Consider the following 51,000-nt stretch of genomic DNA (forward strand, 5'->3'; position numbering starts at 1 on the left):
GACATATTGGGTAGTATTAACTCCAATATAGATGGCCTTTTTACTATTGATGACATAAAGGTATTCATGTTATTGTTTGCAGACGATGCTGTGCTATTTGCACATACACCTACAGCTCTTCAGTCAATGCTGAATGACCTAAAGATTTATTGCGAAACTTGGGGCCTAAAAGTAAACACAAATAAAACGAAAGTCATGATATTCGAGCTAGGACGACATACTCAATACAACTTTACATACGGTGATACTATCCTAGAAAACGTGACATCTTTTAAATACCTCGGAATAAACTTATTCAAAAATGGACACTGGCATCGTACACAAAAGAAATTAGCCCAGCATTCATTATTTGCATTACATAATCTATTTATAGTATTTAATCAACTAGAAGTATCTATAACTGATAAATGTAAACTTTTTGATAGCCTAGTCGGATCTATCTTGAATTATGGTGCAGAAGTTTTTGGTTATAATGAAGGGAAAAATATAGAACTCATTCATTGCAAGTTTCTGCGAAAAATTTTGTGCGTTAAAAAATCAACTAATCTAGATGGATTATACGGAGAAACGGGGCGATATCCAATGCGAATTCAACGAAAACTGATTTTAATAAAATATTGGTTAAAATTAATATCACTAGATAATAACTGCTTGTTGAAACGTATGTATAGAACACTAAAAACTGATGCTGATAATGATAACTCTTATAGTGGGAAAAACTGGGCCCATCAAATCAAATCCATTTTAAATGAAATCGGAATGACATACTTATGGATTAACCAAGAAAATATCCAGATCAACTTTCAAGTTATTAAAAACAGAATAATTGATATATATAAACAAGTGTGGTACTCAAACATTAATAATTCTAGCAGACTGGCTTCGTATAGCCTTTACAAACACTCATTTCAACTTGAAGAATACCTTAATCATGTAAATATTAGCAAATATAGAATATCACTGGCAAAATTTAGGCTATCTTCTCATAACCTAGCGGTAGAATCAGGGAGATATGAACAAGTCAGACGGGAAGACAGACTATGTTTAAACTGCAACATGAATGTAGTAGAAAACGAATATCATTTTCTATTAGTCTGTCCAAAATATTATATGTTACGTAAAAAATTTTTGAAACCATATTTTTGCCACTGGCCAACTGTTCATAAGTTTGAAACATTAATGTCTTCAAAAAATTCTGTGACACTTAATAATCTATCCAAGTACCTTTATTTTGCTAATAAGGAACGAAATAATGTGTAATAGATTCTATTTTGTGCTTTACTTTAAATAGTTTGCATTGTTATTGAAATGCTTTTTTATCTACAAGTATTCTTATTATATTTGTCTTACTTAGTAAATATACTTCATGTTAGGACTTTCTCTGAAAATGTCACATGTTCTACTCCATGCATGCATTGAAATAGTTTGGCTATAAATGTAAATGTGTTTAATGCCAAATAAATGATATGTTATGTTATGTTATGTTATTTATGCAAACCAATTTGCTTGAATGATGTAAAAATATTACATACACTTCGCAAACGGACCGTAGACAGAAGCAGGCATCATTTCAACAGTTTGAAATATTTTAACATGACAACAATAAGCATATAAATTAAGGAGATGTCACGGCTGAGATAGTTTAGCATTATTACAATACACAGTCGGTATTGAAGTTGTGTTTCCAATACATGTGCTCATTAGATAAATCCTCAATATCTATGTGAAAATAAGGGATGTGTTTCGTATGATTGCAACACTGTGAATTGCTCTGATTACTGACAAATGACTGAAACAATAGGAATTCGTACGAGAGATGGATAGACAAAACGACAGTGAGGTAACAATATATTCTTTTATTGTTTTAATGTATGAGTTGTAAGCTACAATAAAGAATACCCATTTTATGAAAATCAAACTGGAAGTTAGAAATAACAGAAAAAAATTAATTAGGTCATGAGTCATCATATACCTGTCAAAATTTGTCATTAGTTTTCACGAGCTGTCAAAATTACTTTTATCTCTCTAGTCTGCAAATGCATTGTTTTTGAAAGTATCTTGGACGGATATTGTAGTGTGTAACTTACTTTACATTCCACATTAATATCTGTGCTTGAAATTGCTTTGTTGAGCTCATCGACGTCATATATGAATGTCTATCAGTCTATTGTTTTAGTTTACTGTCTGTTATAAAGGTATCAAATCTCAATATTAAGATATAAGAATTGTTCCTTTCTGGTAGACAATGGAAACTATTTGGTTGAATCATAATATAACAGTTTTTGGAAAGAACTGAATATTCTTTGGTTTTTTGTTATTCACCGGAAATTCAAAAAGTGACATCACCTTAAACTACTTACCAGCTTACACTGTGACGTAAAATAACCAGTAGCCAGTCTGACAGTAAAGCAACCGCATATCCATTGTCAAATATCCGCACCAGTCAAATATACTATCCAAACACACTTATTAGAATACATAGTTGGACAACGCAAGTACAAAGTTCTCTCAACATATAAAGCACCACAGCATAACAAGAATACTAGATAGATGACATTAAACACACATCGCTTATAAGCCAATCACGGATATAATTTAACAACATCCTTCACCATTCCTTCGTAATATCCAAACTAAGTTATACACTTTCAAAATAACACGCAGAAACAGCAATTCCAAACTTGAGTATCAACTGAACATAAACTACAAAAAAACATGTAATTCATGCATCACGCACTACTAACCATAAAAATTTAAATATACACATCATAGCAAGATTTCTTTCACATAAAATTAAAATAGAGTTGCAATTAAATTTTAATCTGCTTTCCAAAGTATTATATAAATTTGAATGAACTACCCAAAGCTACTATTCATGAACAAAAGACAGACGGTCAGTGTTTTTACAAGAGATGTCACTTTTAGGCAGTCTGAAATATATACAATTTCGTGCCAAATACTAGATTCAAACCAATCTGTAATTCGACAAAACAAATATATCTGCTCAAATTAATTATTCAAATAACGTAAATCCGAAAATTTGCATACCGATGATTGCTAAAATAGTAAAAGATAAATTAACTCAGCTACGGACTCGTGCTGGGTGCGGTGTTGGGTTTGAGGTGGTGAATCTTTTCCACATGCGACATACATATACTGTCCTCATAACACAGATTTATGATTAATAATACTGTAAAAAGAATTGTAAACAACAGATGGTTACATTTTACGAAATATATTCTGTTTGTTCTCTGTAAATTAGATTTGCTATGTACCGCTGTTTAAAACGTATTACTATATATATACCTCATGTTTGTATCATGTATGGTGCACTGAGTGAATAAATTTGATTTGATTTGATTTGAAAACACTTCGATTTCTGACTCTCATTGCAAAACGAATGTTTTGAAAAAAAGCAAACTGGCAAATTAACGATTTTTGAGAAGGCTCTTGCAGTAAATTATAACAAAATATTTGTTAGAATCATATTTTTATTAAACATTTATAATCAAAGTACACGACGTCATTATTAGTTCTCAACCTCTGATTCATATGGGGAAGTCGGCAGTTACTTGCGGAAAACAGGTTTGTACTGGTACAGAATCCAGGAATACTGGTTAGGTTAACTGCCCGCCGTTACATGACTGAAATACTGTTGAAAAACGGCGTTAAACCCAAAACAAACAAACAAACAAACACGACGTCATTAGTGTCCAAAGTTTGCAAAGTACATGTATTTTCTAAATATCACACTGTTTCGTTTCTGTGTACGCATCTGTATACAAAAACTACTCGATCATACTTTAAATCACGTGTATTTGCTAAAATATTTAATATAGAAAAAAGTAATACGGCTGCCACAATTTCCTTAAAGATATGAAATATGATAATAACTTTTTCCCCCGTATTTAACAGAACACTACTCACATATTCTTATATTTCGCAGTGGCGGGGATTTCGTGTTTGATATTTTACAACTGGAAGGAATGTCGTTCAAAGAAAAGAGCAGTTTGTAAATAACAAAAATCATATTCTGTATTCTGTAAAGCAAATACTTTAGATGTGTGCGTCAAAATCGCTTACGAAAATAACATTAAATTCGAAAATAAGCAATATGTTGTTTAATTTCCTATTGCTTCCTTTACATTTTCGCCCAAATTAAAGATAATGTTGACACATGTTTATAAATATCCAATGTCACCACAATCGCTTGATTGATTGTTAATTGCAATGCGCACTGCCGATAAATATACACGTGCTGTATATCAACAAACAATTAAGGTGTGATAATCCAATCAAAAAGTGATATGTTGTTTGAAGCAGCAATTAACCCCATAAGAAGTAATTCTTATTCCCGTTAATTGAAATGCGTAACCTGCATATATATCACGTTTTTCTGCTTATGATTTTAAATATCAATATACTACTGTTTGCAGGTCAAATTGCCCTTTCGTCTTTTCTTAAATCGATAAACTTGTACCTTTACAGCGATGCTGGAGCTATTGTTGGATCTCGTCTATACAGGTAACTCCGCCTTTCCGATACGAGTAAAAACAAGTCAAATGGTTTATCGCAGCCAGAAATTTGTACAAACCGGACAGAAGTTGCGAAATTGTCATTTGTGCAGGAAAGAAACGTTTACCATAATGTCCAGTACTGGACATGTATAGTGACCATGCACGGACACAGCCAATTTTCTCAGAGGGGGTCCGATCCCCTGCCCCCCCCCCCCCACCCTGGAAATTTTGAAATTTAGCACTTCATTTTTTGCATTCTGGGGCAGTTTTATGGACTAACCTGTTTAATTTGGGAAAAATGATAAAATCAAGCTTTCTTGAAGGTAAAATTCTTAGTTTCTTTTAGATAAATAATATGAATTATGTCGGGGTCGTATGTAGCAGCAGCCGCATATACTTTACATGGAGTCCTAATGTTGCCTTTTTCGAAAAACATTTTCTTTCCTTCTTTCCTTCTTGTCTTCTTTCCTTTTTTAAAGATTTTCCAGAGGGGGTCCGGTCCCCCCCCCCCCCCCCCCCCGGATCCGCGCATGGTGACATATCACGCTTTCTGTTTATGCAGGTAAACTTGTGTTTGGTTAAATTTCAACAGAGCACAATTGTCTGAACAGTGTACAAACTCATTACTGTTTTTTCAGGCAAGGGTGGAAAAAAGTGGTAGAAAATGAAAGCAGTAACATTTTTATTAAAAAACAAGAAACGCGGCAATGCCACGAAACCAGGTTTTCAACACTTTTCATAAGAATAAAAAAGTATACTGAATCACAGTGCGCCACTTTAAAGCACAATCCTAACCCTAACCCTAACCCTAACCTAACCCTAATCCTAACCCTATTTTTAGTAACAATGACCTTGACCTTGATCCTAGAAACCCCAAAATCAATCCCAAGCTACAATTTTATATAAGTTTTCTATACACCAAGTTTCATCATGATAGCTCGTTCCTAAGTTAAGTTATTGACCGGAAACCCTTTTTCTATTTTAAGTAACAGTGACCTTGACCTTGACCCCAGAAACCCCAAAATCAATCCCAGCCTTTGTCTTGATATAAGCTACATACATACCAAGTTTTATTCAAATATCTTTACTGAAACAAAAGTTATTGACCGGAAACACCAGTTTGACGCCGCCGCCCACCCGCCCAACAACATACCCCAATCTAATAACTCAGGTTTTCGTTGAAAACCTGGTTAAAAATAAACAATGAGACAAACATTTCGAACATCTTTGGACGGTTCAAAAATCCCATGTTTAACATACGATAAAGCCCGAAACGCGTGAAAATGTTCCGAATGTAAATCGGGTGAAGTAAGCGCTCTATGTATGCGTCTAGATTGATTAAACTGGGCGAGTCTACTTACTTATTACTTGAGGATGAAAAAAACGTGTTTTTTTTTAAATGTTGCTCTTAAACAAGGGTGGCGGTTAAACTACTAAAAGTACAACAACAGTTAATTCACAACAAATCGTACGGTATGTTTTATAATCAGTAGAAGCTATTCGTATTTATGCTTATGAGACCTGTTTCACCCACAAGTTAAGAATTCACAGGTCCATCATGAAATATTTTCACGTATATACTTGTCCTCATCGGCCGCGATCAATTACTGAATGAACTTGTTTACATAGGCTGCCTGACCGAGAAGGTGTTTAACTGGATTGTAACAGATGTACTAGAACTAATCATCATTTAACATATAAATGAATCTTGTCACAATGCAAACTACATTTAGGTAGCGTGGATATGAAAAAAAGACACCCTCTTGTACATTACAGGCATTTTTCTGCCTAAGTTTCAGTACCTTTTGCTGCATACTTTTAAATAATGTACCTCGTGTTTAGTTCTTTAACAATAATTATAAAACGTGACTGACTCGAATTGTTGGATTCGCTCATCGTTGAATGAAGGGCATAAATTCGATTCCCGGAACCAAATCAGCAATTTCTTACGGAATATGTGAGTCTTAGTCTAACTAATTTGACACGATCCTAGGAAACAGTTACGAGTAGTTTTCTTTACTCGAAAGAAATTTTCATCGCCAGATTTGGGTTTAAACATTGAAAATTTGTAGTTGAAATATTCAACAGTCTACTTTTAAAACATATCCATTATCACCTTATTGCACTTTACAATGTATGCAAGTATAGAGTCAGAGCGCACGCTTTGTGTGACGTAAAGATAAAGAAAAAAAAATTTAAGACAAGGTGAATGAATAATTTCTTGCGGATGAGGCGGGGTTAACCTGTCAGGATTACTCCAAAAATAGCTTCAGCTTCACAGTTTTTGTGACGTAAATGTACAACTCTATCGATCTGAAAAATGTTGAAGGGGCAATTTGATCTGCAAACAGTAGTAATGAAGATGGTGACATCTTAAACTTCTATGAATTACATTATAATTAGTTATATTTGGCAGAATCCCATCGAAATGAGATGCATATATCTTTCACCATAATAAAATAAAATGAAATAAAATGAAATGAAATGAGGTATTAAAGATGTGGCTTTTTGGCGTTTTTGATGCACTGTGCTTCCGAGAAATATACCCTTATCTTTTATCTTTTATTTAAGTTATTAAAGTCAGCGAAATCGGCACATGATTCAAAAATCTTCATTTTTTTGGAATATAGCCGTGTACTAAAATAGTCTTTAAGATGATTTGAAAAAATAAATAAATACCATGTAAGAAAATATGTTATATGAAGGTTATTTTAAGATTGATAATCAGAACGATTTGTTCATAGATTATTTACGTAATAAACGCAGCTGATACATAAATCCCGTTATTTTCGTTAATAAAAGAATAATTTATAAATGATGATTATTTCATTATTGTGAGATAAAAATCATTCATTTTTCATATCAAGACATGTATACTAATATAGTCTTTAAGAAATAAAAAAAGAATTTTAGAAAATAAAGAAATTTAGACAAATATGGCTCATTTTTGTAAAAAAAATCTTATTTTCGCGAAAATAACCTTGTTTTAACATTTTAATTGGTAATTAAGCGTAATTACATTTTGAAATTGCTCAACTGTCTATAGATTAAAGCTTAATTATAATAATTACGGCATTCTTAGATGTTTTCAGGCATATCACTGAAAGGGGTCGAAATGTCCAAAGATTTAGGGTTGAAATGTCTTGGGGTCGAATTGTCTCTTGTGGTTCTGTATCTGTATCTGTAGGGTATACGACGCAGGACCACTTCTGGTATAAGGCGTCGGGATGAGTGGGGTCGTTCAGTAACAATGTGTGAGAGCTGTTTTGAAGCTCTCTACTGTTTCTGTGCACGCGATATTGTCTTTCAGTTTATTCCAGTCCTGCACTGTCTTAATAAAAAAAGAATGTCTCTATTGATCTGAGTTGGCGTTATTTACTTTGAAGCAGTTTGTGTGGTTAAAGCAGAATTTTTCAACGATGTTTGAGCTGATGCTGTCACTTATAATTTTAGGACGTATACGTCTTTTATTAAGTACTGGTGTTAAATAACTGGTCTTGTTGATTGCCGGCACCATACCCCTGATGATTTTATAGATAAAAATTAGTCTTGCCTGCTGTCTTCTTTCCTGCAAGCTGTCCAGGTTGAGTCTTTGTAACATGTCAGTAACACACCCATCTTCTCTGGAGTGGTAGTCTTTTAAAATGAACCTTGCTGCGTGGCGTTGAATTTTCTCCAGGGAGTTGATATCCTTAACATAGTATGGATCCCAGATAATTGACCCATACTCAAGTGTAGACCGGACAAGTGAAATATATGCAAGTTTCCTACAGTCTTGGGCACAATTCCTAAGGTTCCGTTTTAAAAATCCCAAAGTTGAATTTGCTTTTTTACAAATATTGGTGATATGTGTTTCCCATATAAGATCCTTTGATATAGTTAATCCAAGGTAGGGATTTAAGTCCACTTGTTGTAAGATGGTTTTATCTAGGTCGTAGAAGAAATTTGACTTCTGGCGGACACTTAAAATATAACACTTCTTGGCATTAAATTTCATGCCCCATAAGTTCGCCCATTTTTCTAGTGCGTGTAGATCATTCTGTAGAAGAAGATGGTCATTATGTGAACGGATGGTTCTGTATAATAAACAATCATCAGCAAACAGGTGTACTGTAGATTTAACGGAATCTGGAAGATCGTTTATGTGACATAGAAACATAAGGGGGCCGAGGACTGTACCTTGGGGAACTCCGGATTCAACATCTACACTAACCGAGTGTTCACCTTCTACGACAACGTTCATAACTCTATCTTTCAGAAAGGATTGTAGACAATGTAGTAAATTTCCACGGACACAGTAATTTTCTAGTTTTTGCGATAATTTATCGTGTGGAACAGTATCGAAAGCCTTAGAAAAGTTTAATATTGCTACGTCCACTTGGAATTTTTTATCATAAGATACTAATAAGTCATTCATAGTTACTAATAACCGAGTTTATGTCGGGTATCCTGACCTGAAACCATGTTTTCTATCTGTGAGTATTGAATGGTTTTCAAAGTGCCTTAGTAAGTGACCACATATAATATGTTCTAACGTTTTACACAAAACAGTTGTTAGGCTCACAGGACGGTAATTTTCTGCAAGGTGCCTGTCCCCTTTTTTGAATACTGGACTAATGTTGGCATTTCTCCAGTCTGTCGGTAGTGATCCACTGTCCACAGAAAACTGAAAAATTTTGGTTATTGCAGGTGCAAGTTCTTGAGCACAAGTTTTCAACACAATATTAGTTATTTGGTCTGGTCCCATAGCTTTAGATATTTTCAAGTCTAAAAGTAATTTCAAAACTCCTTTTTCAGTAATTTTCAATTCATGTATGACATCTTTACCATATTTTAGTTTACTTTCATCTGCTGTTCCCGTTATTTTACAGAAAACTGACTGGAACTGTTCCACTAGAATATTTGCTTTGCTTTTAGAGTCAGTAATAAGGTTACCACTATTTTTCAGTGGGGAAACACCAATATTTTCCTGTTTCTTAGATTTGACATATTTCCAGAATGGTTTAGAGTTTTTATTATCAAGGCCCTTTTGGATGGTGTTATTTACGTACTCCCATTCAGCTTTCCTAAATGATTGCTTACATTCTTTTTGAAAGTTCCTATATTTGATCCAATTTCCTGTTTTCTTTGCTTGTTTATAATACCTGGCTTTTTTCCTAATTGACTTTTTTAAATTACGATTCAGCCATGGTAATGTGTGTTTCCTTTTAACAGTTTTAGATGGCACATTTTCCTCTACTGATTCCAAAATATCTTTCTTAAAGCGATCCCAAACAGAGTCAATGTTTACTATGCTGGGTAGTGAAATGATTTTATCACTAATCTGTTTACATGATAGTTTTCAATTGTCCCAGTTTGCCTTGTTGAACATGTAAATTTTACGCGGTTTTACGCGGTTTAGTGTTTGTATACACTGGTTTAATATCTAAATCTGTCACAACAATGTCATGATCTGAAATACCTGGCACGCTAACTGAGCTTTTCACTAAGGATGGAATTGTTACAAATACTAAGTCTAAAATATTTCCTTGACGAGTAGGTTGATCATGAACTTATGTTAAATTATTTTCGACCGAAGTTTCAATAGGCTTCTGCTGTACAGGTCTATCTTGCACAGATGTGTTGTTTGGTACCGATAATATATCCCAGTTTACGTCTGGACAGTTGAAGTCCCAACACAAAATATGGTTTTTCTGTTCAGTTAAATTTAAAGCGCTGTGAAGTTGGTCTAAATCTTCAGTGTTCCTTTTCGCCATATAAAATGATGAAATGTATAAGTCTTTTTTACCTTGGTTGAAATGTCTTGGGGTTGAAATGTCCTGCTAGCGTTCAGAATTGTGGCCTTATCCAGTGGATCTGGGGGTAAGATTCCATTACTTTTCAAAGGAAAACACTCCACCGCTGCCTGACTTCTTATGTTTTATATAAGTCCTAAAACGTTTTTTCCCGAATAATCTTTGTCATTTTCTTGCGGAGTTACTACATATTCCCAATTTTTTATATGAACTGTACGTGCTCACTATAAGTGCTATTATTTACAAGTGCACACTATGTGTATATATACAAGTGTCTGTCAGGTGCAGACTAGTTGAAGAGACAGATATTCAGATAAAAGCGAATCCGGGTACCAGACCCTAGCTCTTTTTGAATAGACCCTTCAAACCTTCAAAGGTTCTTTAACGTGCCCAGTGTATAGCACCGATACACGCAAGGATTGCCTGGGTTTCTAACCAGTACACCTCTATCTGGGTGCGAAATACTGAATAGCATTTCTGAAAATTCCTAAGGCATCTGTCGGGGATCGAATCCCGGACCTCTGGATTGGAAAGCCAGTGTGCTAACCACTTGGCTAATCCGTTCACATTAAAGCTAGCTGGAGTCACAACTGCAATTACCAACGTACGTATAGATAGCAATTTCCAACATAAGTCAAGGTCGCATGACCTCATTTGCATATCATTTCCGGTGGATTCATGAATGAAAATGCCAAAGGTTTATTTGTAAATAATTTTTCTTCCAGTAGGCCGACGAGTGACTTCAGTATCGTGCTATGGCTTCTGGTAAATCATATTTCTTCCTGCTTTATTGGGAAACTGAATATAGAAATGTTAAGGCAACACAGGTGTCAGAAATGAAACTACATTTTACCTGATTTTATCGTGGGAATTTTTTGTGAGTCATATAATTTGTAGATGAATGAATGTTGTTGTCAACAAACATGGTTAGAAATTTTGTGAGATTGACACATGACCACTTAAAATGTTCTTGCCTAGTAAGTTGTCAAATCAGAAACTCTACTTGATATGGATCTTTGCTGCTAGAGCTGACTGCAGAAGGCACCTGTTTGGGGGGCCTCCACGGCAAAATGGTTAAGTTTGCTGACTTCGAATCACTTGCCCCTTACAAATGTGTGTTCGAGCCCCACTCAGGGCATTGAAATTTGAATTCTTCATGCGAGGAAGTCATCCAGTTGACTTATGGAATGAGGGTGGCTGGTCTAGACCCAGACTCTAGAGGTCTGGTAATGAAAATATAAAATTATATTATCTGCTGTATTACAAGAATAGAGTAATTGCTTAATTTTGAAAGTTATGATTAGTTGTCATAAAGTTGCCATTATCATGTTTCTTAAAAAATATTTTATTTACTAATTCTCGCTCGGGTTCGAGGCATATTGAATATGAAATTTTAATAGTGATTTCCGTAGTCACCGTTACTTTTTATTTACTCTAGCAGTAAAACCAATTCAACAGTTCATGAGCACATTCCATGATGTCTTAAACACTAGGTATTATTTTTATTTAATTTATCACTCCTTAGAAAAACAAGAATTTTATAAAAGCTTTTGATTACGGCATAGAAATTGCTATTTATTTATCAAATTTGGAATCGTAGTTTTCTGGAGACTAAAGAATTATAAATACTTAAGTTTCCTGTCACTTACAATGTATTTAAAAGTTTAAATACATTGTAAGTGACAGGAAACTTGAGTATATAAAACAACGAGAAAAATTCAAGGGCAATTTTTGAAATCATCTGTTTTCAAAGATAAAATATAGTCTTCTCTTTGTAAATACCCTTCTCAGTATTCTTATTGACTACCAGACCTCTAGACGCCGGGTCAGGAGGTCAGGTTACCGGACCCCGAGCCACTGCATATGAAATAATGTACATGGGGCTTCCTCCACCATCAGAGCTAGAAAGTGGCCATTTGACCTATGATAATTATTGTGTTGGTGTGATGACCAAAAACAGAAAATGTACCACTTGATTCCACCGCGTCATAGGATTACTATTTTAACTCCTGTTTTCCAAGAACAGTATGTTCCTGGAATGGTATCCCCCTGTACAGACTGGCAACCAAAGTGTTTTAACTTGTTTGGTTGCAAGTGTTTTAACTTGTTTAACTTTAATAGGCTGGGCACATCTCCCAGTCATGCTAATTTAGCTTGTTTGGGCTTTTAAATGCAGACTGAGTTAAAAGGCTAACAAATTTAAACCATAAAATACTCAATTAGTGAGCATATGCATGTAAAAGCAACTTAAAACTATTCTGTTTCTTGATGTTTTCTAATTACTAATTGTTAAAGCAATTTAAGATGAATTCTAACACGATCCGCAGCAGCTGCTATATAAACATATAGCGAATTCGCCTATACATGAATCTACGATAAAATATAGCTCTTCCATTCCGCCCTACGATTGTAACATGACTGTGAGATTCTACTCTGCTTCCATTATATACAGTATAATACCGACTAAATATTCGATTTTTCAGTGCTAGTAGTAATAAAAGTACATCAAATTTTCTGAAACAAACAATTTCTAACTGATGAATTTATTTGTTGATATTTTTACCATAAGAAAATGTTTCAGCCCGGTAAGTTTCAACTTCAACACCAGTGCATCTATGTCTGGTCGTGTGTGTAGTGTACAATTCCTGCGTTGTAGCTAGGCACCACAAATGTCAACTAGATTCTACTTTGACAGTAAATAAATCATAATTCATGTTCCAATCTTCCAGACTCAAGTGTTTACGTGTTTATATGCCGCCGCAATGTCTAGCGTGTATGTTTCAGTGCCATCATGTACGTGACGTGTACTATTTTTAGAAACTGCATATATAAACTCTGCATTAAGTATTTATCTCTGATTTCTATATCCGACCTTAGATGTTATTAAAAATAACATTTTCACGGCAATAACTACTTAATAATTTAATTAAAATTTATTGAATATCGGAAAATTCCGTTTGATGTAACGCTTTCCATTCGTGGGGAGGTTTTTATAATAGCATATGGCCAACCGAATGACATGATATCGCGCTAAAATGTAGTGCTGTAAAATGCGAAGAATTTGCGTGGTTAGAATCGAAATAATAAATATCGTTCGGACGCGAATATTAAATCACTCGTGCTACGCACTCGTGATTTAATTATTACGCATCCAAACTCCTGCCCATATTTTATTAACTGATAAAATATAGGCACATATTTATTATTTCTTAAATAAACAAAGACAATTTTAAGACATACACATAATTTTGGATAGAAAAATTCCAGATTTTAAATGCAGTTAAGAATGATCCCATGCTACTACTTTCACTTAAAGATCAGGAAATATTATTTGTTGGTTCAACCCAGCATCTTGGTCACCACCATCTTGAAGTGAATGGATATTTTCCGCGATGCAAATAGGCCAACATTGTTTTTTTTAAATAATGACTGGTACTCATTATTATTAAAACATTTTTTCATTCACATTTTTGTGTACACTCTGTTTGCTTTAATGTACATAGCAAGTTATTTTTTATAAAGATGAATGTGTAAAACTGTTGATAAGTGACAGGCTTTATAAAGTTAATCTACTGATCCTGCAATATACATATTGTTTTTGTCTATTGAAGTTACATTGTATATTAGCAATAGCAGTTAAAAGAGTGGTTCATATTTTATTTCTGTCTTCACCTTGAAATCATCTTTGAAATGGTCACTTTTATATTTCGTTAAGGATGTAAAAAAATATAAATTAAATTGTATCTTTGATAATCTCGTACTAATACACATGCATCATGGATAAATTTTATTCACTTTGGTGGTGATTGAGATGCTGGATTGAATAGGGAAGATTTTTTTGTTGATTTTAGAGCGCAAGCGATAGCATGGGGTCATTCTTGACTGTATTTTCTGAGTTGGCAATTTTACTACCCAAAATGCAAATTGCATGTGAAAGAAAAATGTGTAATATGTCTTTGTTTATTTTGTCTTGTTTTTCCAATAACAAAACATTGAGACACAAGAGCAGTCACTTTTACATGCATCTGATGGTTATTTGATTGACTATTTTATTATTTCTTCTGTTAGATTTTTACCTAGATTGGGTTAAAATACCCCAAACAAGCAAAGTTAGCCCGATCGGGAGATGTGCCAAGCCTGTTTAACCTAGTGTTTGTAGTTCTGGACCCAGTTGTTCAAAACTTTAACAAGTGATTAAACTAACAGTTGATTAACTTTCAGTTATATTTTGACATTAAAAATCCTTAACATATACATTTCTTTTTCTAAAATTTTTAGAAAAAGAAATGTACATGTTAAGGATTTTTAACACAAAAATGTCTTTACAGTGAAATTAAAACACCATACTAATCTTTCCCAGCAAGTCTAGTATTCTGAGTCAAAATTTAACAGGCGGTTAGTTTAACAGCCTGTTGAAGTTTGAAACAACTGGGCCCTGTTGAACATAATGAGCCCGCTCATTTTTAACAGCCTGCCCCAGATGAGAGCCTTCAAGTCACAGGGCTTTAAAAAGCGGAATTTATAATAAAGTAGAAGGGATGTAAGGGCTCTCCCATTTAGAACTTTATTTGTTACAGGAAAAATAATGAAACCTCATGATTCACAAGGGATAGAGAAAAAAGAAACTCAATACAGAGTGAGGAAAAATATGTAGTAACATAGTACATCACATGTATGATCAAATGATATATTTGGTATAAAATGATGTTATGAAATATTTGATATGCTACAATACCTAACCTTACGACTTCATTTGCAGGAGGGATAGATACTGCCACTACAATGTCAAAGCTGCTCGGAAGCAAGAGAAACAATAAACTTGAGAAGGAAAGACCAAAATTTTTAGCACGCCACAGAATGCACAGGTCCTCTGTGCGACCATTTTTCTGTTGTGGAAGTCAGATCTCCTTGAACAGCATAACTGGTGAGAAAGTGTTTTACTCATTAGTAGTTGTAACCCCCATTCCCACCCTTGCTTCCCCCCTTCCCCCCCCCCCCCCCCCCCCCCTCAAAGTTTTGTTTGGGATTTCACAGAGCCTAACTTGAACTTGGTCAATAATATGCCAACACCAGGTAGCTTGAAATTTTACTAAGACTTGTATTTGTCAATGACCCTTCAATGCCAGGAAGTGGAAATTCACCAGTGTCCACTCCTAGTTTTCATAAATATGCTGTTGCAATGTATTGATGTGTTTTATTTTACTGTAAATTATCAATTCATCTTTATTTATTATACCAGTGTTTTAAATTCCTCTGATCACCCTAGTACTCACTCTATTTTGCTCATATTTGATATTAATGTTTTTAACGAGGTTAATGTAGGGGTATGCAAATAGAATTGGTACATGTATTAATATGCCTAAAAAAGTGTCTCAGTATCTTTTTTCAGTTCTAACAAAATAACATACTACTAAGTTATTATCCTGTGTGTCTATGTGTAAGCTCGGATATATATGATGTTGCAATTTCTCTTTATATTTTTATTATTCAGAAATAAAAGACACGCCTGCAGCCTCCAATGACAAGTCTCTAGACGATGATTATGAGGATTTGACAGATTCGGATGACCTTGTTGAAGACCTAGATGCTGCAGGTGCTGCTGGCGATTCTAACAGTTTGAAATCTGACAAATCATCACACAGGTCATCACGCATTCTAAACAGCAAGAGGAAAAAAGCAACTGCCATGCATGATAAGCCTAGTACTCGTAAAAAATTCTGGTCAGTAAAGTTACGTGGGAAACTTCATGTGGCAAAGCAGTCTCACTGTGTTTCGGAATCTGAATTGAATGTGCCATTAAAAGCCAGTGGAGATTGTGTATGTACATCATACAGACATTCTATTTCGGGAGCAGAAGGTGGTGGTAATTCATTACATAATGATATAGGGCTACCTGTATCAGCTATGGCTCATTTACAGCTGGCTTCCTCAAATACTGAATTAAGAGGGGGATCACAAGGGGATGTTAATGGAAGAGCTAGTCGCCGTATCAACAGAATGAATGCACCTCTGGTTCCATTGATCAATCTTAATGCATTGTATCCTATAAACGACATCGATGAACAATTAATTGCCCAAAGGCGATTTGAAATGGAACATGGAATAGAAGTTAAAGATAATACAGACAATATTTGGGTACATAAATCAGAACAAGATGAGAACGTGAGTGTTGGGAGAGGGCAAGGAGCTGCTGCCCAATACCCTTCATATGGTGCTATGGGACTTTTCTCAGCGGAAGCAGAAACTCTAGTCAACTCCACTTTCCGACCTACCGTAGAGACAAGGAGCCTAACATGCTCTACACTTAGTCTCAATACCAACCCTTGGTTGCCAAACATCCCACGTCCACCAGGTGGCATTCATACTCAAGTGGACTACAAACATCATCTTGTTCCTGACCTTGAAAAGATCATCAATTCAAGCTTCTACTGGGGTGTCATGGATCGCTACCAGGCTGAAAAATTGATCGAAAACAAACCAGAAGGAACATTCCTGTTGCGTGACAGTGCACAAGATGAGTTTTTGTTCTCAGTCAGTTTCCGTAGATATGGTAGATCTCTTCATGCCAGGATTGAGCAGTGGAATCACAAGTTCAGCTTTGACTCTCGTGACCCTGGTGTGTTTGCTGCAGGCTCAGTGTGTGGCTTGATTGAACACTACAAAGATCCAAGCAGTTGCATGTTCTTTGAGCCCATGCTCACTCTCCCTCTGCATCGCAATTTTCCATTCTCTCTTCAACATATTACACGAGCTACTATATGTAGTCGTTTAACATACGATGGTATTAATGAGCTGCCCTTGCCATCAAGCTTAAAGGAGTACCTTCGATTCTACCACTATAAGCAGAAGGTTCGCGTACGCAGATTTGACAATATTTCCTAAAATTGGGTGAGAAACGGCTATGTGCAATCTTCATAAAGATATTGATCATCAGGTTTGAATGTCAATTTCCACTTAGAGAGAGGGAGAAATTCTTGCTCCCTCCACTAGATTGGAAGTTAACAGCTTTATGGCTTTTAGTGTTTGCAAGATAATGCATATTTTTTTCAGTTTTTATTTATGGCGGACACATTTTTCATATTTAAGTAATTTGTTATTTTATTAGTATTGTGACATTAGATAAGTTCAAAAATGAAACACATATTTCTTACCTTAAAATACATTATGTACTTGTATGTTTGTTTACTACAGTCCAATCAAAATATATTGAATTTTGTTATGAAGACATTTTTGACATATCCATACATGTCATATTTCTGAAGGTCCGGTGCAGAACTTGTGGATAAATGGTGCTGTTTTAAAGGGAGAATTGTTTGAAAATAAGGTCAAAGTTAAGACCAGGATCAGCTTTGTTGCTAAAATGATTCAAGTTCTGAATTTATACACAATAAATAAAATTGTTTGATGTAAGGGTTGCCTAAGAACAAAACATTGCTATAGCACTGACTGTCAGTATCTAGCTTGCTTTATTTCAACAGCCTATCAATTTACTAATGAAAGCCACAGTTCCCTTCAGATTAAACAGGCTAGCTTTTTAAGTACTTGGTTAGTTGGTATTAAATATATGTGTTTTTATGCTCAGTTTGTTTTTGTAGAAATGAGATGTAGCACTAAATTTTAAAGATTATGTACATATACAAGTCACCTGAATAGAAGTTAAGCCTGCCTGTTGGTAAGTAAAGTGCAGGTCTACAGATCACGGTTGCGAGTATGATCTGTGGGCTAGGGCAGGTCTACAGATCACGGTTGCGAGAATGAACCGTGGGCTAGGAGCATGTTCTCAATGACAATTTGAAAATAGACATTTTGTCTGAAATAATGTATCCTCAACCTCTGATTCATGTGGAGAAGATGGCAGTTTCTTGAGAGAACAAGTAAGTACTGGGATAGAGTGGAGGAAGACTGGTTAGGTTAACTGCCTGCCATTACCTGAAATACTGTTGAACAATGGTGCTAAACCCAAACTGAAGAAACAAACTGAATAGAATAAATAATTTCATGCAGCTTTAAAATATCTGTTATGACTGACCCATGTATTTAAAGAAGATGTACTTTCTGAAAGTGTTGAAAAGCATTTTATATGTGAAACTCTCTAGTACACAGCTGTAGTTGTCAGCAATATTATGTTATTCAGTGCTTTCATTGAACTGCTTTCAGTATGCAATTGTTTTGTTATTGATATGTTTGTTTTGTTGATTTACACTCTGCATTGTCTGTAGTCAACAATTTAATTGTGTAACACACCATCTAAAGTTTGAAATGTTTGCCTATTCTTACTGAAACCTAGAATGTTCTCCTAAGTAAAGCCTCAGGGTCATCTGGGTTTTCAAAACTGGGTTAATATATCAAATCATAGAAAAAAACCTTGTGAAGAGTCAAAATACCACATCTTTACTTGGTCTATCATAAAACTTTGTCACAGTGTTTGTCTCTGTAAAATCTAGGTAAAGTTTGAAACTGGATTATCTAAGGTAAAAAAAAAACAAGGCCACTTGGTCAGATCATATGAAAACATGTTTATACTCAAGATGCCGTATTTTCAGCATGATCTTTATAAAATTTGATCAGATTTATTTTCTGCCTGCATGGCCAGCTTAGATTATTGTGGTTCTGTGATACAAAAAGAATTGGAACCATTGTCTTACTCTTCTGCATCATCATAAAAGTTAACTAAAAGGGTCTGAACAGTTGGTTTTGCTGTATCTCTGTGATTCCAGCAGTTATAAAAGTTTTGATTCCACAACTCATACTTTATTTCGATGTATATGAGGTGTTGGTCCAACATTTTTTGTCCTGTTTGGTGCCATATAACCTGTACTGGTACGTGTACTGTGTCTGTGTGTTGTAAAACCTACATCAGAAAAAAAATTAGATCATAAAACATGTCACCTTTATATACCCTTTTCTCATTATTCCAGGTCCCATCTGGTATTTCAGCTCTTGTCATTAATAGATTTTAGTTTCAGAAGAGGTTTTGCTCTAATTTGATACTCAAACATTTAAACTTAAAAAAAAATCCACGTAATGAAAAATTCTCACCCCACCAGCTGAAACAGGCAGATGCTTTCTAGTTGAACCGAGTATGCATGTAGTTTGCCATTACATGCATAAAATTTAGAAACAGGAAATAGCTGCAAGTGCATATTTCCCAAGACTCTGATCAATGAGAAGGCTCAGAATTATGAGAAAGATGCATATAACTTACAATTCACACCCTCAGCTGCCTCATATGATAGAAAATTACCTTGCACAATTACCCTTGCCTAGTAAAGTTCACTGCACATGTTAGAACATCGCCTTTGTAAAAAAGGTCCCTTTAACAGATTAGAATATCCCCTTTTTCTGTTTAAAGATCACTTGCATTATAAAAGAATTTACTATGCACACTTGATAGAACACTACCCTCACATTATAAAAGATCACATTCATATGATACAATATTACCTTGTCAGGTCTCAGGTCGCAAACCAACAACCTGTCAAATCATTAAATAAACATGTAAATACCTCTGGGAAAGTGGGCTAGTCAGCATCATTTGCATCTCTGAGAACTAATCATTGAGTATGCAAAATATTTCTGTTTGAATTGAAATTAAACAAGTATTGAAAAATAAGTATTTAATTTTGTTATTTTGAAAGATATATTTCAGGTGAACATGAGTTACTGCTTGTTATAAACATGCACAGAGTTTTTCAGTGCTTTTAATATTTGTTGCTTGTATGTACTTTTATTTTTCATTGTTAACTGCAGTTTTGGTGCTATAGCTTTCAGTGTTAGTGTTTTATATACAAGTTAATATTGCTTTGCTAATTATTACATGTCATTTGCTTTCTTCACTTACAGACACGCACAGAGATTTGCGTAGAATTTATATAATACTAGTATTGACAATAGATGATTCAATTACAAAATACAATTGAAATTCAACTTGTCACATTTCATATTAATTATGAATTTATCCTGCAAATTAATTGAAATATTTGATGAAAAAGTCATTGGCAAGATTTCAGTATGTGTATTTCATGCATTATTTGAATCTTTTTGAATTCACTGTTTTTCTTTCATTGTTTTCATGTTACAAGTTGTATCAAGTAACGTTACATGTGGAGGAAATTTATTCTGTCATTTTCATTAATGTTTTATACACTGTTGAACATTAAAATTTCTTAGTTTAAAGCTCAACTTTACCAAGTATATGGAGAACTATCTACTAGCCCCAGTGTCTGCATCCACAGCTTGAAGTTTTGATGCACTTTCACTTTCTCTCTGGTTATACTTGATTGATATTCTGGATTTGTTTCAACTTAAATCAGTTGTTCCTTGTCATCACCGACATCATATGACACAAAGGCCATAACACTGGCACAGTTATTTCATGAATTATGCTCCTATTTACAATTTCAGATTAAAATTTTGATTGATTTTCACTCTATCTCTGCTATTACTTAAAGGATTTGATTTAAACTAAAGAGTCAACATATATCATCACAGATATCATATGACACAAGGTCCATAACTCTGTCTCAAACATTTTGTGAATTATGCCGCCTTTTTCTTCAAATTTCAGGTTGATATTTTACGCGCTTTCAGTATATCTTAGTTTTACTTGTTATAATTCGGTATTGGCATGTTCACTGTAACCATTTTAATTGAAATAGAATAAAGAAGAGGAAAATTTTACTTACAACCAAAAATTTGTTGTTTGTTATGGTGAAATTTACTGTACCAGTGCTATGGTAGTGCTATAATTGTTAATATTCTTACATTGGAAGTTTGATTTTTAAGAGCCCTGATAAGGAACTCATTTTGGAAAGTGTAACTTCACAAGGGGCATTAGTAAGTATGAGGGTATTATAATTATGTTATTTCAGTATCAGTCATCAAAACAGTTGATCACACTGTCTTGTCTGACATCTCCTGTTTTTGGCTTATGTTAATTATTATGGAACTGGAAGTTGCCATTAGGTGCTTTTTTGTAAGTGTATTTATTTGGAGGGTTGAGCTTCCCTATATATGAGGTTCAGCTTTGTATTTTTAAATGATTGTTACACTGCCTTAATTAGACAAATTTTCATCAATTGTTTAAATGTTTTTAATTTATTTGGTTTATGGTATTAATACATATACACCATTTCAGACATTGTCTGCATGCTTCTTTGTCATTTGTTAAGGACTACCTAACCTTACTACTTTAATTGGCCTAAATTACTCAATCTGGCTCTAAAATAACTGTTTTTGCTGTGTTATATATATATATATTTATTTTTCAGAATCCAAGGAAAGCATTCATGTTATGCTGCATCACTTAAGTAAAGCCTTGCATAAAAAGAAATCTTTATTTGATTTTCATGTTATTCATTTAGGCAGGCAACTTTTGAATATTTCATTTTGATTTTTAGGTCATTTGGAACAAAGGTTTTGTGTGGGCTATTGCAGTTGTTTTTGCCCTTCATTAGCATTAAAATTTTATGTGTTTTTCTCACGAACGAGTTGATTAATTTTCACTAAACTTGACCATATGTATCATTTTATGGATCTCCTTCAAGTTAGTCCAAATGGTTCTGATTGGCCCCATTCAGCTATGTAAAAAAAGAAGAAAGATAATTTCTTATGACCCATCCTTTTATGGATCTGTCTCATGTTTGTTCAGGTTGGTCTGTTTTACCCTATTTGGGGCTGCCAGGGCTAAAATAGAGAAAAAAACCTTGAAACAATTTCTTCTCAAATTTTTCTGTAGCATCCCTGGATACAGTAACTGTTCTTCCAGTTTTATCAAATTGTTCCACTTAACACTTATTAGGGTTGACAATGATAAAAATAGAGAAAACCTTTTTAACAATTTCTCATGGACAACTTTATGTATCTTCGCCAAATTTGGTCTGTACCATCCTTATATATAGACAGACCTCTCTCAAGTTTGTGCAAATAGTTATGCTTGACCCCATTTAGTTAGGTGCTAAAAATAGACAATAACGTTTTACCCTTAGCCTGCTGGTGGCAAGTGATTTTACCTTTGTGACTAGTGCAGACCAAGATCAGCCTGCACATCTGTGCAGGCAGTCTGGCTGATCATGGTCTGCACTGTTTGCCATTCAGTCAGTATCTTTTTGGTAAGCACCCATTATAACAGTTGATGGCACTGTCCAAATTGAAAGATGGACAAGTTCATTATAGACATTTAGCAGGGTAAGGGTTAAAAGTCCAGATTTGTCAAGAGGAAATTGGTTGCAGGAGTATTCCTGTATCTGATAGGTATATGTAATTCTTTAAAATGTTATATATTATCATGTATGGAATTGTTACAACTTTTTTTTCTTCTTTGTTATTTTTATAATTCATTTTTGCCTAAAATATATAAGTGTATTTAGTTATTCATCAAACAGTAGTATGTTTTATAGATGTTGTAGATGGTTATATGTACATCCTGCTAGAGAATGAAGATATCCTCAAAACATTTTGATTTTTTACATGCATGTTAAAAATGCCGACATAATAAATAAGCAGGACTTTAGTTGAATCTTGAGATACATGAACAAAACTATCACAGACTGAAAAAAACCATTGTAATATTTCAGAGCCTTAGTCTAAATTTGACACAAAGGATTTTATAGTAATTCCAGTTTGGCCTGCTTGTTTAATTAATCCATCTGATGGGTCATTCATTTTTAGCTCGATTATTCAAAGAATAGTCTAGCTATTCTACTCACCCTGGCATCGGCGTCGGCGTTGGCGTCACACCTTGGTTAAGTTTTTGCATGCAAGTACATACAGCCATCAATTAAAGGCATATAGCTTTGAAACTTATTTTTTCTTTTTCTAGGTCAATTACCAACCTCTCTGGGTCAAGCCCATAACTCTGACATGTTTTTTTGAGGGAAATTTGCCCCCTTTGGACTTAGAAAAAATTTTGGTTAAAGTTCTACATGCGTTTTCTATCTCCCAAAAATAATGCAGAATTGTTTTGAAAATTCACATGTGTTTCCCGGGTATAAAACAAGTTGATAGCAGCAAGTCCCATAACTCTGACTTTCATTTTGCCGAATTATGCCCCTTTTGGACTTAGAAAATTCTGGTTAAGTTTTGCGTGCAATTACTACAGCTATTCTAAAAGGCATAATAGATTTGAAAATTATTTTTTCTTTTCTAGATCATAACCAACCCACTGGGTCAAGACCCATTATCTGACATGTTTTTTGAGCAAAATTATGCCCCCTTTTAGACTTAGAAAATTTTTTGTTAAAGTTTACATGCAAGTGACCTATCCTAAAACTAATTTTTAGAACTGATTGAAACTTCACTTTTGTCTTCAGGTTATAAAACTAGTTGATAGCAGCAAGTTCCCATAACTCTGACCTTCATTTTGGCCAATTATGCCCCTTTAAGACTTAGAAAATTCGGTTAAAGTTTTGCGTGCAAGTAATACAGCTATTTTCTAAAAGGCATATAGATTTGAAACTTATTTTTTCTTTCTGATCCCAAATTTCAACCCACTGGGTTTAAGTCCCATAAATCTGCCCTGTTTTTGGCAAAATTATGCCCCCATTTAGACTTAGAAAATTTGGTTAAGTTTTACAAGCAAGTTATTATTCCAAAACTAATGCGATATTGATTTGAAACTCACATGTGTCTTCGGGTAATAAAACAGTTGATACAGCAAGTCCCATAACTCTGACCTTTATTTTTGGCCAAATTATTCCCCCTTTTGGACTTGCAAATTCTGGTTAAAGTTTGCGTGCAAGTACATACAGCTATTTCTAAAAGGATAAGATTTTAAAACTTATTTTTTCTTTTTTAGATCAATTACTAACCTCACTTGACCAAGTCCATTACTCTGGCATGTTTTTGGGCAAAATAATCCCGCTTTTGGGCTTTGAAAATTTTGGTTAAAGTTTACATGGGCAAGTTTCTATCTCCAAAAACTACTCCAAAACTAATGCAGATATTGAATTGAAACTTCACATGTGCCTTCAAGGGTTTTAAAAATTTGTTAAAGCAGCAAGTCCCATAATGATATGCCCTTTTGGTCAAGTTATTTCCCTTTTGAACTTAAAACTCTTTTGATATTTAACCTTTTGGTAATATTTCCTGCTTCTGGACAATATTTCGAAATTCGAGCTTGGCTGTTTATGGACAGCTCTTGTTATACAGTTAAAATTCCAGATTTTATTGTAAATATGTGCATATGATTTCTGTGTATATCAGGACTAACAATGTTAGCTATATTGCCATTTTTGTTTGTATGATTTTTTGTTGCGTATTTAGTTTTGCCTTTAAAGACTTCCCTGGATCAAAGGCTTTGTAAGGTGCAATTAATTATAATAATTTATTTCAGTGCCAGTTTTGTTGTTTGTTTAATACAAAAGAGTAAAATACTGTATCATTAATTTTGGTGTGGATACATTGCAGTCCTATTATAGAATGAGAACTTTTGTCTAGTTAGTTCATGTCTATAAAACTCCATACTTGTGTGGCAATTTGACCAAGTCTTGATGTTTTAAAGGGGGGGGGGGGGTTGCACTTAGATTTGTCAACAATAAAAAAAGACTCATAAAGGACAGAAAAAAAGTTGTGTCATATGCATCTCAAGAAGCATTTGAACATGGAATGGCTGTTACTAAATATGTAGGTTGTGCACCTGTGGTTTTGTGTAAGGTTTCATTCAGCAAGACCTGAGTTAGGCCTGTGACCTAGTCAAAAATATGGGTAATAGGCCTGAAAATTATTGTCACATGCATCTAAAAATAGATTTGATAATAGAATCATGATGCCTTATAGTCGTATAAAGTTGTACAACTGTGATTTTGACACAATAAAATTTGGACCAGAGTTACGGTCCTTGACTTAGCCAAAAGTCCCATGTATCTCAAAAAGTATTTGACCTAGAGTCATAGAACATTAAAGGATTGTTAAATATCATGTGAAGTGCTCCAACGTTTGTGTTGCATACATCTTAAAAAATGTTTTACCCAGAATCGTGACACACAACCAGTTTAAATATTTCTAAAATATGTTATAAAAGTAAAGAGGATACAATGCAAAACAAAAAAGTAAAGCATAATGTATGTTTGGTGACATGAGACAAGTAATTGTGCCTATAGTTGTATAGTGTATACATCAGATTGACCTTGTTTTTATGTTATACTTTATACAGTCCAATATTTTGTCACCTTTGATAAAGCTGTTTTCAGCATGTACTCATTGTATTTACACAGTCTGGTCCCAAACACATTTCAACTCCTAGTTGCTTTCTTTTATAACTGATTAAATATAAGCTGTCACATTTCAAGGGCAATTTTCAGTCAGACTTGCACAGATGACACATCAAAGTTAGGTCCCTTGTGTTAGTACAAATTGTCTTATTTCACAATATGACTTTGTAAACAGTGCCAGTGCCATGTTCTTAACCTCTACGGTGCTAAATTCCTTGATCATCTGTCACATAGAAGATGCAGTTCATTTAGCACAGCCACAAAAACTTCAGTAACATAACATCTCGGCGGGGCCTCCGGGCCGATGGATAAGGTCGCTGACTTCAAATCACTTGCCCTTCATCGATGTGGGTTTGAGCTCACTCGGGGCATGAATCTTTTGAGAGGAAGCCATCCAGCGGCTTTTGGAAGGGGTTGGTTCACCCAGGTTCCCGCTCATGAGAAATAATGAGGGTTACCTGGGCTTCCTCCACCATTGAAGCTGGAAAGTCGCCATATGACCTATCATGTGTCGGTGTGACATAAATTCAACAAAAAAAAAAAAAAAAAAAAAAATAAATATGATACATGCATGAGGCACTTACACAGTTGTATATGGGCGAAAGATCCTGAACAATCTTGATGATAGGCAAGATTGCTCGAACAACACCATATAAGTACCTCTTGATCTTGTTCAAGTTTTAGCTCACCTGAGCAATTTGTGATTTTCAATTGATCTTCATGAATTTTGGTCAGAATGATTACCTTGATGAAATCTAGGCCAAGTTCGAAAATGGGTCACCTGGGGTCAAAACTAGGTCAGTAGGTCCAATCAAAGAAAACCTTGTGTTCAAAAGAGGCGTATTTTTCAACTGTCTTTATGAAATTTTGGGCAGAATGATTACCTTGATAAAATCTAGGCCAAGTTTGAAACTGGATCATCTGAGGTCAAAAAACTAGGTCACTAGGTCAAATCAAAGAAAATCCTTGTGTATACGATAGAGGCTAAATATTTAGCTCACCTGAGCACAAAGTGCTCAAAGTGAGCTTTTGTGATCGCTCTGTGTCCGTCGTCTGTCTGTCGTCGTCATCAATTTGACAGTTAACACTCTGAGGTCACAAATTTTGGCTCAAACTTAATGAAAACTTGGTCAGAAGTTACTCCTCAATAAAATCTTGGACGAGTTTTGATATTGGGTCATCTGGGGTCAAAACTAGGTCCCAGGTCAAATCAAAAGGGAAAACTTGTTAACACTCAAAAGGCCACTTTTACCATTATCTTAAAGAAATTGGTCGAATGTAATCCTTTATGATCTTAGGGCGACTTTAAATCTAGGTCAGGTGGGGTCAAAATCTAGGTCAACAGGTCAAATCAAATGTAAAGCTTGATAACACTCTAGACGCCACATTTATGATAACATCTCTATGAAACTTGGTCATAATGTTAATTAGTTCATATTCAAATCTGGGTCATGTGGAGTCAGAAACTAGGTCACCAGGTCAAATCAAAGATAAAGCTTGTTAACACTCTATAAGTCACAATTATGACCGTATCTTCATGAAACTTGGTCAGAATGTGAATCTTGATGATTTTTAGGTCAAGTTCAAATCTAGGTCAATTAGGTTCAAAAACTATGTCACCAGGTCAAATCAAAGGGAAAGCAGTTAAAACTCTATAAGCCACATTATGACTTATCTTAATGAACTTGGTCAGAGTGGGAAAATCCCGGAGACTAAGTCAAACAATTCGGGTCAAAACTGGTCACTCAGCCAACAAACGGAACTGTTTAATGAAGCCAATTTATGACTGTATCTTAATAAACATTGGCCGAATGTTAATCTTGATGAACTTTTGGTAATGAATCTGGGTCGTGTGGGGTCAAAAATAGGTCCAACAGTCAAAATTTAAAAGGAAAAACTAGTAACACTCTAGAGGCCCCAATTTATGACCATATCTTAATGAAACTTGGTCCCAAATTTTATCTTGATGATCTTTAGGTCAACAGGTCAGGTGAGCGATACAGGCCCTTCTGGCCCTCTTGTTCCCAAATTGGGTTTCATGAAATTTGGTCAGAATTTTGCCTTGATGAAATCTAGTCGGTTTAAAATGGGTCATCTGGGTCAAAAACTAGGTCACTAGTCAATCAAAAGAAAAACTTGTGTAAGTGATAGAGGCATATTTTCAATTTATCTTCATGAAATTGGTCAGAATAACGCTTGATGGAATCTAGGTCAAGTTCGAATAAGGCTCCCTCGGGTTCAAAAACTAGGACACTAGGTTTAATCAAAGAAAGATATGAAGGACTTCAATAAGCCCTACGTTTCCCTCCATCCAGAATTTATGTATGTAAATAATCATTTGAAATGTACATATTGGGAAATAAAATATGTTTAAACCAAATCAAAGAAAAACCTTGTGTATGCAATAGAAGCTGTATTTTTCAATTGATCTTCATAAAATTATGTCAGAATGATTGCCTTGATGAAATCTAGGTCGAATTTGAATGATCATCTAGGTCAAAAATTTGGTTACTTTGTCAAATCAAAGGAAAACCCTTGTGATGCATGAGCCGATTTTCCAATTGTCTTTGGAAAATGGACAGAAAGATTGCCTTTTAAAGTTAATCGAGTTTGAATATGGGGCATCAGGGCAAAAACTAGGTTTTTTTTTTCTCAAAAAAAAATGTGTAGCGATAGAGATTGTATTTTTCATTGATCTTCAAAATTTGGGCAGAATGATTGCCCTTTATAAAATCTAAGTCGAGTTTTAATATGGGTCATATTGGGGGCAAAAACGGGACAGGGCAAATTAAGAAATACTTGTTTTAATAAGAGAACCAATTTTTGGGCCAAACTTAATGAAAATTGGCCAGAATTTTGTTTCCATGAAATCACTAAGTCAAAAATGTTACACTGTAATGGTGTTTTCTCAGGCGAGCGCTTGGGGCCTCTTCGCCCTCTTGTTTTTGATTTGTACAGAATTTTTAGGAGAAAACCTCTGTAGACTGTTGTTTTTGGGTCGACCTTTTTGTCATAGGGTAGGAGCGGGCTTTAACTTGGGGGGGGGGGGGGGGGGGGCAAGAGAAACCCCCGGGGCATCATGACAAAGCCTGTCCCGGGGGAAAAATGGGCCTAGGCCCCCTCAAGCCTCGGTTTTAGAATCACGAGTTTCTGCAGCTTGTAATTAAAGGAAAAAAATGTATTGTTTTATAAGTGTGCCCCTTTTTTTTAATTTCTGTTAAGCCCTGGGGCAAAAAAATAGCGCTTTTTGTCTAAATTTTTTAAAATGTTGTGGGAAGTACATTTTTTCCCCGAATGGACAATGAAAAAACGTAAATAATAAAGTTTTTCAACGTAAAAGGGTTTAAAAGCGACTCGTTTTTTTCAGACCTAAAAACCCGGAACGTATGAGCGCCAATATTATATTCTTTTTTTAAAGAACAAACAATCCTCGGGTGTTGGTTTTCAATCACTCTTAGGAAAGAGAGAAGTCGTCTGAATGAAAGGAAAGGCCAAATAAATAAAATCAGGGTTTAAAACAAATTTAAAAGATACAAATAAATGTTTTAATAGACTGCAATTAATCTCTTTTTCCAAAAAATTGGAGGGCCCAAAAATATTGCCCCCCCCCCATCCATCCAGCTTTTGGGGGGGGGGGGGGTTGGCCCCCCTCCCCCCCCCCCCCCCCCCCCCCCCTTACGCCTTTTTCGTAAATTTTGTTTTAACCACAAACAAATTTAAAATTTTTTTGGGAAAAAAGTTTAAAAAACACGGCCGCCCCCCAAACCCCCCCAACCCCCCCCCCCCTACACCCAAATTTTCAAAATATTATGACCTACATGTTTAAAAATGAAAAAAGTTAAAAAAAAGAACTCCCGGGGCCCAAGACAAAAATAAAAATCTTCCTTTCAGGGGGGCAAAAATACCGGAATACCCATTTTTTTTATCATTCAAAACAATGAAAAATGAAAAATCGAAAAGGGTAATTTCACTACCTCTAAAGCGGCCAAACGTCATGATAACGCTGTCTCCTACGAAGAAATAAATAGGCCTACTTGTGTGATATGTCGTATATTTAAAAAAATGATCAAGGTCTTCGAGTGATTTATCATCTTATTTACCACGGTTCATAATTCAGGTGTGTAGGAATTGAAAAACGAGGGAGTAATTAAGAAACACTGGCTGTATACATTGACCCGATTTAAACTCAGTCCCAAAATGTCCATGTTTTATTGAAAAAGTTTAACTCACCAGTACGTTTTGAGAAGTTTATAGAGATGACAGCAGACTATGACGGTAGCGGACATTAAAAGTGAATAGTGGATATTTTCCGGAACTTGCTTTTATTCTAACATGTAAAATGGATATTTCACGGAAGTGTTTGATTTTAATGAGTTATGTTTTGCCTTACTTCTTAAAATGTAAAATGTTCACCCCTTCAAAGCTGGTAAGTCATTTTTGTGCTAGATATATGGTGGGATCCTAATGTACTAGTGATTTGATGCGCTAACAGTCTACGACCTCGCACACAACAAACTTAGTTGCCATTGATCAAGTAATTCATGGCTGTAACTTAGTAGTATCTGTCCTACATCTCGTGAATGTCACACCCGGGCATTCGATTCGTGCATTTATTGCACACGAGGGGCCGCAATGGGGTTTGTTTTCACACATTAAACATGCATTCGAAGGAAACGATATATTTAAACCTTTGTGACAAATGATATGTTTGGCCTGTTTCAACAACTCCACTTTTCCATCCTCAAGTTTAGTAATATGTTATCCGCAGAGCACGTTCAGCCAGAAAGTTGCCTCAAATAGGAAAGAATAATTTTAACGTCAGAGGTTATTATTAAGGTCACGGAGTTTGATTGGCCAGCTTGTAATGACAACAGCTTTCGAGGTCAGTTGCTCAGTCAAGTGTGACTTACCGAATCTAAGTGTTCCAGAACAAACAACAATACGATACGATACGATACGATGCGAGGCGATGCGATACGATGCGATACGATACGATACAATACAATACATTTATTGCATAAAACATACAAAATGTTTAGAGCAAAAGACATAAGCACAGACATGGATTTGCAGAAGAGCAAAATATTATGAATGCCATCAAAATGTTAATTGTTCGGAGTTTTAAACAAGTTTTTAACAATATTTTCAGATTTGGCTGACATTACATTTGTGAATTTTTGAATAACTGGCCATGTAAGATAGTAACGCTTCTCAAATCAGAATACTTTCCACATATCAATAGAAAGTGATATTCATTTTCTATCATGTTCATATTGCAGTTAATACATATGCGATCTTTTCTCGGTAAATTAAGGTAGATCTATCTTCCCGTTTCCACAGCTAAGTCATGTGACGAGGTTCTAAACTTTGTATACGCTATTCTAAATTTATTTTCCTTAATAAAATCAAGATATTTTTCATATTCGAACGAGTGCTTAAATACAGAGTAAGTATCTAGGCGTCTTGAGTTTTAAATAGATGAGTACCACCCTTGGAAGTATATATCTAAAATTCTCTGCTTATCTCATTATAGCTTATTAGGATGTTGAATCGATTAGTCCATAAATAAGACAAGCCGCATTCTTCAAGGATAAGTTTTATAAGATTTTATTGAAATATTGCCCGTTGTCTACGTCAGTTTTAAGCATGTTTTATCACTAGCAACTTTCTGTGTATTTTCATCGGTATTCTATTAATTAAGTTCACCATAGGCAGCATCTAAATTAGTAGACCTTTTAACGACCGAACTTCGTGTGTATAGCTTCAACATCCGGTCCTTGACGATAGCCCCATACTTCGCCCCGTAATTTAATGTTGGGGGGAAACCAGAGTCAAATAATTTTACTTTTTGAGAAATAGGTAACTCGAGTTGATAATGCACTGTAAACAGATTGTGCAACGAAAAGGAGGCCTGTTGCGCTGTTCACTTTTGTGTACGATACCAACTACCTTTTTGAATAGGTGAACACCAAGGTATTTAAAGGAGTGAGTTGGGCTTTACGGCGAACCGATACAAAATGGGCATATATCGCCGACGGTATTAGACCATTTTGTGTCGGTTCGCCGTAAAGCCCAACTCACTCCTTTAAATATCTTGGTGTTCACCTAAAGGAATCTACAATGTCAATTCTAGTATAGTATGAATAGAAATCGTAATCCCAATGTATTACAATATAGTAAAATGCTCCGAATTGGTTGTTCACCGCAACAGATATGTTTAATTACACCAAAACACGGTTCTATTATATATCATTTCTTAAGTAAATATAAACACAATTTTATGTCTAATTATTAGACGCTAACAAATATGCAGATCATTGTAAAAATATCACAATTTCGAAAAAATCCAACTACACGTTTTCAGTTTTACATCTTGATTTAACTGAGAGAAATAAAAAGATTCCCCTTACATTTCATTTTTTTTTTTTTTTTTGTTTTTGTTTTTGTTTTTTTGTTTTTTTTACTTTACAGTTTTCAGGAATCTAGTGTAAAAGTAACAAGTGATACGTGCATATGTGCATATTATTATGGTCATCTTATTGACTAATTCTTGTTCAGCACAACTCTTTCAAATGGTACAAAAATGATACAAAAAATCATGAGGTCACCGGGCACTGAAATTATCGGTTACCTTTAACCAGTCTTAAACGACTTGCTGAATGTTCCTTCTTTATGTGGCGGGTAAACAGTGTTAAAAATAGATCTTTATTGATCACCCCCCGCGCACTGCCAGTCGATAAATTTACTGTAACTTAATAGTATTGTACAATTTATTTGTCAAAACTTGTCCCCGGCTTTCATTATATTCTGTTCACGCCTAAATAAAATTAGCATGAAAAGCCAGAAATATGTTTTGACAGGTCAATTAAATAGTACAATATTTGATCGAACATAGGCATTGTATTATTTTTAAGTCATATGATTTAAATGACGTAGGCTTACACATGTTTGTCCTCTAAATGAACTTTTAGAAATATTTTTATATAGAGAAAGGGATATTTCTTTAAGCAATATCTTGTGTTTGAACATTTAAAACAAGGGAAAGGTAATATCTTTAATTGTCTGAAAATACGTATTTTTTGTTTATGAAGATTTTTCGAAATTAAAGTCATTTGAAATATTATACCGGATTATTTTGGTAATATATGTTATGCGTTCACCGCAGAGTAGGTTTAAGATTTGACTTTTACTGCAAACTCGTGTGGTTTGCACCTAACTGGCTTTCTCAGCTAAGGTTAGTTGATACTACATTTGAACGTAAATAAAGAAAAACAATTATGGTATTACCTATTCTTCTTAAACATGTATTGTGAATCAATCTAACTATTACTGTTGAACAATACTCGTATGATAGATTGTTGACGACAGTGTGTTAAAAATTAGATGCTGAAATAGGCCGTTTTGTGCTCGTGTTAGTATAGGTGTTAAAATAAGAGCAATTTGACTTTTTTTGATATAACGTATGGAGAATTTAAAATGCAGATGTCTTTCTATGAGAATACAACATGCAAACGTAAAACAAATGTAAGTAAAACAGTCCATTTACAATATTCATTCCACATTGTACCGTATTAATCATTGTTATGTATCTAAATTTGTATTTTTCATTTTCTAATCTGCTGTGTTATAGGTTGGGACCATGAGTTCTGTACACAAAAACAACGCCAGTCGGATACAATTTGGTGCGAACTTGGAGAAACAAGCTGTTTATCACATTCAGTTCCTCAAGAAAGTGGAAGATGCCGGATATCTTAAAGAAACACATGTACTGAAGAGAGCTATTTACAGATATGAGAAATACTGGCTCCCGCTTGCGGCGGATTATCCGAAAGAATGCCTGTCTGCCCCATTGGGCATCGCGTGGGTGTGGCACTGTCACATGTTGTGCCCAAGGGCTTACGAACAGGATTGTATGGCCATCGTTAACCGTCCGATAAATCATGTTCTGCGCGATCAAAAAGATGCCAAGGCTGCTCAGCTAAAATCACAAGGGCACTGGTCAAAGAAATATCATGGCGAGCATGAGCCATTTCACGTGGATTATACAATTCCTTATGACTCTAGTGTCATAGATTCTTTCAAATCCAGATTGTCTTATGATATATTGTCTGCAGCTCAACGCCAAATGTCATTTTACTACCAAGTATCACTTCCTCATTACCAGGATCCACAATTCCTCTCCAGCTCCATCTTTCGGTACCGGATGTTCATTTATTTGAAAATGCAGCTTCCGGAAGAGTTCCTGGTTCCGTGTTACGACATTGATCTAATGTGGCACACTCATCAGTTGAGCCCATTTGTTTATAAAAATGACATGCACCGTTTACTTGGAAGGCTGTTGAACCATGACGACTCTACAACTGATAGAAGCGCCGGATCAAAGCTTAGCATCGCCACCACCAAAACACGTCAACACTGGACTAATTTCTACAACGAATCCTTCACCTTCTTTGGAGCGATGTATCGTGGAAATCCGCCATCAGGTGTCCTACATAAAATAACACCGGAAGAGATCACAGCGTTTTCTGCAAAGAGCTGCTCGATTATATTTGACTCAATTACGCTCACGCTCGTATCAAGTGCACCTAAACAATACGAAAACATTTCTCTGTACGCTCATCGCGCAGTCAATACTACTGAGCAAACTCAAATATTCAAATGGCGTAGACCCAAAAATTGCCCGAAAGGAAGTTCGCAGATAGTATGGAATGAAAATCAAAAGATGCATACTTTTAATGGCCGTATATCAAACAATATCAAGTTCACGCTGAAAGAGAAAGGCGGATTGTGTATGGGATCAAAAGTTGTCCATGGATCAAACTACCTTCCATTCCTACCACATTTAGAAGCAGAACAAAATTTACAAAATGGCGGGAGGTTTCATGAAAGAATTGGGATAGGCCAAGGTTTTTCCCTGGAGGTCATCGGTCATTTTTCAAGACCATCACGTGCTGGCGTTTCGTTGTCGCTTCAGCAAGGGAGATATGAAAATGCGACCGTGCCAGAGAATATAAAGGAGTTATGGGGTCCGGTGTCTCTTGATAGGCTTCCGCAAGGCATAGACAATAGATGTCAAGTTGCATCCCACAGGTATACAAGGAAAAGCTTTTGCGATACCTTTGTCTTTTGTTTTTCAATTTATGCGTATTGGCATACTCTTATTTCCTTTGCGATCTGATAATGTTACCTTCTGTATGCGATAACCGTCAATCCGACTGTTTTGTTGGTTTTCATTCAACAACGATTTCAGACTTGTATAAGCCTCCAATCGCTAAAAATTCCTTAGACTTTTAGTAATTCATTTCCATGGGATCAAAGGTTCTCGACCTTAATACTCTCCTTTCCATTTACTAGTACTGTTTCGATATAATGTTCAAGACGTATCAATAGTGTGCGACTTTAGTACAGAGATGGACATTGTATTTTCTGCGTCAGTTCACTTATTGAAATAGATGGACTTAAATTACTTTTGCAGGCTATTGAATCACAGTGGTAAGACCGAATTCACAGTGCGGACTATTCACAGCGCACCACTCGTGATGTCGGTGGTTCAAGTCTTCTACCATGACAAAATGAGTGCTATAGCGCACCTGGTCGCCTCGGACCAGCTTCCCTTGCCGACACAGGTAACGTTCTTTGTTTGTTTAAAACAGTATTTCAGCTATACATGTAGATTTTATGAACAAACGCACGGTCTGATTTGTTTACCAGTCAAGACTGAAAATTGTGTGTTATTATGCAACAGTTTCTTATTTTTACATCGCAGTTATAAAGTCACAGCGTCAAACATTATACTGACGCATTGGGAAAGAAAAGCAAACAAAACGGACACGTATTCAATGGATGTCGTCAAGGATGTACATAATGTTCCTTGATAACGTGCTAGAATCGAATTAATTCTTCGAACCGATATTGCAATTACATTTAAGTATTTACTGTGAAATTCAGTTACTAATATACTTATTGACCATTGTTTGCAGCTGGGTACCAAAAAGTTTCTTAATGTTCTTTGCAAGTATGACGCAGGCTGGTCAGGATCCATGCAGTCAGTTCGCTAACGGTTTCTCTAATTTCAATAGTCCTGTCCAATAAGGTTGTTACTTCCCTTGCGTGAGTTTTCGTTATTGATAACAAGAGGGCCATGATGGCCCTGTATCGCTCACTTGACCTATTGACCTAAAATCATCAAGATTAACATTCTGACCAAGTTTCATTAAGATATGTCATAAATGTGGCCTCTAAAGTGTTAACTAGCTATTCCTTTGATTTGACACCGTGGCCTAGTTTTTGACCCGACATAACCCAGACTCAAACTTGACCTAAAGATCATCAAGTTCAACATTCTGGCTAAGATTCATGAAGATACAATCATAAATGTGGCCTTTAGAGTGTTAACAAGCTTTTCCTTTGATTTGACCTAGTGACCTAGTTTTTGATCCCACCTGACCCAGATTTAAACTTGACCTAAAGATTATCAAGATTAACATTCTGACCAAGTTTCATTAAGATGTGGTCATAAATGTGGCCTCTAAAGTGTTAACTAGCTTTTCCTTTGATTTGACCTGGTGACCTAGTTTTTGACCCGACATGACCCAGATTCGAACCTATCCTAAAGATCATCAAGTTTAACATTCTGACTAAGTTTCATGAAGATACAATCATAAATATGGCCTCTAGAATGTTAACAAGCTTTTCCTTTGATTTGACCTGGTGACCTAGTTTTTGACCCCACCTAACCCAGATTTGAAGTTGAGCTATAGATCATCAAGATTAACATTTTGACTAAGTTTCATTAAGATATGGTCATAAATGTCGCCTCTACAGTGTAAACTAGCTTTTCCTTTGATTTGACCTATGACCTAGTTTTTGAACCTACATGACCCAGATTCAAACTGGACCTTAAGATCATCAATATTAACATTTTGACCAAGTTTCATGAAGATATAGTCATAAATGCGGCCTCTACAGTGTTAACAAGCTTTTCCTTTGATTTGACCTGGTGACCTAGATTTTGACCCCAGATGACCAAATATCGAACTCGTCCAAGACTTTATTAAGGATAACACTCTGATCAAGAATCATTAAGATTGGGCCAAAATTGTGACCTCTAGAGTGTAACAAGCTTTTCCTTTGATTTGACCTGGTGACCTAGTTTTTGACACAAGATAACCCAGTATCAAACTCGTCCAAGATTTTATTTAGGGTAACATTCTGATCAAGTTTCATTAAGATTGGGCCACAATTGTGACCTCTAGAGTGTTAACAAGCTTTTCCTTTGATTTGACCTGGTGACCTAGTTTTTGACCCCAGATGACCCAATAGCGAACTCATCCAAGAGTTTATTTAGGTTAACATTCTGACTAAGTTTCATTAAAATTGGGCCAAAAATGTGACCTCTAGAGTGTTAACAGTCAAATTGTTGACGACGGACGACGGACACAGGGCGATCACAAAAGCTCACCTTTGAGCACTTCGTGCTCAGGTAAGCTAAAAACTACTTCCAATGAGCAAAAAAAAAAAAAATCAGAAAATGGCGACGATCAATGGAATCGATGAACCGTGTGACTTTGACAAACAATCAGTGCGTGAATTGAGGGTTTATTTAAGAGATAGAGGTACATATGTGTCAGGAAATAGGCCGGAATTAATAAAACGTGCTAAAGGACTTTTAAATTAGGCACGAGGCCACTTCGTGAAATGCAAACCGAAGACGATCAGCGCTACAATCAACGACAATCAGAACTTTTTTTGTACTCCTCTTGGTGAGAAAATACCGGAGCCCAAGACTTTAAAAGGTGTGTGGGGCAACAATTTGTCTCGTTTACCATTTTTAACGCAGGATTTGTATAATTACCTGAAACTTTTGACTCTGAAAACATGAATGCTAATAGGCAGTTGAAAGCGAAAGTATTCTACGAAGATGGTCATCTACACACAGTCAGATATCACAAAATCACAGATAATTGTTCCCACTACTATGCCAAAGCAGATGTTATGCCATCGCTGCCAAATGATTCAAAGAAGAAAACGTATTTTAGCAGATTCTTCATCCTAAAATGGAACTTTCCTTCATATTGATCAAGAAGTGCTATTCCGCCTCTTTAATAATTGAAATATTTCGCCGAACAAAATATGACATATTATTTTCCATAATTATATTTTTTATAACTAGCTGACTTTTTTCGTGAATTTGAGAGAATTCTTGAAATAATGTTTAACTTTTTAAAAACAAAACCCAACAACTGCCAGATGGGAGTAATTTCAATATCATTGAGATGGCATAATGGCTGAAGGGAATTAGCTCATGATCAGTATATAAGCTTTCCCGCTCTGACTGTCAAATAATAGCCTGAATAGGAGCATAAATTCAGCGATTTTTTGTCACTTTGGGAAAAAGCCCGGTACCGACTGAATTGATCGCGGAATATAAAGAAGGAAACAAGAGCTGTCACTAATGGTGACAGATGCCCCCGCAGCGCCTTGACCTTTGACCTGGTGACCCCAAAGTCAATAGTGGTCGTGTACTCAATAAGTACTATATCAACATGTGAAGTTTGAAGGTCCTGGGTGCAGTGGTTCGCGAGTAAAGCGCCTTCATGCAAAAAGTTAACATTGGCCCCTGTGACCTTGACCTTTGACCTGGTGACCCCAAGGTCAATAGGAGTCGTGTATTTAATAAGTACTATCAGCATGTGAAGTTTGAAGGTCCTGGGTGCAGTGGTTCGCGAGTAAAGTGCCTTCATGCAAAAAGTTAACGTTGTGACGAACGAACGAACGAACTAACGAACGGATGGACAGTTGAAAACTAATATGCCTCCCTTCGGGGGCATAAAAATTGCAGAAATTAACGTTTAACTATGAAATAAAACTGTGTATAAGTAACAGTAGGTCTTTAGATCAAAGTGATAAATGTGGCTGTGTAAATGAGGTTCAAACTATCATGAAATTGAACACTGGTAAATGACTGCTTTAACCAGGTTCACTTTAGGGAACATAGGTCTTTCTGCATATTAATATTTTTTAATCATTTTCGACAATTTCTTTGCTGAAAGGAGTAAACAGTTGTTATTTAATGTTTTTCAATGAAGTACATCAATGAAATAAAATCAATATTTTCACTGTTACAAAGTACTGAAAATATTTTAATTTTTCAATGGTACACTAAAAAATATGAATTATAAGCGATAGGAAATTCTATGTAAAAATACTTCAATATACAAATACAAACATGAACATAAAGATATATACACTCCCGCTTGTAACAGAAACATGGAAACATAATAACATCGTTTGACAAAGTAATCGTGATGTCACAACATTGTGATGTCGTGACACAATGCGCGCATAACATTGCACGGGTAAACAGATATTTAATTTAATTAAGACCACTGACATTATATACAATAAAAAAAAACTTGTTTGTTTCAGTATAAGATATGAAAATATTTCACTTGTGGACACCATAATTTACATGCTCTCTTGTGGCTGCCCACTCGTAGAAATATTACATAAATTATGGTGTTCCAATCATTTGAAATATATTTCAATCTTAAACTAAAACAATCAAGTATCCTCTCTGTAAGTCTGCAATAGTTTTAAAATATTTAAGAGGAATCGACACTCGCTTCACTTTTTAACAATATTTGGCATTTGTTTCAACTTCTTTAAAAATGGTCTTTCTCAATACCAGCTATACATGTATTTAATGAAAGTTTGTTGTCATTTTACTATTTGTATCAAATTATTCTTTTAGATCAAGCAGCAGTGTCTGTATATTTAAAAAAAAGTTCAAAAAGAATAACATCAGTAAGACTTAGAATTTCGTTTCAGATCCTGCATAAACTAGGATATCAGGACACTCATGATTTCAATTATTTGATAATGTAATCAAAGTAACAGAATTTCCGTCACATAATTGATAATGCATATACATGCTGTTTACATTTTTATCAATTATTTTACATGTATAAACATGATAAATATTCAATTTCTATCAACAGATTGTAATCAGCAATTTGTAACATATGCAAATTCAGTTAATCATGTTCGCTCTCCAATATTTTGTATGTATGCTGATCTTATCTTTTGGCACTGAAGAGTTCACAAGGGGAGTAATAAATCAGGGGAGATAACAACCCTTATTGAACAGGACTATAGGCTTTGAAAGCGAACAGTATGCGCAGGCTGGTCTTTATCCATGTTGGTCGCAAAGCCACTATGTTGGTTTTCCCGTGGTGCGGTTCAAAAGATGTGTCTTCGTCTTCGAAAAACATTTTGGCATTTCTTTTAATTTAAAGTTAGTAAATTTAACAAATGAGAGCAAATGTATTCATTATTTCAATGATTTATGAATATTCTATACTTTTTTCTTTTTCTGTAACTGTCTATAAAAATGTACGTTTTTTTAAAGAAATGAAGGTCCTCCCTTATCTTATTTCTTGGACATATATGAGCCGCGCCATGGGAAAACCAACATAGTGGCTTTGCGACCAGCATGGATCCAGACCAGCCTGCGCATCCGCGCAGTCTGGTCAGGATCCATGCTGTTTGCTAACAGTTTCTCTAATTGCAATAGGCTTTGAAAGCGAACAGCATGGATCCTGCTTGTGTATTTAATTCTTGATTGCCAAAATACTGTTTTGTTATGTTATGTCATTTTCGATTACTAGTAACTGACATTTTAAAACTTTTACTTTTAGAAATATTCAATTACCCGAGTGCGTATGTTTTGGACAAGGTTTTTTTTGTTTGGAAAACAGGATTCGGGGACAGGATTCCATCAGCACAAATTAATTTTCCTTATACCACTTCGTTCAAATGCACACAAAAATGAGATACCATTCATTTTTTCTGTTTGTTTGTTTTTATATTGTAAGAAGAAGACATATTATATTCTGTACTAAAGTATAGGGTTCTTTGTTGCATTTTGAAATTTAAAGGAACTGATGGTAGTCTAAACATTTCAACGTTTGATATACACCAGTTAGGCAAAACAAGACAGGGGCAATGTCACATCAGCTTATTTTTTTAATATTTCAGTTAAAATTCCCTACAGGCGGAGGAGTTATTACTCTGAACCCAAAGCAGGGTGAGAGAGCCATTTTGATCAAGAACAACGAGGGAGACTGGGGGATTGTTACTGGAAGATGGGATGGCTATAAACGAGGAGTCGCTCCAAGTAGTGGTATGTTTTAAATATAATTGAGCCGCACCAAGAGAAAACCAGCATAGTGCATTTGCGACCAGCACGGATCCTGACTAACAGCGCATCCGCGCAGTCTGGTCAGGATCCATGCTGTTCGCTAACGGTTTATCTTATTGCAATAGGCTTTGAAAGCGAACAGCATGGATCCTGACCAGAATCCATGCTGTTCGCTAACGGTTTATCTTATTGCAATAGGCTTTGAAAGCGAACAGCATGGATCCTGACCAGACTGGTCGCAAATGCACTATGTTGGTTTTCTCATATAGTATGTCTTAAATATATATAAATATAATCATCGACTGTATAATGTAAGTAGTGTTGTGAGTGTGATCATCACTCTATAGACTGTTTCTGTCCGTATTTTTAAACTCTTTATTTCTCTTTTCATACAAAGGGTTACACTAGTCCTATTAGTCTTTTTAAAGGGTTTATAGCTATGTAATACAAGTGTGTACGTGTGCGCGTGCGTGTGCGTGTGCGCCCGTGTGCGCGCGCACTTCGTGTGCATTTGACGGAGGTGCTGGTAATGTTGGAACATTACTATGCAACTCTTAATATTATGTTTAAGTTTACCTTTACGTTTATGATAAGACAGTAAAACCTCCAAACAGGCCATGTTTCCATTACAATGGATCATTGGGTAAGACACAGATTTAAGCTTGTCTGGTGATTGGATAGTGATGTATCCGCTTGCCGCCTGTATCGGCTCCCAATGTTATAACAAGTATGTTAAAAGCATGGTGGCGGAGGAGTGGTCGGTCGAAATTGCCTTTTATCAATCAAAGTCTACTATCGGTATGTTGAATGCATTTATTTTTTATGCAGATACAAGTGGCGAACATGGATCATCTGGGACTTTGTGTATACGATTCTACAATCTAACAACTATGAAATATCCACAGACGCTGACTCTTGGCTACCGGTCGGAAAGATACTATTTCGATATAGCTTCTTCTGATATAGACCTCAAACAAGGCACAATTACTGTAGACGAAAGTTGTTCCGAAGTCGCGGAAAATATTGCTCTAGCTTTTTCCGTATCTTTACTGCACGTGTTGTGCGTACCGAGGCCAAAGGGTTGGAAAGAAGGGCAACAAGTCAAGCCACCTTCAATAATGAGGGGGTCAAGAGAAGTCAAGGGAGTACCCTCAGATGATTTGGCCCTTATAGTCGCCGCTGGGCTTCTAATAAGCGCCCCTTCTAACTATTACTTTCATAGTTTGCACGGTAATAATATGTGCGCAATGTGTTGGGGTGGAGCGGTCGAGTATAATGACCGTTTTCTGGATACCAGTAGGTACGGCTATGGTCATGACGGTACGGCGTGCGGAGGAGGGGCTTGTGGTACGGTTTGCTCTGGTGGCTGTGGGGGTTGTTCTGGGGCGTGTGGAAGTGGGTGTGCAGGTGGATGTGGAGGGGGAGGTTGTGGGGGTGGAGGCTGCGGGGGTTGTGGTGGTTGCGGTGGTTGTGGTGGCTGTGGTTAATAATGGAACATCGTGTTTTTTCTGTATACACCGACTGGCTTAGAGCTCTGTCCGTGAAGATAAATGTGTTTTATCTAGAACTCTTGATATATACGTCTAGAGACTAACGGGCCTATTGTTGCAAAAGGTTGTAAATATTTCTGTTATTTGTTGATAATGTTCTGTTTTCTGCAAAATTATGCTTATATGATTATTGATGTTCATTATAAATGATGTACCCTTCAACATTTTGTAGAACATGCTTATTTTTATATATCTAAGGTCGGGAACATAAGGGCCAGGACCTTGAAAACGGTTTCTGTTCAATAAGTTGAGAACCACTTGACACAGTATCTTCAAATTTTATAGCATTATTGGGCTTAAGAAGTAGATGATCCCTATTGTTTTGGGGTCAAATATCAAAGTCACAGTCCTGAACCTTGAAAACGGTGTGCGCACAATAATTTGAGAACTGTGAGAACTGCTTGATCCAGAACATTTAAACTTTATATCATGATTGGACTTACTGACCCCTTTTCTTTTTTTTTCTTTTTTTTGTGTAGGGGGGGGGGGGGGGGGGGGGGGGGGGGGGGGCGGGGTGCAGTTAGTAAAAAGTCAATATCACAGGGGTTTGAACCTTGAATTCGGCTTCCATTTAATACCTTGAGAACCACTTGACTCAGCATTTTCAAACTTCACAGCATGTTTGGGCTTAAAAAGTAGGTGGCTTCTGTTGCTTTTGGGATAGTAAGTTAAAGGTCTCGGTCAAAGAGACCTAGACATTAAAAACTGTATCTGCATGGTAACTTGTGAATCGCTTGACCAAGAACCTATAAACTTGACAGCATGATTGAGCTTATGAAGTAAGCAGTCCTTTTTGTTTTTGGTGAATGTATATCAGGTCAAAGTCATAGGTGCCTGAACCTTGAAAACAGTTACTGCTCAATTGTTAAACTTGATAGCATAATTGAGCTTATAAATGAAATTACGCATATTGTTTTAGGGCTAATAAGTCAAAGGTCAAGGTTACGGGGTTCAGAACATTGAAAACTGTTTTCGTTCACTAACTTGAGAGCCACTTCAAACTTCATGAACAGTCTCAATCAAACCGAGTATGCTATTATTCTTCTTGGTTGCATTCTTTGCTTCCAATACATATTTTATTGATTGTGGATGGCCCCCAGTGTTTTGTTAGTTAGCCAAGGTCATAGTGATCACGGGACTGAAATTGGGACAACCCATCATGTGGGGCATCGGTATTATACAAAATACTCTTGTATTTATTCTATTTTCTCTACGTGCATTATAATATGTTTCGTATATTTTGAACAATAAAACTGTTTTGCTGTTTTTATTTAGTCACAACTGTTAACGACTCATTGACAAGTTATGACCCCAGCAAAATCGTGATGTGCCTATATATGATAACGCTCTACGGGAATTTTACACCATCTTAATCTATACTCAGACCGCATAAAGGACGAAAAGGGCATTATACAACAACAACAATGATGATGATACTACTACTACTAATAATAATAACAACAACAATAATGATGATTGTAACAGCAACTAAAATAACATTCATAAATACGTATAACTCTATATATCATTATCATTATTAAAACATTTGGATTACAGTTAGGCAAAACACAGGTCACACACATACAGCTAATGGTTTTGTTTGTTTTGGCTTTAACGACGGTCAGTAAACCTGGATTCTATACCAGTGCAAACCTGTTTTCCGCAAGTACCTGTCAACCTCCCCACATGAATAAGACATGACGTCGAATGATTACAGACACAATGTATTTTATCAAATCGTCGCGGAGAACACACGCCTCCCCCGAGGATTGAACAACGACCCCACGATCTGTGTAGATCTGCTCTCTCCCAATTGAGCTAAGCGGGCATGCTGTGATTCATTGGTAACTGTCAGGAACTACGCGCATCTATACAGTATTTAGTTTAGTCTAAACTTATTTTTTCCTTGTCACACATGTACAATATTAGATACTGCTGTGACTGCTGGAAGTTGCAGCCATAGCAACAGTGTTACAGATAATGCTGCTAACACTTACAACAACAGTCACAAACAACAGTAACAACAGTTACTGTATCAGCAGAATCATTGTCACTGCTGATGCGATCAGGAGGAATTGAGGGTGCAGTGAACCACGCCAATATATACACCCTTACCAAAATATCAGGCTTCCGGCGAACGTTGCGGCAAATTTGCCGCAAACATTTTGGTGAATTTGCCGCAAACTTTCTTTTGGCGAGCTTTCACCATGCAAATTAGTTTGCGGCAAATTTGCCGCAAACAATTTATGCAAATGAATATGCAAATGAAGTTTGCAGCAAATTTGCGGCAAACCTAATTTGCATGGTAAAAGTTTGCCGCAAATTCGCCAAAACCTTTCTGGCGAACTTCTGGCAATGTTCTGGCGAGCTTTTGGCAAACTATTTATGCAAATTAGTTTGCGGCGACTTTGCAGCAAACAATTATGCAAATTTGTTTGCCGCAAATTTGCTGCAAACTTTTGGCGCTAAAGTAACAGACCTTTTGATTTTGAAGAACAAAGGATATATTTTCAAGAAAAGTAAGAAAGGTCTACTATTTTAGCAAAATATCATCTGCTAATAATGATTTATCTTTTCTAAATAATTATAAAGTAAAAATACAAATGCACGAGATCATTATGATAAAGTATATCGTTAGTAAATATATTTTATGCTTACATGGGTTTGAAACTATTTATATTAGATATTTTAAAGGAACCGTTGTGAAAGCTGATAAATGATTTGCAAAAATTTCCTCTGTGTGCAAATTTGCAGATTCACTAAATTATTTATTGCAATCTATTGTATCTAATGGTCTTTAGCTGGTGACACATGTCTGAAATAAACAAAGGCTAACCGTATAAAAATCATTCTGCTTTTGCATGCGTAATAATGTGAAAACTAACCTTATATCGCAACATTTATCCACGGAATTAAACACAGTATACTTCGGTGGTTTATCCATCTTTTTGTGGAAGTTTTTGTTTAGCAGAGAAACATAAATATTTCATGTTAATACATCGATGTTCAACTACTGTTTGGCAGTTTTGAAAATGGAGCCAAACTCTATACAGCCAATAAAAACAAAGAAGAAGTAATGTGATACTGTTCTGGCAATCCTCTGGCAAACTTTCACACCTGGTCAGATAATTAAAAGATCATATGGCGAATGTTTTGGAGAATAAAATATAGATAAAAGTTCTGGTGACGTTTTGGTGAACAAAATCATGTGATAAAGTTTCTGGCGATGTTATGGCAAACTCTCAATTCAGTAAAGTCTGTGGTGAGTTTGCAGCAAAGTCACCGAAAGGTTTGCCGAAAGGTCGCCGCTACTGGCGAATTCCTGCAAACATTTATTACTCTGTTCTGGTGAACTAAAATGTTTGCGGCAAATTTACCGCAACTTTGCTGCAAACTTTTCATTTTGGTAAGGGCAATGTAGAAGAGCAAAAAGGTACGTAGATGCATTGCTGACGAACTGTCAATATGCCGGCGGCATATGTCCAAAGGAAGGCGTCATTGCGAAATTTGAACATGTTTGTGCTGTATTCTTCACCGAAAATGTAGACTAGAGTCAATATTTGGTCTACGTACGTTCAATTTTTCATTTTCAAACATTTACTTTCAATTATGTTAAAGATAATTGAAACGTAGGAAGATATGTTTTCCCAGCAAAGGCAATTCATTCCATTTTAAATGTCATCATAAAGAGCACATGATAGACATTCTCATTCATCAGATGTTCGGCATGGTACTCGAGACGAGTTTTACAGGTAACCATGGTAAACATCTGATGTGCGAGAGTGATAATATCCAGACTGTTCAGTCATATCACATGTGTTCTCTGAACTGGTTTGTTTCTTTATTACATATATATCCTATCTGCTCCTTCAGTATAGCCCGTCTGATTTTTTTTCAGTATATCCCGTCTGTTATTTCATTGTAACCCGTCTGTTCCATCATTTTACCCCGTCTGTTATGTATATCATTTCACACGTCTTTCTTCATTGTAACGCGTCCACATAGCCAATCATCACTTTGCATTATACCCCGTCTGTGTCTGCATCATACCCCGTCTGTTTCTTCTTTTTAAGCTGTCCCTTTGGTAAATCATTCTATCCTATCTGTCCAATTATTTCATCACGTCTGCTGAATCCTCATTACATCTCGTCTGCCAAGATGGAGAAGCCACTTGAACGACTGGCCCACATCGAATTGAAGAAAATTGCGTACAGCATGTTTTTCGAACTAATGGTTCTCTTGGCAATACAGGGGCGTTTTTGTTCTTTTCGCTTTCATTGCTTATTATAAGCCCTTCTCTGTGGCTTAAACATGTGCACACAGGTTTCATCACCTGTTAGTAAGTTAGAAATAACCAGACTATCACAGCCTTTGTATGTTTTCAAACGTTCCCGGGCACATTTAAGGCGTTGTTTCTTTTGCTCCGCAGTGAGCAATGAGGTACCCACCTAGCGCAAATCTTTCCAAACGCGTTTCCAGAATTGTTGCACCTTACTTTCCGATATGCTAGTACAACTGGCTACTAGTATATCTTTCACCGACAATCGCGCATCCTGTTCGACCACAGCTTTTACAGCAGCGATGTTTGCCTTGGTAACAGAGGTTTTAGGCCTTCCATATTCGACAGATGATTTCTCAGCTTTAAAAGTTTTAACTCACCTAAAACCTGTGCGCACTGAAATTGCCTGAGGTCCATATGCAGCATGTAATATAGCTATGAATTTCAGTCTTTCCGTTCATTTTAAAATGTGACAAGTAAATTGGTCAGTATATATGACGGCATGTATTTCAATTTGGTAACTCGGTTAATTGAAAAGCAAAATTTGCACGAAATAAACGGATATCGTTAGTTATTGGATACACCATTCTTGCATTCAAGTGCAATGAAGCGTTTTAAAACATACCTGGGATAACACTACGGAAACCAATTACTTTTTGTAGGACCCTCGTAAATTACAAGTTCATGGCAATTAAAGTAACATAGTATTTATTCTTATGTTATAGATATTGGAACAATCGGTATGTATGGTAATGAGAAAGAACTGTGTGAACTTCTGTTGGCTTGCAAGAAATTACCCTCTGCCCATTGTTACCACCAAACTTTAGGAAACATATAGGAATCTTAGTGTTATATGTTATATAGAATAGCATACTGGTGAAAGCTCTCAAGAATTCATTAAGTAATGCTTAAAGGTCAGTATCAAAACCAGAACACTTAAAATGAAACATGCATGCAAGTGTAGGACAAAACACCCCTTGTGAAATTTGACCAAGGTGACCAAAATCTCCCCTTACATTTGGCTACGCTTGAACATGAGAATTGAAACAGAAATCAACAGACATTTTAAAGTAACACTTTCAAGGGTGATAATTATCAATTGCTAAAGTGAACGCCAAGAAAAAGATCAATTGCTAAAGAGATGAAGTCAAAATCTGGATACAATTGAAAAACAAATTAAGTCAACTTGCACTGGTATGCTGATAAGAAATTATCAGAAGAAATGAATTTAAGAGTAAAGTAGAGTATATAATTAGGCTTGTGACCATTTGTTTGGTACCGTAGGTTCACTTAAGCCTTATAAGGCCTACACAAATTTGGACACATTTCAATTAAGTGATAACTGAAAATATACATTGTTTGCTACCAGAATGTTTATCTTCAATAGCGAATTTAGCTTTTTGAAACAAATCTATTAATTTGTTCCAAACATGTCACTGAATGTTGCTGAAATCACAGATTTTTGAGAAAATGGGCATTTTTGCCATATTTAGGTCACATTATAATGATTTAGTAGAGATCACAGCCAGGACCACAAACATAGTTTGACCATACATCAAGCTTCTTTCACAGAATGTATAATCATTTTTATAGTTTATAGTTTAGTTCTGGGTGACAGTTGTGCCCACATTAAAAAATAATTCGGTCAAAAACTGAAGGTTTCCCATAAGGATAATGTTAAAAGTATTTTCAATTATGTCGACAATGAATCAACTGTAAAATAGTGCATGCAGTTTGATAAAACAATACTTCTGGATGAAAAAGACTTAACATTTAATCAGTTTAGAGCCTTCCAGTTATAGGCCATTTTTGGGCAAAAGTGAACCTTTTCCTTTGAATCTGTACTGTGGCACCCATAAAATACTCATGAGTACTGGGAGTAATACTCAAGTTATACTCGAGAATTTTATCAAAATCAGTACACAGTGCCAAGTTGTACAGTAAAAGAGTAAAAGTTGCATAATGCCACCTAGTACTCGACCAGTTCCTGTCTATCAGAAATAGTACATGTATATAGTATATAGTTATTATATCGTGTATGTTTTATTTGATTTCCAATTGTAGAGGAATTTTTCTCATCTTGTGGATTCCCTCGCCAATACCTTTGCCTTGATTTGTTATTTTGGAGACTAGTTTTACTTCATCAATGGCGGAAGTCGTACTCGCGACCCAAAGTTCGACGTTCAAACCTTCAACATGCGCTATGTGGTTTTGTGCCAAGAGATTCCACAGTTAATGAACTGGTTTATCTTTACAACACATTCACCCCTGCAACTGACTCCGGCAAAGAGATCAGGACCGTCTTCTGTGATATCAGTAAAGCATTCGATCGTGTCTGGCATACTGAACTACTCTATAAACTGAAATTATTTGGAATTTCTGGTCGTCTGAACTCTTGGTTCTCATCTTATCTTTCCAATCGTAGGCAGCGTGTGGTAATATTGATATAAATAATTGATAAATCTGACTGGAATTCTATTAATGCAGGTGTGCCTCAGGGGTCCATTCTATGCCCTTTACTTTTCTTGATATACATTAATGACATCGTGCATGACACCGGAGCTAATATACGTCTATTTGCTGATGACACAAGTCTTTATGTAATTGCTGAAGATGAACAAGAAGCGGCAAATGAAATCAATGTTGATATTTCGAAAAATCTCGGAGTGGGCTGCAAGATGGCTAGCTAAATTTAACCCAACGAAAACTGAATGTCTTCTCTTCTCAAGAAAAATATACCAGTTCCCACATCCACCAATCATAATGCAGAACCAAATCGTTCAAGAAGTTCAAAATCACAAACACTTAGGTGTACATTTTTCTAACGATATTCGATGGAACCAACATACTGAATACATTAAATCCAAGGCTTACAATAGACTAAATATAATGAGGAAACTCAAATTCACTTTAGACCGGAAATCACTAGAAACAATGTATACTAGTTTTATAAGACCAATGCTCGAAAATGCAGATGTCCTTTTAATAACTGTATAACTGAAGAGTCCGATGAACTAGAATAGATTCAATATGAAGCCGACCGCATCGTGACAGGTACTACCAAATTAGTTTCTATTCAGATATTAATGAAAGAAGTGGGCATGGACACATTGAAAGATAGAAGAAGTAAACACAAACAAATTCTTTTTTTTATAAAATGAAACAAGGTCTTACGCCAGAATACTTGTCATCTTTAGTTCCGCCACTGTATAAGATATGTCTCATTACAGACGACATACAAATTTCACGTGCATGCACAACATTTTATCAAAAGTCATTTCATCCTACAGCTGTACGTCATTTCAATAAATTGCCACGACCTACTCGGGAAACTGAATCACTATTTAGTTTTAAACACCACCTCAACTCGAATATTGTAAATGTTCCTAAATACTGGTATTATGGAAATCGAGAAATACAGGTTTTGCATACTAGATTATGTACCAACTGTAGTTCACTTTCGCAAGAATCTTTATTCAAAGAACATTATTGACTCAGCTGTATTTGTGGCTACGCTGAAAGCGCTAATCATTACTTTCTTCACTGTGAAAGGTACAGTGACCTGCGAAAGAGACTCCTGTAGATAGCTTCCAGTAACTGCCAGGTATCTTTAAATGTTCCTTTGTGGTATTCAGTCTCTCTCGTACGAAGGCAATACCACTATCTTCTCTGCAGTACACAGGTATATAGAGAAATCGAAACGCTTCCTTAGATAATTCACTATTGTACAAAACTAACAACCCTGTCGCCTATCTTCATCTTCATGTCCATTTACTCTCTGATTTCTTTCTACCAATCTAGTGTGTGTGTGTGTTCGGGTTTAACGTCTTTTTCAACAATTTTTCAGTCATATAAACGACGGTGTCTACTTGTAGCAGTGAGCACAATGCCCAACTTTATAGTGCTGCTTCACTAGAATATCACGCCGTAGACACGTGACATGATACCCCACCCAGTCACATTATACAGACACCGGGCTGACCAGTCCTAGCACTATCCTCTTAATGCTGAGCGCCAAGCGAGGAAGCAACGGGCAACTAGTACCATTCTTTACGTCTTTGGTATGGGATCGAACACACGACCTCCCGCTCTCGAAGCGAACGCTCTACCACTAGGCTACCGAGGCGGTCTACCAATCTAGAATCTATATTTTTTGATTAATTTATTTTTGTTTTGTTTTTGCTAGTTTTATATGTGTCTTTTTCCTGATAACTTAGATCAAACTCAAATACAATATAAGAGAGCATTTCCTTTTTATAAGTTCAATATCGCCAGGATTCTGTGTAAATTGATTCTATATATGGAGAGGACTTCAATAAGCCTACTGGATTCCAGTCCAATCCAAAATTTATGTATGTGACTAATTATTTAAATTAGTACATATTGGGAAATAAAAATAATTCATTATGTTTAAACCAACAGTTGCGCATTATGTTGCTGTTGAAAAA

The 51,000-nt window shown here is 35.8% G+C and overlaps 2 protein-coding genes across 2 annotated transcripts; both read left to right on the top strand.

Annotated features, from left to right (window-relative positions):
* Positions 1 to 10,953: 10,953 nt before the first annotated feature.
* On the top strand, positions 10,954 to 18,834 carry LOC128555624 (uncharacterized). Its single transcript, XM_053538453.1, has 3 exons — positions 10,954 to 11,077; positions 15,072 to 15,236; positions 15,804 to 18,834. Exons 1-3 carry the CDS (start codon positions 11,068 to 11,070, stop codon positions 17,192 to 17,194), a joined length of 1,566 nt encoding a protein of 521 aa, XP_053394428.1. The 5' UTR covers positions 10,954 to 11,067; the 3' UTR covers positions 17,195 to 18,834.
* A 13,588-nt stretch (positions 18,835 to 32,422) lies between these two features.
* On the top strand, positions 32,423 to 42,410 carry LOC123545130 (uncharacterized). The gene is made up of 5 exons (XM_045331437.2): positions 32,423 to 32,566; positions 33,152 to 34,611; positions 34,997 to 35,147; positions 40,561 to 40,705; positions 41,552 to 42,410. Exons 2-5 carry the CDS (start codon positions 33,161 to 33,163, stop codon positions 42,208 to 42,210), a joined length of 2,406 nt encoding a protein of 801 aa, XP_045187372.2. The 5' UTR covers positions 32,423 to 32,566; positions 33,152 to 33,160; the 3' UTR covers positions 42,211 to 42,410.
* Positions 42,411 to 51,000: the final 8,590 nt, after the last annotated feature.

The sequence above is a fragment of the Mercenaria mercenaria genome, chromosome 1, assembly GCF_021730395.1.
Source record: "Mercenaria mercenaria strain notata chromosome 1, MADL_Memer_1, whole genome shotgun sequence".
NCBI classification, from domain to species: domain Eukaryota; kingdom Metazoa; phylum Mollusca; class Bivalvia; order Venerida; family Veneridae; genus Mercenaria; species Mercenaria mercenaria.

Excerpts from the sequence above, each read along its gene's own strand:
- LOC128555624 (XM_053538453.1), top strand. Across the intron at positions 15,237-15,803 it reads CTCCTTGAACAGCATAACTG|AAATAAAAGACACGCCTGCA; the intron begins GTGAGAAAGTGT and ends TTTATTATTCAG.
- LOC123545130 (XM_045331437.2), top strand. The coding sequence starts at position 33,161 with ATGAGTTCTGTACACAAAAACAACGCCAGTCGGATACAATTTGGTGCG. Across the intron at positions 34,612-34,996 it reads TGTCAAGTTGCATCCCACAG|GCTATTGAATCACAGTGGTA; the intron begins GTATACAAGGAA and ends TTACTTTTGCAG. Across the intron at positions 40,706-41,551 it reads AGGAGTCGCTCCAAGTAGTG|ATACAAGTGGCGAACATGGA; the intron begins GTATGTTTTAAA and ends TTTTTTATGCAG.